Source organism: Babylonia areolata, chromosome 18 (genome assembly GCF_041734735.1).
Source record: "Babylonia areolata isolate BAREFJ2019XMU chromosome 18, ASM4173473v1, whole genome shotgun sequence".
In the NCBI taxonomy this organism is placed as follows: Eukaryota; Metazoa; Mollusca; class Gastropoda; order Neogastropoda; family Buccinidae; genus Babylonia; species Babylonia areolata.
In genome coordinates this window covers 16,033,561-16,105,649 of record NC_134893.1, presented here as the reverse complement: position 1 = coordinate 16,105,649, position 72,089 = coordinate 16,033,561, and the positions used below count along the sequence as shown (strand labels likewise).

At 39.6% G+C, this 72,089-nt stretch overlaps 4 protein-coding genes across 6 annotated transcripts in view; 2 read left to right on the top strand and 2 right to left on the bottom strand.

Moving 5' to 3' along the window:
* The window catches only part of LOC143292520 (5-phosphohydroxy-L-lysine phospho-lyase-like), a 21,960-nt gene extending 15,720 nt beyond the window's left edge, over positions 1 to 6,240 (top strand). Inside the window, exons 9-11 of the mRNA XM_076602882.1 lie at positions 2,663 to 2,817; positions 4,015 to 4,104; positions 4,766 to 6,240. Of these exons, the coding sequence (XP_076458997.1) occupies positions 2,663 to 2,817; positions 4,015 to 4,104; positions 4,766 to 5,087 (567 nt within the window). The 3' untranslated portion in view covers positions 5,088 to 6,240. The remainder of the gene's footprint in view (positions 1 to 2,662; positions 2,818 to 4,014; positions 4,105 to 4,765) is intronic.
* A 4,681-nt stretch (positions 6,241 to 10,921) lies between these two features.
* On the bottom strand, positions 10,922 to 27,571 carry LOC143292519 (uncharacterized). Of its 3 annotated transcripts, XM_076602881.1 has the most exons (11): positions 26,965 to 27,568; positions 26,160 to 26,268; positions 23,466 to 23,971; positions 20,851 to 21,013; positions 19,056 to 19,265; positions 16,763 to 16,857; positions 15,036 to 15,165; positions 13,696 to 13,785; positions 13,118 to 13,183; positions 12,122 to 12,166; positions 10,922 to 11,893 (listed from the first exon to the last, which is right to left on the bottom strand). In XM_076602881.1, the coding sequence occupies exons 1-10, from the start codon at positions 27,315 to 27,317 to the stop codon at positions 12,125 to 12,127; spliced, it is 1,764 nt and encodes a 587-aa protein (XP_076458996.1). In that variant the 5' UTR covers positions 27,318 to 27,568; the 3' UTR covers positions 10,922 to 11,893; positions 12,122 to 12,124. The 3 variants fall into 3 exon arrangements, 2 of the variants coding, with proteins under 2 accessions (XP_076458996.1, XP_076458995.1); XM_076602880.1 differs by having other exon boundaries at positions 10,922 to 12,166; XR_013056657.1 differs by lacking the exons at positions 10,922 to 11,893; positions 12,122 to 12,166 and having other exon boundaries at positions 13,114 to 13,183; positions 15,036 to 15,115; positions 26,965 to 27,571.
* A 10,575-nt stretch (positions 27,572 to 38,146) lies between these two features.
* Positions 38,147 to 50,367, bottom strand: LOC143292518 (U4/U6 small nuclear ribonucleoprotein Prp31-like). Its single transcript, XM_076602879.1, has 14 exons — positions 50,275 to 50,367; positions 49,554 to 49,743; positions 49,114 to 49,171; positions 47,449 to 47,532; positions 46,433 to 46,530; positions 45,758 to 45,867; positions 44,728 to 44,779; positions 44,228 to 44,345; positions 43,535 to 43,692; positions 42,380 to 42,597; positions 41,553 to 41,625; positions 41,037 to 41,165; positions 40,112 to 40,210; positions 38,147 to 39,608 (listed from the first exon to the last, which is right to left on the bottom strand). Exons 2-14 carry the CDS (start codon positions 49,722 to 49,724, stop codon positions 39,504 to 39,506), a joined length of 1,473 nt encoding a protein of 490 aa, XP_076458994.1. The 5' UTR covers positions 49,725 to 49,743; positions 50,275 to 50,367; the 3' UTR covers positions 38,147 to 39,503.
* Positions 50,368 to 51,272: 905 nt separating this feature from the next.
* Positions 51,273 to 65,682, top strand: LOC143291859 (uncharacterized). Its single transcript, XM_076601976.1, has 12 exons — positions 51,273 to 51,380; positions 53,384 to 53,482; positions 55,189 to 55,210; positions 55,791 to 56,240; positions 56,809 to 56,949; positions 57,466 to 57,678; positions 58,524 to 58,668; positions 59,649 to 59,797; positions 60,492 to 60,624; positions 63,637 to 63,800; positions 64,320 to 64,459; positions 64,762 to 65,682. Exons 1-12 carry the CDS (start codon positions 51,357 to 51,359, stop codon positions 64,876 to 64,878), a joined length of 1,797 nt encoding a protein of 598 aa, XP_076458091.1. The 5' UTR covers positions 51,273 to 51,356; the 3' UTR covers positions 64,879 to 65,682.
* The last annotated feature ends 6,407 nt before the right edge of the window (positions 65,683 to 72,089 follow it).

Genomic DNA, 72,089 nt, shown 5'->3' with positions numbered 1-72,089 from the left:
GAGTCTATGTTTTAACCCAGTGTTCGGTTGTCTGTGTGCATGTGTGTGTGTCTGTGTGTCCGTGGTAAACTTTAACATTGCCATTTTCTCTGCAAATACTTTGTCAGTTGACACCAAATTTGGCATAAAAATAGAAAAAATTCAGTTCTTTCCAGTCATCTTGTTTAAAACAGTATTGCACCTCTGGGATGGGCACAACAACAAAAAAGCCAAATTATATGCAAACTGAATTTACTGTTATATTTATTTTTTTTTTATTCTCTAAACTTGGCACTTTGATCTGATATTCTAACACAACAACAAGAGCAGTCATTTTTATCATTTTTGTTCAAACAGGAACTTCTTTTGCTAAGCATGGAAGTTATATTTCTGGTGCATGTCTTTGCTGCAGATAGTAAAAAAGGGAAATTAATCTGTAATTAATGCTAGGGGGGTTAATTTGCTTTAAACTGATCTTTATCTTAAACATTACATTTTGAAATTATACTCAATACATAAAGAGCTTGTGTGTTTTACTCTCAGTGTACAGGGCTTTCATTATGTTCATTTGCACAAGTGGTCTTTTTCGGAAAATACAAAAATCAATACTACCAGTGGACTTTATAGATCTATTGGTTGAGCCCTGTAGGTCATGGGCAAAAATCAGTTGTATACACATATTTATACATATTCAAAGTGCGTGCTCATATTCTCCGCAAACACGAAGGACGCCATATTGTTTCAAGTTGTTGACCTGCCGTTTAATTCTATATTCAATTGACAATACATGATAACATGTGATGGAAAGTTGGAGAAGGAGACCATTAAATATTTATTCAGAGAAAGATTTGTGCACGCCTTATCACTTACTGGATTATGCCCCAAACTGCCATAAAAATATCAACAAAAGCAGTCGGAATTCACAGTTTATATAATAAACCATGAGAGTTAATACCCTTGATGAAACGTAAAAATTTCCAGTCGACTTTTCTCAAAATGAAGTCCTTTTCACTTCATACAACGTTTAGAAGTACTTGTACTTGGCTCTACGTGATATTAGTTTAACAAAATACTCAATTTTCATATCAACTTTAAAACTATAAAACTAGAATGAACAAAAAAGAGAAATTGAATCGACTGTGTCGTACACAAGTTCCCAGTGGGTGTAACTAAACTTGTACATCAATCTAGATCTAGAGAAAACGGCTAAATGTTGCAGTGTGATTGTGGCGATAGCCACGTCACCTTCACCGTGGACTTAAAAAGAATTTTTAATTGCCCTTTAAGATTTTTTGAATGCCCAAGATACACCAGAATAATATGATTGAAACAGCGTTCTCACTGCGAATACCGCAATTGGTTTATAAAAAGCATGTTTAAATGTTACATTTTTGAACATCAGTTAAGGAGCCACCATAGTGTAATGGGTAAGACAGTTTCTTCTCACCTGAACACGCGTGGTTCGAATCTGCCGTCAGGACTTTTTCTTTTTTCTTTTTTTTAACCCGAAGCTTTATAATAACAAATACAGAACACAGTTTAACAATTAGATTTTTTTTTTTTAAGTGTATCACAACTAAGTCTTGAAGGCCTTGCCTCTCTTGTTAAATCATATTTTATGACATCCAATACATATATAATATTTTTGTTTTTCTTTATTGTCGTACATCTGTGTTGTTTCAGTTGCATCACTCTCATGCTAACCTTATCTATCATAGCCACACCCAAGGTTCGGTTTTTCTGCATTCCCAGTGCCATTGATTGAAATAAGCCTATTTTTGTCGACGACAGTTTTCAATGATACTGGATCACCTTGGTTTTTTTTTTTCTTTTGTCTATGGGCTGTGCATTCTACATTTGTTTGTGTTTGTAACTGGTCTTCTGTTCGTATGTTTCTGGGTGTTTCCAGCAGTGCTGCACTGTTCGGTATAGTCAGAGCAACATTTGTTGAGCCCCTTTTAAATGACAGAAAATTGCACAGTCACAGAGCCAGACTGACAAGTGCATGTTACTGCACTAAAGTGGAAAGCATAAGTGCATCCCTCCAGCAAACATCCCCATGAATCTGCAGTCAATGTTCATTATGGACTGAAAGTTGAAAGACAATTGAGGTCACCAAGAAAACTGAGAACAAGGGGCATATTTTGTTCTTTGATGTACAGTAAGAATGGAGATAATGACATGAAGATTCAGTTTGGTTTAAAACTACATGACAGGATTGTATTCGAAGCTTCCTTGCATAGTGTCTGCATTTATGATGGGTTTCAAACGCAGTCTCCCAGTAGGATGTGGTTGCTAAACACTGCACCAGTCCTCTTGGGTGGTAAGATGTTATACTTCATATTGTTTTTCAAGTTCATTGAAGTGGTATTAAAATCTGTATGATGAATTTAATCAGTCAGTCCATTTTATGGCTAAAATCTTATCCAGATATTTTATGTCAGTAGTTTAATTTCATTATTTCATTCATACAAATCTGCTGTTTTTGTCTTTCTTTCTTTTCTTTTTTTCCATATATATAGTATTTGACAACTTCAGGCATCAGTGCTTTTTTATGTGAGTGCTTGTGCTCATAACTTCAGTGAAATAATAGTTTAAGGGTTTTTTGTGTGTTGAAAATAGCAGATTATATAAAAAATAACTGATGTGTTATGTTATATTTGTGTGTTGGTTTTGGTTTCAGTACGGGGGTAACCCAGTGTCCTGTGCCATTGGTCTGGCTGTGCTGGATGTGATAGAGGAGGAGGGTCTCATGAATCATGCTGCCGATGTAGGGGGATACCTCAAGGACTGCGCTCTCAAGCTGAAAGAGAAGCATGACATAGTTGGAGATGTCAGGTTGGTAATCTTGTTCTAGTACCATGATTCACAAATCTGCAATGGTTTTATCACAGAAGTTGCGCTTGTCAAAATGTATGTATGATGTGTGTGAAGTCCATGTTTAACCCCTTGGCTGCCTCTAGAAGTATGACGGATATTCTCTGTTATGTATAGCTGTGTGCATGCAGGATGTTATGAATTCACCTGTTGAAGTAGGATGGATATTCTCTGTTATGTATAGCTGTGTGCATGCAGGATGTTATGAATTCACCTGTTGAAGTTAGTTGATGGGAGATAACCCAAATTGGTGTTCAAGTTTTTTGGAAACTGAGGGTGGATTATATCCCTTGTGTTTTCTCGCTTTTCCTGCATTTGTGACATTTGTGGCAGAAAGAAACGCCCTTGGACATTTTGATTTTTCTTCCAGCTAAAACTGCATGATTCACAGTGTTTCATGTATTATCATATGAAGTATGTCTGGTGGTAAACAGATCAATTAATTTTTGCTGTGTGTACTGTGATTTTGGTGTCTCACAAGATTTGGTTTTGCTATTTGTTGTTTTTTAATACATTTGTACTGCATATGTAGTGTTTCATCCTCTGCGTTTCATCACAATTAACATGACATAAAGCTTGTAGAGGTCTATGACTGCACCAGCATGTAAAACATGCATTTCGGTCGATTGTGATCACGCCTTAGTATGAGCTTGATCGCCCAGTCGAGCCAAGTAGTTTTGTGACCTGTTGTGATTCATCACCAGACACAAAATGAGAACACCAAAAAATGGATTGACAGACAGAAAATACAAAAAAAAACTTAGCCGTATGCAGAGCACAGGAGCGGGAGTCAAGATGGCTGCCGTCAAAAGAGGGCGCTAGTCAGGGATGCAAAGGGGAGGTAACCTACTTCGGGAGGTTATCGGCCATAGCTACTTTCATTTTCTCCGCATAGGCGGGTAGTCATTTCACAGGACAGGAATCAGAACCCTGCTGGAGTCTGCACTAGTGGGTCACAATAAGTATGTTACTTAAATGTAATTTTAGGAAGAAAATTTCCTTTTAAACACTAGAATGAAAAGTCTTTTGCATAACTCTGCACAGACTTCCAGCCAGACACTCAAACATTAATCTGTGTTCATACAAACAGAAAATCATAACACACTACACAGCACACATCACAATACCTGCACATCTGTTTTGTGTTGTGTGGAGCAGAGGACGAGGGCTGTTTGTGGGCATTGACTTGGTGAAGGACAGAACCTCCAGGGAACCACACACCCAAGCTGCCACCTACACGGTCACCAAGTAAGTCCTGCATTTTGCACCTCCCTTTTGTTTTGTTTTTCACCACTGTTACCAGCCTTGAGACAAGCATCAACAGTTGTATTTATTGAGATGATATTACTCACAATACAGTACAGCTGTGACAAACTGTAGCAATGTTCTGTGACATCACAGCACTGTTTGAGTGGGAGAAAAAAAAGACTTTGTGCAGTGTTGAAATGTTTTTGAACCTTTGTGAAGAGATGTTGGATACAGACATTTCTGGCTGAGGTGTTTATCGGTAATTTTGAGCAAGAAAATTTCAAAGTCATTGACTCTAAATCTAAGAATGAGGTAGAAGAGGTAAAGCTTGATAAAGCACATGTCATAAGAGAAAATGTTTGACAAGAGTGCCAGTCACTATACATGGTGTAATGAAAATTGGATATGTTTCTCTGCCTTTCTAAAAATATATATACAAGTTATATGTGATAAGAATTTTTTAGAACTTGAAGAAAGTTAGATAATCTGAAAGTTTTACAGTGTGTGTGTGTGTGTGCGTGTGTGTATATGTGTGTGCGTGTGTCTGTGTCTGTACATGTGTGTGTGTATGTGCATGAGTGTGTGAATGTTATTGCTTCAGCCTGTAGATAATTAAACACTGTATCAATCAGAACCTCAAGACAATAATGAAATACCACAGGATGAAAGAGGCCCGCATCCTGCTGAGTCAAGATGGGCCCCACAACAATGTGATCAAATTCAAGCCCCCCATGACCTTCAGCCGGGAAGACGTTGATCTGGTTGTAGGACTCCTGGACACCTATTTTTCTGACATAGTGAGTGGGAAAGCTGACCTCAGTGCCTTTGATAAACCAAGTCACTGTCTTCATCGGGAGATTGGCACCAAAGAAATTGAAAAGGAGGCTGAGGAGCCATCCCCAAAGAAGGCCAAGCTGATTGGTGGGGGCATTAACACTGCTGGTATCCAGCGCTCAGACATCAAAGATCCAGTGGTTGCTTAGGGACTGTCCCTGTGCAAACTGGCAGTAGGAGTGACGACATCTCACCACTGATCTGTGAGGCATCGGGATGTTTACATACTATGCCAGAGTCTTTGTTTTTAGCTTCCTTTGCTGTTGTTTTATACCAGCGGAATGTATTTTCCACAGAGCAGCTGCGGTAGACAACAGGACATTTAGAGAGCTTTCTGATGCTTTGTTTCTTTTAGATTCTTGGGGAAATTAATGGTGTGTAATTCCAGTCGGATTCACAAAGCTGAATTGAATTGAATTGCTCCCATCCCCATATGAATCCCACCATAAATCATTATTGAATGGTTCAAGTTTTAAGAGGGTTCATGTGACCTCCTACATTCATTTTCACTTCATTCCATTGTTATGCAGTATATTTTACTTGGTTCAAGATATATATGATTTATTGGAAGCTTGTGCAATGACTTGATAATCAGGATTATTCAAATTATATATGAATTAGTTTTTAAGTTGATGTGACTTTTAAAAAAAACAAAAAACAAACAAAACCAGAACCCATGTATTTCCTGAAAAGACGAAATGGATACGACGAGTAGGGTATTGGGCTGAGCAGTCTTGACACTCTAGCTTTGGTGAGGCATGAAAGTAACATTTATCCTATCAGTTGGCTTTCTCTTAACTCAATGAATCCAGCACCAGAGCAATGCTCTGGCATCAAAATTTGTCTTAAAACGTTTTTTTTGCATACCTACATATGCATAAACCACAGGCAAAGGAAACTACCTTCAATAGTATTTCCATATGTGTCCTCAAGAAATTTGTAGGTAAAACAGTATATTTTCTGCATATTTCCGCATGAATATGGTTTGGGAGCCAGCCAAGGCTGTAAATGCCCAAGGGATGAATGGGTTAAGTAATTACCATATTTCAAAGACTATAAGATGATAACTTTTCCTCAACCTTGATCCATACGCCCTACAGTACTAATATATGGATAAAATCAATCAGAATGCTGTCGTAAATCAGAATTGTATCAAAGCTGACCTCTGAACCTGGAAATATGATGTTGTGGTAATGATAATAAATTAAACCTTCCCATGAACCAGATTAAAAACCAGCTCATTTGCGAAACACCAGTGGGAGCATGATGGATTCAAAAGACCATCAGAACGAACATGAAAGTAGATGTATAGGGAGTTTCGATGATGACATCAGGACTTCATTATCACTTCAAAATGGCCACGGTAATGACAGTGATCAACACGTCAAAGCTGGACATATTGTTTATATCATTCTTACGTGCGCCTGATTATGTGTTGCACCTAAGGTATTGTTAAAGTCAGAAATTCTTTAAAATTTCTTGGAGGATGCATCTTAGCCAAATAGGCAGTCTATTCAGTCAATGCAAGACTGCATTCTTGATGTTCAGTACTGGATGACATTCAACAAATTCAAGCTAAATGGTGACAAACTGAGGCTGTGATTATTTCCTCTTCAAGAGTAACCACTTCTGCCTCTTTCCCTGGCTGTCTTGTAGTCGGCCATGCCACAGTTTAGTTCTCTAAATCAGCAAGGAATCTCAGAGTCATTCTTGACTCAAACCTCAGTATGCACACTCAAGTGGTCAGTCTGATATGCATAATCAATCTTGAACTTTGACAGATTAACTCTGTTCATCAGTACCTTTCCATTGAAACTACAAAAACTTATTTCTGTTTTTGTGCCCTCACAAATCAACTACCAGGTACTGTGATTCTCTTCTCACAGGTTGTCCTCATAACCTTCATCAGCAATTTCAAGAACTTAAAAACAATGCTGCCCATCTAAGTGCAATTCAGCTGTTGTTGAACTATAGCATAGAGTTGGGGCATAAGTCTGACTGATGTTTTAGTCCTTTTCATTGGTTTTTAATAATAAAACAGTGTGGCTTATTTTTTTTTATCTTCTTTTTAAAAAAAACAAAAAACATGTTTGTTACTAGGTGATACAGAGATACAAAATGTAGGGTCCTTTTGCTAAGTTTGCTACTTGAAACACTGATTGCACAATGATAGGGATGTTATTTTCATTGACAAATTGTATAGTGGCAAAGATTTTTTTTCCACTTCATTTTTTCTCCAAAAGTAGTAATGGGCTGGGTATATTTAAGCATAAAAGTTATGATGTGTGTGTCATTTTGGTGTATTTTATATGTGTGTGTGTTTATGTATATGTGTGTGTGTGTGTGTGTGTGTGTCCTGGATTTTATATGTATAGTTGTGGCATAGGTTTTTAGTCATTTGCCCCATTATTTCCCCTCCATTTTCATTCTTTGTATTTCTTTCTCATGTGTATGTATGTACCTGATGACGTAGCACTCATGGTGCATCGATTTCCATTTGTCACCAACCCCCCCCCCCCTCTTGTGATGTGCACCTTCTCCCCCCAGCCCTTTGTTTCTTTTGCCATTCCCTCCTCTACCCCTATCCCCACCCCCCCTGCCTTGAGGAAACTGAGCCTCCTCCACACGCACATTCTTTGACCTGAGAGCTATTAGTTCTGTACTGGCAGGTTTTAGTTTCTGCTTTCAAGTCTTTTTTTGTTGTTGTTTTAATGTTAACATCATTTTATATATCTATATTAGCATCGTTATATAGTGTATTGGAAGTGATGTTCTTGGTTAAGTAGGCATGTTCTATAAAAAATAAAATTAAAAAAATCACAGATGCCTTTAATGTACTGTTGACTGTAAATTGTGATGGATAAGTATGTTACCTCAGAGAAAGAGCAGATAGAGTGCTTTATATTTAAGTAATATTACCAAAGTATTTTGAATGAGATTTGGTGTGTGTGTGTGTGTGTGAACTGTTTCAAGAATGACTGGCCATATTTCATGTTGATGATGAGAATTGTTGTTCAGGGCATTATAGCAATGCTATGCTGCTGTTATACAGCTGTACATGTCATAACTTAATCTGGCCTTGATGACATTGTTTGAGTGTGTCATGCGCTTGTAACATGCGTTATTTGGTGTGCACATTACAGGATTGCTGGATCTGATAACCTTCACTGGTTTCACTCACTGATTGTTCTTTTGTGAAATGTTTCGTTTGTCTGAAATGACTGACAAGAAAACATATAAGCAAGGGGATTATGAAATTCTCTTGTCTGTGATATAGAGTGCCGCTGTGTGTTGTTGTTTTTGGGTGAAACACAACATATTACTTAAAAAGAAATAGAATATGATTTATTATTTGAAAGAAATATAATATAATTTCTTGCTCATTCTGTCCTAGTAATTCTCCCCTGCTATCAGCCCAATCTGTGTGATGGCTCACTTACTTAATTCTCTTTGTGCCCTGTTGTGGCACAGTGGTTTGCCACCACATACTCCCATTGCTGCCTGTCCTGTGCTGTCTTTGCTAGCTTCCCACCATGTATAGCCGTTCTCCTTCAGTTCTTATTTCATCATTCTGCACTGACTCCCTTGGTCATGCATGTTCGTTTTTTCAAGTGTCCATTGAAGGGCTACTCTTTTAAAAAGAGGACAGCTGATGATGATTTCTGGAACATACTGTGCAGGGTTTCTTTCTTTTCTTCTTTTTGACAGTGAGGAAATGCAATTCTTGTCCTTGTCTGACCGCATACTACTATTTTACTTGATTTTGACTTGTGCTGCCTGCAGTGTCAGGTGTTTGTTTATCTGTGTATTTTCTCCTCCTACCAAACAGTGTGAGAAATGTCAACATGAGGATTGACAGGCACAATAGCCGAGAGGTTAGGGCATGGACTTCAACGTGAGGGTCCTCTTGGTATCCAATTTGATAAACCTTTTTTTTGTTGTTAAAAAAAGAGATAAATTTTGCAGTTTTTTTTCTCAGTTTTATGATCCAGTTTGTCCACAGCTGTAGCAGAAAACAAGCTGTTAGGGAGTTTTAACCTTGTAAAACAGAGATAAATTCTCGTTAGATGTCTGCCATTTCCCTTGTGATACAAATGGCAGTGAGACACTCTGCAAGTGACATAATATTCTGACAATGAACAGTAAAATGAAATGTTGAAAATTTTACGCAAACATTTACCAATATATATAAATGGACAAGAGAAAGAATCATGATCTTATACAGACAGCCAAGCTTTTGAAAAGGTTTTGTAACACCCCCACCCCCTAAAAGGAAAAATTGATTTTTAAGCATTTTAATGAGAATTGGAATCCTGATTTTAGCCACAAAACATGATTCACAAAGTAGGATTCCGCTTTCTCTTTAACAGTTCAATGTGTGAAAGAATGTGTATGTGTGTTTCGTGTATGATTTTCATGGACCCTTTGTTTTAAGACTGTGTAAACTTAACTCCCATCCTGCCCTGTACACCATCATTTTCCTCATTTTCAGTTATGCATTTTTTTCTCACTTTTCATTTGTTTTTGTTGTTGTTGCTAGTTGCGTCATTGTACTGACGAAAGCTGTGTTTGTCTTGGCATCAGTCTGAACTCCCCCACCCCACCACACCCCTAAAAGCACAATTTTGGAGATTATCAATATTATTTCTAGTTTTCTCAGTTTTGACAAATTTGGCTTTGCTTATAAGTCTTCAGATTATTCTGTTGTGTTTATGCTAAACCTTTGTTGACTGTGTTACTATAGTTAAGATGCTTTGTGTGTGAATCTGTACTTGTCTTTTTTTTCTGATGTGTAATTAAAAAAAAGTTTGCTGCCAAATCAGCATGATGTTAGCAATGCTTGATTATCTTGGAATGTTGACACACACACACATCACACCACATGATACATACACACACACACATATCACACCACACATTTCATACACCACAGCACACCATACATACACCACACCACCAACACACACACACCTCCACAAGTCACTACACAAACATCACACCACGCCAAAGACCAACACAGCACACACACCACAGCACACAACAACACATCACACACCACTCCATACACCTCACCACACACTACACCACATCAAACATCACACCTCACTACATCACGTCACACACCCACAAACATGCTTACGAACATGCACATGTACACAGCATATGTAACACACAACACACAAGACATACTAAAATACATACTAACACAATCAAAAACACAACTTGCAGACACAGACACAAACACTCACATTCACACGCATGCACACACACACTCACATACATGCAAACACACTGCAGACATACACAAACCCTCTCACTCTAGTATGGCCATGTGTAAAGAAACACGCACATTCATACAGGCAAATGCAAACACACATGCTCACATGCGCATGCTCACACACATACACACAACCACACACACACACACACACGCACACAATCAGTGCATGTAAAAGAATCCAAGGCAGCAACTGCGTTGTCCCCGGAAAAATATTAACAAAAAAAGGTCTTGACATATAAGGAAATAAGGTCACTTACAATGTCTTTTCTTTTAAAAACAAAGAGAATTAAAGAAATGTCAGCAATGGTTAGTGGCAGCAACATATCCAACAGAGAGAGGCCTGAATGTCAACAGTGTTGAAATTCAAATGGAGAAATCATATTTATAGAAAAAAAGAAATCAGATTTGATTTTCATAAGGAGAAACTTGTTTTGAATTTCACTGGAAATCAATTCAGAATTTCGTATGAAATAAAGTTTTGTTCATTTCAGTGGCGTTGGCATGCTCATGGCATTTAGGCAGTTGTCTTTTGTTTTTCAAACATGCCAGAATGCACACAAGGTGAGAAGAGAGGAAGAGAGACAGGAGATACAGTGTAGAAGGGAGGTGTCAGCATTCAGCACTGTGTTAGTGGGTGCTCAGTACTTCAATGTTGAGCAGAAAGTCAAGTCATGAAGATAAGACACATTTTTTTCATTAAACTGTAACATCATTTTATTCCATCTCCAAAACAATAATTATGTACATGAAAGAACAATTTGTCACCATTCAATCAACACTTACCAACAAACAAATTAAAAAAAAACCATTATACATAAATGGATCGAGCTTTACTTCTTCGTCTGCATTAGTGGGCTTCAACTGCCACATTCACTCATATAATTGAGCTTTTACATGCATGACTATTTTTGCCTTGCCATTTAAGCAGCCATACTCAATATTTGGGGTATGCATGCTGAGTATCTTTATATTTCCATAACCATCCTTACCCTGACATGGATTACTGGATCTTTAACAGGAGTGTTTGATATTCTGTATGTGTTTTCACCCAAAAGGGATTAATTAAGGCACAAGCAATCTGTACATATGTTGACTTGGGAGACTGCAGTAAAACAGCTGACACTCATGAAAATATGCAATGTACCTGAAGTTACAAAAATTAAAAAATCACATCAAAGGTTTCACACATTCTGATCTGGGACATTAGAAAGAAAAAAGCTACCGCCCTTAACCCGCTAGTTTCTGCCAAGATTCAAAGGAGGCGTCTGATGGGTCTTGGTGATCAAAACCTAATGCACCAATCTTGTTATTGCACACTTACATGCACACAGACACACACACAGAGACACACAAACACACAACACACACACACACACATTTTCTGCTATGAGAACTCATCTGATAAAAAATGTCACATTATTGTTGAACACCACCAACAAAATAGACTTGTCAAAAAAACCAAAAAAAAACAGACTGATGATTTGAGTCAAAGTCACTTTCAATGCCAACAAAGTAACTCAGTAACAATGAACATAATTTATGCTGATAGATTTCCCTTAATTTCTTACTCAACATTCAAACAGCCTGAAAGATTCAGTGGTAAGGTCACTCACTCTGTGGTCTTAGTGAGAACTGTGGCTGAAGGGGCACTGCAAGTGTTCAGCATCACCTTAACTCACTCAGTACGGCCAGTCCTCTCTTCTCCTCTACACAGACCCCTCGGATGTCCAGTGGGTGTCTGAATGACCCAACCTTTAGCTTCCGTCATCAGAACAGTCGTATTCTTTGTCAACATTCACCTCTTCAGTATAAGAGCGTTCCGCTTGCAATATTTTGATGATGGTAATTGGGATGAAACGCTGTCAATGTCGTCTCTTTCGCCGTTCGTATGGAGAGAGTTAAGCCTCACGTCCTCTGTTGTGTTGCTCTCAACAGAATGTCATTCACCTGTATGCGGAAGCAAAACAGTCAGACGTTAACACAGGGATGGACTTGGGAATCGGCCTTTGGTCAGTGTTAGCTTCAGTATCAAGGTATCAAAGCATGAGGGCTCATCCATATATACTACATGTGCTTTTGGGGGGAAGAAAAGGAGCAGATGCCTGACCTTTGCATAAAACCAATGTAAATGTAAATGTAAACCATAAGTTAGTTCATTAAAACATAAAGATGTGTCACATGTATATTTATATTCCCAAACGGTCATTAAAAAAAGCATATCCATTCTCACAACAATTATTAACATCAAATAATTATAGTATCACATCACTGCCAAGGGTATAATAGAAAAAAAATAATTTAATCTCAGATATCTCAATAAATGACTGACCACTAAACCATTCAGTGAATCTACCAGAGAAATAAAATTTTGCCCTGGAACACAGTATTACCAAACGTTATTTACTACTGCATCAGATGTGTTAAATTAAAACTATACATGGTGTCCATAAATTCTCCTAAACTAGTTTCCAGTCAGGCAGCAATTAACCACAATTTAAATCTCCACAGCTCGTAAAAAGCGCACTGTACACAGAACACTCTTTCATGTTCACTCATTATTTCACAAACTGAATTCAAACTGCTTGGTCATTATCATCATCATCATTATCATCATCATTGTTGCTTATAGCCTTGCCAACTGCACAAGGCAATATCAACACTGAGAACACTGTCAATATCAATCCCATAGAACCTGAAAAGAAAACCAGGTGCTACAACAGTCATATAAACAAACCTTGGACAGTCCTCAGTCTCTGACAATTTTACTCAAGATGGTTTAAAAAAACCCAAAAAACAAAAACAACAAAACAAAAACAACAAGCAAAACCCCCCAAAACCAACAGGGGTACAAACAGGCTGTTACACCTGTATCCCCCATTCAGGGTGGATGCTACTCACCTGCACATGGGGCGGAGCAGTCAGGGCATAGACAACTGCTTCTGCTATGTGCTTGTCCTCCAGGAACTGTGGAGACAAACACAAACCATGCCTCTTGAAGTGCAGAAACACATCTCCATGTCCCAACAGAATATTTTTATTTTCTCTCTCTCTCACTGACAATAGGCCAGCCCTGCAGTGTACAATAGTTACGTAAAAGAGCGCATCTTTCAATGGTTCACAATAAAGACAATAACAACAACAAAGTTACTCGCTTAATCCTCTTCACTCCAGCTGGAACATAAGGTGACAACAAAATCGTCAAGTCATTTCAGTCTTGATCTTTCCATGTCATGCCTTCTGTTTTTGTCTCCTTTCCCACATTTCACATCCTTCAAATAAGCAAAGCCAACCTTTTTTTTTTTTTTTTTTTTTTTGTCCCCAGGTTTCTGATATGTATAGAGGACTGAACAGACATTTGATATGTAGATTTTCAGTTTGGCATTGGTCTGCAAGAATGATGATTTCCACAACAAATAACCAACCAAAAAAACAAAACAAAAACAAAACAACAACTAAAAAAACAACTGTGGGCTGACCTCCTCTGGTGAGGAAGACACGAACTGCTGAGCTCTGCTGGGATCATGGTTCATCCTGTTGAACACGTCAGTCGTCACAGGACTGATGGCCTGAGAAACAAAATCAAACAAAACTACAGTTCTCCAGTGAATCTGTATTTGTATTTCTCATTTTTTTTGTCACAACAGATTACTCTGTGTGAAATTCAGGCTGCTCTCCCCAGGGTCAGCGCGTCACTACACTGCGAGCGCCACCCCCCCCCCCTTGCCCCCCCCCCCAACCCCCCTTTGTTTTTTTTCCTGCGCGCAGTTTTATTTGTTTTTCCTATTGAATCATGAACAGCACAGATTTGTCTTTACTCTGTGTGCATGTGTGTGTGCATGTGCATGTGTGTGTGTGTGTGTGTGTGTGTGTGTAACTTCATTTGCTTGACCTATAGTAAGTGTTCTTCAGTGCATAGCATACTTGTAAAACACTCCTTCCGTTATCATGTTGAACGACACTTGTAAAACATGTCGATGAATGACTGGGTGAGAGAGAGAGAGAGTGTACATATATTATATATATATACGTGTGTGTGTGTGTGTGTACAGGTGACAGCGTGTGTTTGTGTACCTGCTTGTGCATGTGTCTTTAGCAGCTGAAATGCAACAACAAGCGGATGTACATGTCATCACTTGTCTACGTTCATGTGCCTGTATGTGGCATCCATGTGCACTATATGTGTGTACTGGCAATTAGCTATCTTGAAAACAAGCAACTTAAGCTTTATTCCTGCTTCTCTGTCCTCTTCACTTGTTCTCACTCACAGAAGAGTGAGTCTGACACAAGTTATGACAAAACCTGTGTTATGTGAGGTAAGTTCTACCCCCCCAAAATATCTTTTGATAACAAAACTGTTTTGCTTGATCAAAGTTCTACCCCCCCAAAATATCTTTTGATAACAAAACTGTTTTGCTTGATCAAAGCATGAAACTTACATATTGGTGCACCTTTCAAAAGCAAACATAACAGCACATTTATCTTAAGTGTACAGCATTCTGCTGACTAAAGTTGTACAGACTGACTGAAATGATAAGTGAAAAATAGTTTAATTACCTTAAAATGATTCAGGGAATGCGATTCTGTTAAAACTTTGCAAGACTTAATACGTTTACATACACCCACTCAAGCTGATCTGCTTCATTCATAAACACACATACACACACAGAGGCCTCACTCTCCATATCTACACACATGCACACACACACACACATGCATAAAAGTACATATGCACCTACAGACCTGTATGTACAAATACACACACTCATGTACATACACAAACAAGCAAACAAACTGAACAGGATCCAAAGTCTGATACCGAAACTCTGGTGTTGGTGTTTTTCTCTCGCAGCTCGTTGCGGATTCCCTCTGTCAGAGCTGTGGTCATGAACCTGGTTGCTGTGTAGAAGTGAAAGTTTTTGTTGGACACTGCTCTGCATCCCAGCAAACTGTGCAATAGTGAAGGAAAAATTACACTGTTCTCATTTGTAGCTGCTTTTTGTGAAAGAGAGAAAGACTGAGAGAGTGTGTGTGTGTGCGCACACAAGTGTGTGTGTGTGTGTGTGTGTGTGTGTCTGTGTTTGTGTTTGTGTGTGCATGCACACACACGTGTGTAGTTTCCAATTTTTCTTATACCTACTTTAAGTGATATAAGTGTGTGTGCTTATTCAATATATATCTGTATGCCTGTCATAATGTGAAATATGAATGAAAACATTGGGAAAAAAAAACAACTGTTTCTCTGTATTTGTGTGTGTGTGTGTGTGTGTGTGTGTGTGTGTGTAAGTGCTCATGACTGTGTATGTCTGTGTGTGTCTGTGTCTGTGTCTGCATATGTGCACATGCATACATGTATGTATGTGTGTGTGTGTGTGTGTGTGTGTGTGTGTGTGTGTGTGTGTGTGCATCACTTATTTGTCTGTGTTCAGTCCTATTTGAAACACTTCAAGGGAACTGTGTTAGAACCAAGGTTAACTTCAAGTGAAAAATCTCCCTGAACTGAACAACTCAGTAGAGTATCAAACCCCAGGAACCCCTGAAAACAGAGTATGGCTGCCTATTTGGTGGGGTAAAAACAGTCATACATGTAAAAGCCAACTCTTGTATTGTCAAGTGAATGTGGGCGTTGCAGCCCATGAACAAAAAAGAAGAAGAAGAAACCCCATGAACACAAGGATCACAAGTCCAGCACTCACCCCACTGAGCTGTACCAGCTATCTAGCATCAACCACAATATATCTTCGTCTGCTTCTCCTCCAGAGACCGTGCAGAGCTGTTCTTAATGAACAGACTGGGGTGTTTCTGAAGAGCATGTCACTGAATATACTGAAATAGTATGTAATTATACTGCTTTTTATTACATTGTGTGTATTCCGAGAAAAAAAATGTTTAAAAAACAATTAACTGTGGTGTAATAGGACTGTTAAGCAAAAACTCCAAGCTAGGAGGTATTCTTCAGTTTAAAAAGCACCCCCCCTCTCCATTTGTTCTTGACACAAGTGTCAACTTCAAAAAGTCTGATGCTATCAACTTATTTGTATTTGTATTTCTCTTTTTATCACAACAGATTTCTCTGTGTGAAATTCAGGCTGCTCTCCCCAGGGACAGCGCGTCACCACGCTTCAGCACCACCCTTTTTTTTTCTTTTTTTTTCTGCATGCAGTTTTATTTGCTTTTCCTATTGAAGTGGATTTTTCTACAGAATTTTGCCAGGAACAACCCTTTTGTTGCTGTGGGTTCTTTTACGTGTGCTAAGTGCATGCCTCACACGGGACCTCGGTTTATCATCTCATCCGAATGACTAGCGTCCAGACCACCACTAAAGGTCTAGTGGATGGGGAGAAAATATCGGCAGCTAAGCTGTGATTCGAACCAGCGTGCTCAGATTTTCTCACTTCCTAGGCGGACTCGTTACCTCTAGGCCATCACTTATGACAGAGACACTATTTTTCCTGTGCTGCTATTTCTGAGATAAAAAATCAGTCTTGTCCATCACTTCCAGAACTGCTCCTCTTCTTCACAGAAACCAGACTATGAGTTTTATACCTGTTTATCAAGAAAATGTGACCATCGTTGACGTCTTTTTCTTCCATGAGACGAACAGCTTCTCTGACACTGATCATCAAACCAAGGACATTGACCTGTGATGAAAGAAAATAAACCATTATCAGTGTGAATGCATGAAAATTAAAAAAGAAAGGTTCTGCTCTCTCTCTCTCTCTCTCGCCTCTCTCCTCCCCTGTCAGTCTCTATGTCTCTCCACTGTCACTATATCTGTCTGCTGTCAGCCTCCCCTACCTTCTTTACTCTTCCCCTTGTCCATTCTTCCTTCCACTCTCCACCACGCCCTTACCCTATTGTCCTCGTTGTTATTCATCTATCGCGATATTGTATTGTACATAAGTTCTATGTTTATGTTTGCACATGCTTATGCAATTTTGACGTTGGTGTTGTGAATTGACTCTCGCTTTTTTTTGTTGTTGTTGTTTTTGTTTGTTTTTTTTGTTTGTTTGTTGCTTTGTTGCTTTTTTTCCAATTATTATTTATGGTCAGACGGCTGGATGTAAACAAGTACTTTGTGCTTACTCCTTTACCCTCGTAAAATAAAATTTCGTTCGTTCGTTCGTTCTCTCTCTCTCTCTTTTATATATATATATTTCTCTAAGGTTCCCATGAATAACACTGACAATTAATCATGTCCACTTAGTCTCCACTGAACTTGGCTAATTGGCTGTCACACAAAATTTCAGCCCAAAATTAATGATTAAAAAAAGAAAAGGTTGGATACCTACAAACAGACTAGGATTTTTACTCAGTGTCCCCTCCGCCAGACCTTCTGTGGTGGTTTGGGTGCAAGTCTTTCGGATAAAACAATAAATCAAGGTCCCATGTACAGCATGCATTAACATACAAAAAAGAACCTACAGCAACAAAAGGGTGGTCCCAAGCAAAATTCTGTAAAAAATTCTACTGAGATAGTAAAAACAAATACCCTCAGAAGCAGAAAAAAAAAGGAGATAGAAAAAAAAAAGAACAGTGATGTTGCACTGTGGCTACACATTCTCCATAGTAAGAGCAGCCTGAATTTCACAAGTTCAGTTCAGTAACTTAAGGAGGCATAATAATAATAAATAATAATAATGGTATTTATATAGCGCTGGATCTTGTGCAGAGACAAATCAAAGCGCTTTCGCACCAGTCATTCACACGCATGCATAACTCTAATACCGTAGAAACTAAAGACAAGGAAGGGCAGGCAAGGGAGGCTATTTTGGGAAGAGGTGGGTTTTAAGGCCAGACTTGAAAGAGCTGAGTGTGGAGACTTGACGAAGCGAAAAAGGAAGTTCATTCCAATCGCAAGGTCCAGAAACAGAGAAAGAACGGCGGCCAACAGTCGAGTGTTTGAATCTGGGTATGCGTAAACAGAGTGGATCCGAGGCCGATCGTAGTGAGCGAGATGGAGTGTAGAGGTGAAGGCAGCCGCAGAGATAGGAAGGGGCAGTTTTGTGAATGCATCTACAACATAGAGTGCTGATCTTGTACTTTATTCGAAGTGAGACAGGGAGCCAGTGGAGATGTTGCAAAAGAGGAGTGATGTGCTCAGATCTTTTCTTTCTGAGGACGAGTCGGGCAGCAGAGTTTTGTATGCGCTGAAGGGACTGAATGGATGAAGCAGGCATACCAGACAATAGAGAGGCATCACTGCGTTCAGAAAAATCCTTATATGCCATGTACACCACATCTGCTAAAGCAGATGCCTGACCAGCAGCATAACCCAACGCATTTAGTCAGGCCTTGAGGGAAAATAAATTACATGAAGTAAAATAAGATACACATAATTACATAATAATCTCTTACCAACCCACATTCAGTGTGAGAAGAAGGTTAAAAAAAACTTGAGTTTCAATTTCCATTTTCTTACCTCCCAGCTCATGCAAACTATTTCTGCTTGACAATGAATATGAACAATATTCTTTTAACTTTGTAAGATTGTTAGCTTCGTTGTTACTGTTATTACACTCTCTCTCTCTCTCTCTCTCTCTCTCTCATTCTGCTCCTGAACATGAATTCACAAACAGATTTTTCTTCAAGCCTAAATCCAGTAGCTTAGCAAATGAACCTGGACATAAAAGCAATTCTGCCAAAATGCAACTGAACACAAAACAAAACAAAAACCAGAAACAAAGATCAAAACACAAAAATGCCAGGTAAAAAAAAAAAAATATATATATATATAGATACATATTTATTTATTCATATTCATATATATAAATATATAAATATATATATATATATATATATATATATAAATGATGTTGGCCAAATGAAAACTACTGACATCCAGCATGTCTCTCCACTCAGATGTCTCTCCGCTTAGAAGAGGTGCTTCATGGGCAATCCCAGCATTGGCGACCATCACGTGCACTGTTCCAAGCAAGGGGTCTGCTCTAATGTGTTTGAACAACGCCTTCATTTCTCCCTCATTGCTCACATCACAACGCACTGCCGTCAAGGTACCTCTCTCATCTTCCAGTTCCTGTGCTAAGGCCTGAAAACCACAGCAAGCTCAGTTTCAGTTTCAATTTCAATTTCTCAAGAAGGCATCACAGTGTTCAGATTTTCCTCCAGATTTTCGCCATGAAAAGGAAATTTTCTATCTAAAATTACGATTAAATAACATACAAACCGTGACCCACAAGTGCAGACTCCGGCAGGGGTCTGACATTCCTGTCCTATGCAAACTACTATCCGCCTATGCGGAGAAAACGAAAGTAACTACGGCCGATAAATAAACCTTTTCTTGCCATGGGTTCTTACTTTATCATCTCATTGGAATGACTAGATGCTCAGTTTGATTTTCCAGACAACTCTGGAAGAAAGGCACAGACCAGGGTCCAAACCCAGACCCTCACAGACATTGTACAGGCAGAAAAGCATCTTAACTCACTCAGTACGGCCAGTCCTCTCTCCTCCTCTACACAGACCCCTCGGATGTCCAGTGGGTGTCTGAATGACCCAACCTTTAGCTTCCATCGTCAGAATTGTGGTATTCTTTGTTAACATTCACCTCTTCAGTATAAGAGCCTTCCGCTTGCTATATTTTGATGATGGTAATTGGGGTGAAACGCTGTTAACGTCGTCTCTTTCGCCATTCGTATGGAGAGAGTTAACCATCAGCACCGACAGCAAACACTGTCAATCTGCACAAAGTGACAGGGAACAGTTCTGGTGTCTTCGTCAGGTGGGTCCCTTTGTTCAGACTTTTGGGAAAACATAAGAAAATAATGATAACAATATTAGTTAGTATCTAAATAGTGCTAAATCTTGTACATAGACAAATCAAATCGCTTTCACACCAGTCAGTCACACGCATGCATAACTAAACTGGAAAAAAAAAAGGATATTACCTGAAAAATCTTAGCGCAATACCAGAATAATTCTTTTTTTCTTTCTATTTTTGGGTTTTCTTTTCTTTAGCTGCAGTAAGACAGATATTGTTTATGAGTTTATTTCATTAAGCAAAAAAAGGGTTCATTTTTCTTACTCCTGATGCACTTAAGATTTTTATCCACAAAACTTTAAAAAAAAAAGAGAAAGATAAAAAAAATTTTCTAAAATAGCTCCCAACTCACAACGGGGCATGGGATAAAAACGTACAACAACAAGAAAACAACCAAAAAAAAAACAAACAAGCAACAAACATACAAAGAAACAAAAACGCCACCACACCACCAACAAAAACAAAGATAAAATTAAAGCGGTCATAATTAACTCTCTCCATACGAACGGCGAAAGAGACGACGTTAACAGCGTTTCACCCCAATTACCATCATCAAAATATTGCAAGCGGAAGGCTCTTATACTGAAGAGGTGAATGTTGACAAATAATACCACAATTCTGACGACGGAAGCTAAAGGTTGTGTCATTCAGACACCCACTGGACATCTGAGGGGTCTGTGTAGAGGAGAAGAGAGGACTGGCCGTACTGAGTGAGTTAACAACCAACAATAAAGAGTAGTAACTCTTTATCTTCATTGTTTGTTAATCATTTACTCTCCTAGCCTCATTATTCTTTCATGCAAAGCTACCATGACTGCAGAATGTGACCTCTGCCCAAAACAGATATGTTTACCTGCACAGGTTCCGGGAAAGCAGTACAGCCCAGGACATTCATACCCAGACACACCAAAGCTCTGGCCACGCTGGCGCCGATACCTGACGAAGCGCCTGTCACCACTGCCACACGGCCCACCCAGCCTTCTGAACCCGAGACTGCACATCCTGGTTCTCGTTTTCTGTCAATCAAAAGTAAATCAATAAATAAAATGAAATATATAATACCAGGCAGGATCGAGAGAGAGATCTGGAGGACAATGATAACCCTTCAAAGACAGGAACTAAGGCCCATTTGAGTTCTCTTAAAGGGAGAACCAGTTATGTCTGGAGGACAATGATAACCCTTCAGAGACAGGAACTAAGGCCCATTTGAGTTCTCTTACAGGGAGAACCAGTTATGTCTGGAGGACAATGATAACCCTTCAAAGACAGGAACTAAGGCCCATTTGAGTTCTCTTAAAGGGAGAACCAGTTATGTCTGGAGGACAATGATAACCCTTCAGAGACAGGAACTAAGGCCCATTTGAGTTCTCTTAAAGGGAGAACCAGTTATGTCTGGAGGACAATGATAACCCTTCAGAGACAGGAACTAAGGCCCATTTGAGTTCTCTTAAAGGGAGAACCAGTTATGTTTTGAGGACAACAATAACCATTCAAAGACAACAACTAAGGCAAGCTTGCATTCTCTCAAAGGGAGAAGCAGTTATGTTTGGAGGACAATGATAACCACTCAAAGACAGGAACTGAGGCCCATTTGAGTTCTCTTAAAGGGAGAACCAGTTATGTCTGGAGGACAATGATAACCCTTCAAAGACAGGAACTAAGGCCCATTTGAGTTCTCTTAAAGGGAGAACCAGTTATGTCTGGAGGACAATGATAACCCTTCAAAGACAGGAACTAAGGCCCATTTGAGTTCTCTTAAAGGGAGAACCAGTTATGTCTGGAGGACAATGATAACCACTCAAAGACAGGAACTAAGGCCCATTTGAGTTCTCTTAAAGGGAGAACCAGTTGTGTCTGGAGGACAATGATAACCATTCAAAGACAGCAGCACAGCTGAGGCCCATTTGAATTATCTTTTTAATTTAAGGGAGAACCAGCTATAATTGGAGGACAACAATAACCATTCAAAGACAACAACTAAGGCATGCTTGCATTCTCTCAAAGGGAGAACCAGTTATGTTTGGAGGACAACAATAACCATTCAAAGACAACAACTAAGGCATGCTTGCATTCTCTCAAAGGGAGAACCAGTTATGTTTGGAGGACAATGATAACCATTCAAAGACCGCAACTGAGACCCATTTGCATTCTCTCAGTCAAACAGAGTAACCAGTTATTTGCCTGTTAACCTCATGTGCACTTTTGTCCCCTGTGGACTTGTTAGATATTTTGGCTATGGCAGTGAACTATCATCCCCGGTAGCAAGTGATTCAGAGACTGGTCATAGTTTTACAGTGTTCACAATCACAGCAGTGAAAAGTCACATTCTAATGACTTCCAAAACCTGCTGAAGAAGGTTGATGTAAGGAAAAGGGAGAAAACAAAACAGAATAAATTGCGAAGAAGAAAAAAAATGTTATTTACATACTGGCTAATATAATACCTCACAAATATACCATCTTTGCATCATTTTTATGCTTGGAGGTCCCAAAAGGATGCAAGGGAAGTCACAAATGTATTTAAGCATGAATGGTTAGCTCTGCCCAGCTGTTGCAACCCCAGCATTGTTAGGCAAACAAGCACTGACATGAAGAGTCGTGTATAGTAGTCTTTACTTGAATCTCTGATCAGATGCTATCCACCACTGGCTGACCAAATTAAAAATTCATATAACAAGATAATAATAAAAAAATTTAAAAAAACAAGTGCAGAGAGCAAGCAAAGAACCCTTCCATCATTACCAAAAAACTCTGCATAAATGCTTGAAGAGGAATGAAATAAATAGATAAAAATAGACCAATTAAATAAAACATATGGACAAGGGGAGAGAGAGAGAGAGTCGTGTATAGTAGTCTTTACTTGAATCTCTGATCAGATGCTATCCACCACTGGCTGACCAAATTAAAAATTCATATAACAAGATAATTAAAAAAAAAACAAAAAAAAAAAAAAAAAGTACAGGGAACAAGCAAAGAACCCTTCCATCATTACCAAAAAACTCTGCATAAATGCTTGAAGAGGAATGAAATAAATAGATAAAAATAGACTAATTAAATAAATCATATGGACAAGGAGAGAGAGAGAGAGAGAGAGAGAGAAGAGAGAGAGAGAGATATTTTCATCATTGTAAGCAAAATGAAAGAATGAAGATCACAGTGACTTTGTGGTTCTGATAAACAAACAATATTTGTGTTCTGGATAAATTCTTTCTATTATTGATAGCAAAATCTGTGTACTACTACTGACTAAACAGTAAACAGATACTGTAGTACAGTTAATCTACAATACTACTTACTCTAACTGACAAAAATAGATACCTCTTTAAAGTAACTAAACAGCACTGAAGATACATAACGACAGATATATTTATAACAACATCAGCAAAACAAAGAGCATATATATGAAGAAGGAAACACTGTTGTTCAATAAAACAATCAGCCGTGACTAGCACCCAATCAGCTCCCTTACACTGTGATCCTGAGCGTTTTGTCTGGCAGCTGGGATGATTCACTGGGGTGGCTGCTGTGCGCCAACGTCTCCGCACTGGACTCAGTCTCTGGGTCTGGCTCAGTGACCTCCCCTTGATTTTGATGGTTCACTCTGATGACAGGTGTGGACACAGTCTCTGGGTCTGGCTCAGTAACTTCCCCTTGTGCTTGGTGTTCCGTTCTGCCGGCAGGTCTGGACACAGTCTCAGGATCTCGCTCAGTGACCTCCCCTTGATTTTGATGGTTCATTCTGATGATGGGTCTGTACTCAGTCTCTGGGTCTAGCTTAGTGACTTCCCCTTGATCTTGGTGTTCCATTCTGGTGACAGGTATGGACACAGTCTCAGGATCTGGCTCAGTGACTTCCCCTTGTATTGGGTGTTCCGTTCTGCCGACGTGGGTGGACACAGGATCTAGCTCAGTGACTTCCCTTTGATAATAACGTCTCATTCTGATGACAGGTAGTCTGTGGCCTTCATACTGATCCTGTTGAAAACACAAAACCACATGAATGATAAACTGGTAAACAATGGGGAAATATCTGCTGTATTCTCAATGTTTAAAAACTAGAATATAACTTGTGTACCACTTGGCTTGTGGCAGTGCACGATGAGATTATTAACATTTTCATGATTTAAAGAATTTATAATCATATGCCATATGGAAGCTAAAATCACTTGGTCAGAAGTATTAATACATACTGACAAGTAACATAATCAAACCAAAATACATTTAAAAAACCAAATGCTAGAGTGTAAGTGCGTGGAATATGACATCTTAACTCAAAGTACTGTTGAACTGCATATTGTTACTATATCAAGTCTATGTCTACTTTTAGTATGCTATTTTATGCCTATCCTTTAATTGTGATTATTTTTACACATGTATGGTTGTGATGATGTATGTATGATTTACTGAAAGTAACCTTTTAAGTGTTTCTGTTGTTGTTGCTTTTGTTGTCTCCTGTGATTATTGATTGCATTTGCCCTAGGTTGACATTAATGCATTTCATGTCATATGACTGCGATTTTCATGTACTGTTTATGTGTTTCACACCACAAATGAATTTCTCTTGTTGAGATAATAAAGTATTCTGTATTGTTTATCACCCAGCCCACAGATGCGGTGGGATCAGGGCTATCAGTCATCATTAACTCATTCCACTCCAGGTACTAACGAGTTAACTCGCAACATGATTACTTCCCCTATGGACCAGGTACGGGTATTCTTGTACCAACACACTATTCTAATTTCGTTTATTCTTGTTTGGTACAGTTGGCATTCTAAACTAAACTGTTTAGGGATTCTGAAAGCATGAAAAAGAAGCTTTGTTCGACCGATTAAATCAACAATTCTTCATCGATTTTCTCCGATTTTGTGAACTACCCTGTTTTTACTGCAGTGGTCTCATGTAGTGCTGGTCCAGGGGAGTTGTAGCAGGTATGTAGCTGTAGGGTAGAATGAGTTCAATAAAAATCAAAATCCCACTTCAGAAGAAAAAAAAAAAAGAAAAAAAAAAGTGAAAAACAAACATAGCTTCATCTTTCCAAACTTAAATTTCAGTTCAGTTACTCACGGAGGCGTCACTGCATTCGGACAAATGCATATGTGTCTGTTACACTACATCTGCTAAGCAGATGCCTGACCAGCAGCATAACTAAACGTGCTTAGTCAGGCCTTGAGAAAGGAGTGGGTTAAAATATTTCCTGTGTCCAAATCACAATCAAATGTAATTTAATACATTTGCTTCCTGTAAAGTGTCAAAGACTGCCTCAAGTGGAACATCAATGAAAAATGTCTTTTGTGGAATCAGCAGTGTAGTGCTACTGTCACACACAAGTCCTAGCATTCAATAAGATTAAGTCAAGATGCCTGACTAGACAGAGAGACATAGATAGATAGATAGATACATCAAAGATAGATAGATAGACAGATATAGATAGACAGATGTGTGTGTGTGAGTGCACATGTGTGCATGTGTATGTGTGTGTGTGCATATGCTTGTGTGTATATGTGTGTGCATGTGTGTGTGTGTGTGTGTGTATGTGTGTGTGTGTGTCTATGTGTGTCACTATTTGTGTGTGTGAACACTAAAGACCCTGCAATCCATGTCAGTGTGTGCTGGGTAATGGAAACACAGAAATACCCAGTATGCACTAACTCTGCATGACAGGAATAATCAGCAGGTTGAAGCTGGCGATGTAGTAGAAAGAATATAATATATTATTTATAGCAAATACCTATCAATGTTTTGATGTTTCCACAACTGCCAACAAATACAAATTACAACCATGTTCTGTAAAAGGTTGTATGCATATATACATTTCTTAACATATGTTTGAAATGTACTGCTTATATCATTACAATAACTTTGGTCTGTGTACATACTTAACAAATGTCCAAAGCAACTTTTTTGTCTGAAATACTAAACCATACATGAATAAATGAATTCTTCAAGAAACAGTTATGAATTAACATATCTTTCCCAAGGAAAACAGAGTATAACTGCCTACATAGTAGGGGTAAAAAAGCCCTCTCATACACGAGTGAATGTGGGAGTCGCAGCCCATGCACAAACAAGAACATGTATTTTCAATTTCAGGTATCAAGGTGTTCTTAACATGTATTACAACAGACATACCTTATTGGCGTCATGATTGTTTTCCATACATACCTTATTAATTTCATGATTGTGCTTAGTGATCATTTCCCTGACTATCAGCTTCTGTCCATCATCCCTTGTTGAGACTCTGATCATGAATGGGCATTCCAGTTTCATTGATCTGAATAACGAAAGCAGAATGCATGCATGCACATATTGATTAATCATAATTATCACACACACACACACACACACACACACATGAACACATGGTACAAAGTTCATCCCCCCAAAACAACTAAACAAAAAATGACTGCTTGTGAAACATGATATAAAACTTTACATAGATGCCACCAAAAACACAAAAAAACATATATGAATGTGTGTGTGTGTGTGTGTGTGTGTGTGTGTGTGTGTGTGTGTGTGTGGTGGGAATCTACCAGCAAATCATTGATAGCTAATTGAGCAATTCATATTCTTGTTGAGCTCCACTGCATTAGCATCATGACAAGTAAGCAATCTGCGATATACAGATCTATCAGTACTTTAACTTGGACAAAGTTAGAGCTATACTGACTAGATTATCTCGAGTGAACTTCATCTGAGCAATACACACAGTTTGAGTTGACACATAATATGTCGTACAAAACTGACAAAACTGGTCGTGTCCATTTCCCATATCACTCTAGATCTACAGGCTACTGGTGTTCTTTTTTGTGCCGGAAGGTAATGCCGGATAGAACGGACAGATCTAGACTTTTTACTTCAGTAGAGATTAAGGATCCTGATAAAACTATTATTTTTTCGTGTTTGGGAATTCGGTTTTCTTTCGATTAAAATTGACTATCAGTAACGTTAAAAATTAGATGATACTTACTTCGTGTTCGGTCGAAGACCTGTCGTCTGGGAAACAAACAGTTTTCCACCATGCACACAAGTGTACTTGACGCCAGAGTAAACAAGCTTCGGGTTGTATTTCTTCTTAACTCCTCTCCTTCTGGTGGCTTCTATACTTCGTGTGTCTCGCTTGTAGAGCCGAACAAAGTTCTTGTCTTGGTACTCCGAAACTGCTGCCTCTAAGTCTTCATAACTGCAAAACTGTCGTCCTATATACATTATTGTTTTCTTTTCACGATTCCCTCGTCCGTCCAAGATCAACGAATGGCCGGAAGCCGAAGAACCACGGAGTGACGTCCGGATCCGGATTTCCGTCGCAGCACTTCGTGTCATTTTGCTACTCACGCGCGCATGAGCACGCGTGCGGGAGCACACACATTCTTCGCGACAGCACAGAGCGATAATGCACAGACAGTTGAATGAAATGTTGTCAGTCTGGATCAGTCTCTGCTTGTGAATCCGACAGTCATGCCAACGAGACAGTTCTGTGTCAGTCTTGCCCAGTAGGCCAACGTCTCATAAACCTTATCAGTCAAAGAAAGGATAGTCCTTTCAGGTTTTAGGGCATTTCTTTTCTTCTTTTTTAAATCGTCTCGCGCAGCCTATATTCGTGACTGATTGGAGGCCGGAATAGATACCAGCATAGGAATTAAGCTTGGCAACTATTTACACACACACACACACACACACACACACACACACACACACCGCAGTGTGTGTGTGTAGAACGGAGTAACAACACCGGCCCGAGCATTCAAAATATCCTCCATAGCCTTTCAGCGCAGAAGAAAAAAAAAGACAGAAAGAAAAGAAAAGCTCCTCGCTGTTTACCGTGCCTCCATAGCCTTTCAGCGCAGGAGAAAAAAAAAAGACAGAAAGAAAAGAAAAGCTCCTCGCTGTTCACCGTGCAGTTTTTGCGCAAGACCCAGCTGTTTTTCTCACGATGTTTGTCTACCGTGTGTCTTCCCCGGGCCACGGACTTATAATACTTATAGTACGTGGCTCCGGGCCACCCCCGGCCACCTCAGTCTCTCTTTTCTTTCACATAACACCGCACCGGTATAACTTACAGTCCGAACTCTACCCCTGGCTCGTTTATACCCCACGTATAAAGTAGCCCAGGCTACTTTAACCCCGGGGTTTACACAAGCCTATGCCGTGTCATACCCTTCCTGGCCAGAATATATCCCCTGTACCACAAACACTTCGCTCACCCAACCTATCTGTATCATATTTATTGCAATAATAATGACAACTATGATAACTTGATAACAATAATGGAAATTTATATAGAGCCTTCAAACGCCCAAGGAACTTTACAACTGATGCGGATTGAAAAAAAAACCCGAAAGAAACCCCAACAAAAAACCCCAAAACAACAACAACAACAACAAAGGAACACTAATATGATACGGTGTATAACACAAATCTCAACTTGCTAGCGGACAGGTACAAAAGCTATATACTCAAAGGAAAATATCAACGTATATCACTCACACACACACACACACACACACACACACACACACACACACACACACACACACACACACACACCAAACAAAAACAAAAACAAACGCGCGTGCGCGCGCAATGATGTTCGTCCTTCGGAATCGAAGATGACCATGGCTTCAAAAATTACTGAGATGGAAGATCGGTGGTTGTGGGTCCGGAGGTGACTGATGAGGCCAGTCCGGGCCCTGAAGGCTCGCCCACATGTGTCCCACAAGTGAAAGGGTGCTGTCGTGGCAGTGGATAATGCTCGGGCCTTGCGCACAGCCGCGAGCACAGTTTCGTTGCGCCTCGGTGATGCGCCTGGCTTCAGCTGCACGGGCACCTGTGGTGATCTTGCTGTGCCAACCTGGACGGTCCAGAGCAAGCGTCTACCATGTGTTGATGTCGACGCCCAGGTCTTTTAAGGACGCTTTGAGGCAGTCTTTGTAGCGGCTTCTTCTGCTCTCCAACTCAGCGCTTGCTCTGACACAGTTCTCCGTACAGCAGCTGCTTAGGCAGTTGACTGTCTGGCATTATGACCACATGTCCATCCTACCTGGCTTGGGCTTTCTGCAGGAGGATGTAGACTGACGTTGCAGAGGCCAGCTCGTTCCAGGACTTCCGTGTCGGGGACTTTGCCCTGCCGCCTGATGTGGAGGAATCTGCGGAGACAGCTCAGGTGGAAGTGATTGAACCGGCTGTTTGGCGTCATGGTCCACTGCACAGTAGATCTTCAGCTTGGTGGTAGCGCTGAGTCCTCCCCGCTCCCAGACGTTCTCACGGAGTCTCCCGCTGGCTTTGGCGATCCTGTTGTTGACTTCACTGCGCGAGAGAGCTTGATGCCCTGGTAGGTGAAGTTATCGACTGCCTGGATATGAGCACGCGTGTGCGCGCTCTCGGACACACACACACACACACACACACACACACACACACACACACACACTGACTGACTGACTGACTGACTGATTGACTGACTGACAAACACGCTAGGCACGGAACACACACACTACAGACACAGACACATAAACAGGGACACGGATACACTGAGACACAGACATGTGACAGACAGACACAGACACAGACACACACAGACACACACAGACACAGACACACACAGACACACACACACACACACACACACACACACACACACACACACACACACACACACACACACACACACACACTGGCAACCTGCTGGGTCCATAATGTGCCGATTACTATGTCACTCGCTGCCAATCCCAGCAACTAAAAGGGGAGAGAGAAAAAAAGCTTCAAGAACGGCGAAATGTGAATTATTTTACTTCCACTATTGTGACACGAACAGATGTGTCACTTTCCTTTAGACATGGAAAGCAGTAAATACAACTCAGTCATGAAACAAAACAAAACAAAAAATCGGATTCCTATAACTCATTATGCTTGAGTCTTGGCGTGAAAGAGGACAGAACGTGGAACATTTGCTGGGTTCATGTTTCAGTGTCGTGTATGTTTTTCCTGTGGATGCCATCAATAAAGGTAGGCCATCTTTATCTGTAAAAGTCTTATGAAAATTAATCTTCTTGTGGCTGCTGGCAGTCTGGACGAGGGTTGGGATGGAACTGATCTAAGAGAAGAAGTTAATATAACAATTTTTATTTCCTTTGCGGGTGAAGACAACCGGCAGCGTTTCTCTCTCTCTCTCTCTCTCTCTGTGGTATGTAAGGAGGGGAGGGGGAGTGGGGGGATGGGGGGCATGTGGGGGGGGGGGGGGAGTAGATCGTTGCTGATGATTTATGGCGGAGGATTGGTGAGGTTAAAGTGGTCAATGGATCGGGTCCCTCTTTCTTTTTTAGATCCGGAAATCGATTCGAATACCTTCTCCAACCCTTTTTCTATCTGTAGACGAAAGAGAGAGAGAGAGAGACATACATACATACAGACAGAGACAGAGACAGATAGACAGACAGAGAAGGGAGCGGGCTCATGACAAGGGTACATGAAATGGATACTTTGAATGATTTATTTTTCTTCACTGGAAAAATTAGCAAAAAGTTTCCTTTTTTTCACATTCAGCCCTCGAAGCAAAAAGAAAGAAAAAAAAAAGAAAAAAAAAAAGAAAGAAAAAAAAGATGAAGAAATAAATGGGGGACGGGGTGTGGGGGACAGAAGCATTGAGGAATGAGAGGGGGCAGGTTCCATGTTCAGCAGAGGCTGACATCCCTGTGAAAAGCTGACTCAGAGAGAAAGGAGGAGTGGAGGAGGGAGGGTAGAATGGGTGAAGAGAAAGACAGAGACAGAGACCGAGAGAGAGATGCTGGTCGTATTAAAGGAAAACGGGGATGGGGATAGATGCAGCAACCGTAGTAAGTAGCAGCAGTAGTAGCAGCAATAGTGATGGCAGCAGCAATGATAGTAGCAGATGTTAAGCAGTAAAAAAAAAAAAAAAAATAAAAGTAGTGGGTCACCCACCCCATAAAACGTCCCAACCGATGTGCAATGCATTATAAAACTACAAGTAAGTTCATTTTCGGGTGGCCGCTTGGTGATTTCGTGACCGCATATCTGCCATTCCATCTCTCTTAGTCAGCAGTAGTGCTGTATGTGTGACTTGAAATCATCATTCAAGTGATCGGATGTTGCAACTATTCTGATAAAACTGAAGCACGTAACACCTTTTCTCACTTATTTACCAGAGGTTTGTGCCCTTGCACTTCGTCAATTTTAGCTGAACTCAGTCAGCTAAGGGGGGCGAAAAGGAAATGTTTCCAGGTCCTCCGTGCATTCGATAGGCCTCAGGGAACTGCTAGCCACGCATGCTGAGTAACTTGGAACGTGAACAGGCCTGTAACAAGGCCTCAGCCACGAGCAAGTCAAGTCAAGTCAAGTCTATCTCCAAACGGAACTGTTTTGTTAGGAAAAAATAAAGAGGAGGTAAATGAGATCTTGTCATGCTTAAGTCATGCGCGTGGACAGTCGTATTGCTCTTGGTCTATCTGTCCCGCTTGACCCCCCCCCCCTCCCACCATCCCCTCCCAACCCCCTCCACCCCCATCCCCCCCCCCCCCCCCCCCCCCCCCCCCCCCCCCAACACACACACACCCCCTCGCCCCGTTCCTTCTCAGTTGCACCCCTTTTTTGTCAATCCCAATTGCTCTCGCTCTCCGATTTCCATTTTTTACACTGGGAGAGTTTAGACGGGAATGATAGCGGAAATATTTTTGTATTAATTTTGCTACTCTTTTAAACATTTTTGTGATTGTTATTACCATTTCTGGAAAAAAAAGTGCACTTAATTGTGCCACTATAATATTATGTCTAATAGTCTCCATGTCCCCCTAATGAACCTATGCCACTAGCCTATATGTCGACTGGTCTCCATGCCCTCTGATTAACCTGTGCCACTATATGTCTACTGGTCTCCATGTCCTTTAATTAACCTATGCCACTAGCCTATATGTCTACTGGTCTCCATGCCCTCTGATTAACCTGTGCCACTATATGTCTACTGGTCTCCATGGTCAATAATAACCTGTGCCATTTGCCGAAATGTCGACTGGTCTCCATGGCCCCTAATTAACCTGACACATAAATGGATGCCCCAAACAGAAAAAAAATGTTGCTACAAACAGCGAGAAGCACAACCGGCTTTTATTTTATATGCTTTTCCCCCTTTTCTTTTCAGAGCAGCATTTTGTTTTTAAATCGAGGACACACAACTGAAAAAAACAATGTGCTGGGTGATCATAGAAGACATTCCAATGGACGTGGGGGCCTCGGCTGTGGAGCAATGCTACACGAAGTGCAGTTTTGTCACAATCTCCAACAGGCAGTCGGTTCTGACAACCGAGAAGAAAATGGTTAGGTGAGTATTGAACCTGACTTTAACTGCGTTCCATGCCCTTCAAAGGGCCCGTTGAACGTCCTACCGGAATGCAAGAGAGAGAGAGAGAGAGAGAGAGAGAGAGAAGTGTAGCAGGCATAAGAAACTAAGTCTTGTAGTCTCTATGGACTGCCTGTTCTTGGCAACAAGCGTTGCAGGCATAAGAAACAAAATTGCGTCGTGCCTCAGTATAGCGGACTGCCTATTCTTGGCATGCAAATAAGTGAACGGTGGGCAGATGTTTGCTGATAGTATTGGCAATAGCGTGATGGTCAGTGCCGCAAAAATTGCGTCATACCAAAACCATCTTGTGTTGTAGAGAAATGATTGCAATTTGTATGACAAAGGTGGCAGTGGTGGTGGGCCTACTGGACGTAGTGGTGATAGTGCTAGTAATGACAACAGTTGTGGTACTTCAACGTAAGTAGTTTGAGCAGCAGCAACAACAACAGTTGTATCCGTAGCAGTATAAGAAGGTACTTGGGTCACCAAAGGAACATCGGGGCTACCATGCATGGGCATGATACAGGATATGAACTGCATCTGACCCTCCTTTAGAAAATAGTGGATATCGTATTGCGTTCTCATTCACGCTGGAATAACTATGCCAGCTGACAATTATTTGCCTCTGTGTGTGTGTGTGTGTGTGTGTGTGTGTGTGTTGTGTTGTGTTGTGTGTGTGTGTGTGTGTGTGTGTTCGTATGCAGGAGAGAGAGAGAGAGAGAGAGAGAGAGAGATTACGTATCCTCTTCGTATGTTGCGCCGTCATCTCGCCCCAAACTCTTTCTCATTCCTTGCAGGTGTGCACTTGTTTGGTTTCTAAACCATGAAACAATGGTGAGACAAATGAATGAAAAGACCACCATATTCTTCGAAAATATATCGCATTTGAAGTATTTTACCATGCCAAAGATACCAACAAAATGTTCCTGTGAACTTGATGTATTCCAAACCAGAATTCAAACGGAACTCTTTGGAAAATCCCCTGTTCAGCCATTACAGGAAAACGCCAGTATGTTTTCGTCCGCTTCCCGCGTGAATATGAATGATGTGGGTGGAATGCCTGGTCATAAGCATTTGGGTGCTGGTGGGTTAGATGGTTCCGTGCAAGAAGCTATACATGGAGCATCCAACGGACTGGGATTGGGTCCAGGTGAAATGCAGCCAGGTGTAGGAGGAAAGGATGCTTCACAACTGTCAGAAACTGGAGGAATGCCTGTTCCGCTGCAACGAAGTATGAATGGAATGCAAGCCCTCTTGCAGCCAAATATGAATGGAATGCACGTTCCACTACAGTCAAATGGAATGCGTGGAATGCAGTGTCCGTTGCAGCCGAGTATGGGTGGAATTCCTCATTCATCACAACCACGTGTGGGTGTGGTGCTCAATGGACCGGAATCAGGTTCAAGTGGAATGCATTTTTCATCAGAGCCGAGCACAAATGGAACTCATTTTCCACCGCTGCCAAGTGTGACTGGAATGCATTTTCCACCGCAACCAAGTATGAATGGAACGCGTTTTCAACCGCAGCCAAATGCGAATGGATTACAAGTCCCCCTGCAGCCAAATACGAATGGAATTCACGTTCCACTACAGTCAAATGGAATGCATGTTCCTCAACAGACACCTTTCGATGGCACAGCGATTCCACTGCAATCCACTATTGAAGACGCAATTATTCCAATACAGTCAAACATGAGCGCGGTGCACATTCAACGTCAATCAAGTATGGGTCATGCTCCGCTGCATCAAAACACATGTGGAACACATATTCCACTGCATCAAACAATGTGTGCAGAACATGTTCCACTGCATCCAGGTGTGTTCGGAACGCATGGTCCGATGCAGCCAAGTGCCAGTGGAACACATCTTCAGATGTATCCAGGTGTCTGTGGTGCATATGTTCAAATGCAGCATGCAATTGCCAGAGGGCATGTTCCGGAGCATCCAAGAGCCACTGAAATGCATGGTCTCGTGCCGCATCCAAGCATCCATGGAATGCACGTTGCCATGCAGTCAGCTATGAGTGGAGTTAAACATCCACAAGATCAGAATCTGGGACAAATGGCTGCTCTGCTGCCACCCGGTATGATGAGCAGACTGCCCATTCCCCACTCCCACGTGCTGCCAGCAGGCCCAGCAGCAGTGTCTGGCCATGGGTATGACCCAGGCATGCTGGCACGGGCTCAGACTGGCCTCCACCCAGCAGGGTTTGGACAGCCCGGGATGACAGGTGTGTTTCCAGGATCAGCGCTGGACTGGTACTCCTGTTCCTCAGGCCATGTCCACCTCAATGGATCAGCTGGGACAGCTATGTCACAGGTTCCTGGGCCCAACGCCAATCAACCTGGAAACCCACCTGTTTGTAAACTCTGTGGCTTTATTTGCTATGAACCACTTTCAATTGACATAAGCGATTCAGATGCCAAGCTGCCACGATCACTCCAAGGACTTAGTTTTCCTGGTCCTGGCTTACTGGCGATCAGGTGACCAAGCTCGTTTTTCCAAACATCGGAAGGTGCCACATCGGTCTCTGTGTCTAAACATTCGATAACATGAGATGGCTAGCACTTTGTCTTTAAGCCGATCCAAGTTGCGACTTACTTATAATTGTTTACTGTTTTATCATGTAACGTAATGACAGCGAAGTTTTCAAGTTCCTTGTACTGCTGTACATCCTTCTTCCAAATCATCTGTTAATTCCTTCCTTGTACAGTGAATGGAAGTTATTTTCTGGGTTTTTGGTGAAGGTATACCATCATGCATAACGGGTTGAGACAGCAAACATACACTGTGCTTTCCAATATCAATTTGTTGTAGCAGCGAAGCTGGATTCCTCTTCCAAGTAATTCTTATAAAAAGAGCTAAATTGTATATCTATCTTGCTCTATAAGTATGATGTTTGAATTCTTTTTCAATTAAGGAAAAGACATTTTTTGGCAGTGTGTCTTGAAGCTGGTCTTGGTTTTGTCATATGCGTTTTAACACTGAATTGTCTCAGTCTGTACCATTTTATTAAGCCATACTGAGTAGTGTTCATTTTTTACACATAAAAATTCACAGTTTGGGTATTTGTGTGCACGAGTGTGCGCAAGTGCACGGTGAGTGTGCCCGTGTGTGCATGTGCGCGCGTGCGTGCATGTGCACACGCGCAGTAAAGCATGTATTTATGTGAGAATGTATAATTTTTGTATGTGCGTTCATGATTTTATATTGAGGGGAAGCAATTGGTATAGCAGTGGGAAAATGGATGAATAACATTATTTTACATGCCACATGAGCTAGGGAATTGTACCTTTTCAGTATTTATGATTACTTTAGCACTGAAGCATGATGGTTCATTGGGATGTGAGCTGTGGTGTCTCGTGTGCTGCTGATATATGTTTACAAACTTTCTAATGCTTTTTTTTTATGCCGTGCCAGTGAATGTAGAAACTGTGGAAGCAATGAATATGCATTATTGTAAACTGATTCATTTACCTTTGGAAACATTTTTAGTCATTTACATTTTTGTTTAAACTATACCTGTAACTTTAATAAAAAAAAAAAATAAAATAAAAAATAAAAAATAAATTCCCATTGGCAAATGATTTGTGTGACTCGATCTCTGGCACAAAGTTGATTCTGGTTCATATATATGTGTGCATGTATGTGTGCGTGTTTTCAACTTTGTCATTATCATTTTCTCAGTTTGTTTCTCAAGGAGGCGTTACTGCATTTGGACAAATCCACATATGCCATACCACATCTGGTAGGCAGATGCCTGACCAGCAGCATAACCCAATGTGCTTAGTCAGGCCTTGAGTGCATGCATATATATTTGTGTACCTATCAGGACGGAATTCTTCTACATGATTTTACCAGAGGACAACACTCGCTGCCATGGGTTCTCTTTCAGTGTGCCAAGTGTGTGCTGCACATGGGAGCTTGGTTTATTGTCTCATCCGAATGACTATACGTTAAGTTTGATTTTCTGGTCAAACTATGCAGAAAAGGCAAGAGCGAGATTCGAACCCAGACCCTCCTCTACACAGACCCCTCGGATGTCCTGTGGGTGTCTGAATGACCCAACCTTTAGCTTCCGTCGTCAGAATTGTGGTATTCTTTGTCAACATTCACTTCTTCAGTATAAGAGCCTTCCGCTTGCAATATTCTGATGATGGTAATTGGGGTGAAACGCTGTTAACATCGTCTCTTTCGCCGTTCGTATGGAGAGTTAACCATTCTGCTACCTTCTTCCATTTTCTCGGGAACTGCTGTCTTTATGGCCACAATGATGCAAGAGCCAGGGCCACGTGATAGCTGTAAATGCTCAGTGAAAAAAAAGAAAAGAAAAAAAAAAGAGAACAAAAATGTGAACACAATGATCAATACTGATTAACAAGAACTGAATTTTTAATCAATCCTTTTCAATAGTCAAGTCACTTTGGAGTACATCTACCCTGAGCCTGTTAAACACAGGAAGTAAACCTAGTTTCTATATATGAGAAGTAGGTGCTTTACTGGCTTATTTAAGTAAAATTGTTAATTTCTTAAAATAAAAAAACCCACCCCCAAACATTTCACAACACCAAACAAAAAATGTTAAGCTAAACATAAAACTCACTTAAGAAAAGATCCTGGCTTTGTTTTTTTTGTTTTGTTTTTGACCAACACTCGCCAGTCATATATATGTCAGTGGCAATAATTCATTAGATGCTATGAGCATCCTTAAATTTATCAACAAAAAACAACAAACAAACCAGCCGCTGTGGTAAGTGGTAAGCGTCGCGGACTGACGGCTGGGAGGACGCGGGTTCGAATCCCAGCGGAGGTGGGTTTTTCGGCCTGTGGCCGGCTCCAACCCAGAGTTGTGTGTGCTGTGGGCTTAAATGGGGAGACTGGGACCACACAGTCGAGTGTCATCCACTTCAAGGATGCGTCTTTGGGTGTGTTGCTCTAATTACCTGACCAACACTGCAAGTGTCTGTATCTCTCGGGCCTGGTTAACGCCGGGATATCATTATGGCAGGTAGCGTAGAGCACAGCCTTGTCATGCAGTCCCAAACCAAAATGGACCTCCATAGCAACATCGTCATCCTCCTCCTCCTCCTTCATCATCATCAATATAAACAATATAAACAGTCTCAAAGTCTGTGGCCTTTCATGCCCTGCTCTCATGGTGACCTCAGTTTCGATACCCCTCCATTTCCGTGCTTGGGGTGAGTCCTGTCAATGTCTTCAGTGTTGGTAGATTCATGGGTGGCTGTTGTTTGAGGGACGTGGTGGCGGTCTCCACTCTGGGAGGGACGCTTACTCAGTCTGGCTCTGCGACTAAGCCATTATTGTCGTTAGTAGGGGGCTTAGTAGGTGGTGTCCTAAGTACGTTAAAACAGAACAGGCACCACTGAACACCACCGAAGTGACTCAGCAGCAGTGCACGGTCTCCTCTGGTGTGTGGCCTCCTGGCGACCTAACATCGATGGCTCCCTGCGGACTGCCAACGCTGAAACTGTGACGGACGAACCCGGGTGTGGCCGTGTATGGCGGAATCTAAATGAGCGGCCTGGGAGTAATGCCACTGAAACGGTGCAGATGATGGGGCAGCAAAAACAAAAACACAAAAAACAAACACAAATCCACACTTCATTTCTTGAAACTATGTAATTGGAAGAAGACTAACAATGCTTAATTTTATTAGACAAACAAAAAAAACACCCATTTTCCCATTCAAATTTTTTGTTTTGTATGGCTGAAACATTCCTCTACAATGACGCATGGAATTGCGGGAATCCACTTCTTGTTCAAACAAATAAGAAACAAAACAAGACTGTTCTCGCCTTTATTTTAACTATCAGGACTCACAACGCCAAAGGAGAAAAAAACCACAAAGAATAAAATGAAATGAAATGAAAAAAAGCTAAAGGGTAAGTAGGACAGAGGGTAAGCAATCAAAAGCAATTCTCTCTCACCCCAAACCCAGCTCCAAAAATATCTTACTGCATTGTGAACAGTAGATCCTTTGCTCTGGCCTCAGGTTCATTATTCTATCTTCATTCCTAAAAAAAACAACAACAAAAAAACAAAAACAAAACAGCTTTTACTAAAAACTGAAACTTATATTCTAACACATCTTAGGATTCACTGATGTGATAAAAAGAAATGTAAACAATCATTTATTTTCACTTACAGTGAATAGCTCCATGTGAAATTCTGAATGCTCTATTCTGATGGCCTGCACAACGTTATTGATGTCACCATCAAACAGAGGTGCCAGAAGGCTGGATCCAGTCGATGGCAGCCCTACTCTGCTGGTCGGCAACAGTGTCAAGGTACATTTGACGATGTTCTCTGCAGATGGTGGAGCTCTCTGCAGCCAGCACGCGCAGGACATGGCCCAGAGGTGTTGCTACATCCTCACACAGTCATTGCTTGAGGTCCTGGGGAGTGGTTGCCTTTGAATGGAAGAAATCAGTGGTAGCGCTGGTAGACATGTCCACTGTCACCTCATTCAGTTTGGTGAGGGCAACACACAGGGCATGAGAGGCAGCACCAAGCCGGTTTTGTAGCGCAGGCTGGACATTGCTCACTCGGCCTCCAGCGCCACGTGAGCGGCGATCCTCGCTTGCGGGCAGCCTATCGCGAAGTTTTCTCTTGTTATACAAAGCTCGGTAGAAGAGAGAGTATTGCAAATACCGCTATGTGCAAGCCATTGCACAATAGTGCAGAAATTGTAATTTTATGTTGTTACACCTTAAAATTTTTCAATTATATTGTCCATAAAATGCAAGCACTAAGAAACAACTCAGCTGGGAGAGAGAAAAACACCCCCACCCCCATCCGAATTATGGAGATATTCTGCTCTGTTCTGGGAAGACCAACATGAAATTTACAAAGAAACACAACTGGGAGAATGAAATATATACATTAAAAAATAATAATAAAAAAACAACAACAATATGCTCAATTTTATTCACGCTCTCAAACACATACATACATGTTTCTTTTGCTCAGTCTCTCTTGCACATTTTATTTCCCTCTTGCACATTTTTTTTCTCTCCTGCGCATATTATTTCTCTCAATTCAAATCTTGTACTACCACGCATGTGGAGAACAGACATGGGGGAATGAAGAGGAGTGAGGAACAGTCAAGAAGTGAACACAAGGTAACGAAATGCAGACTATGATTTGTTGATTTTGAGAAATCCTGCTGTGGAAGAGAAGTACTTCTGATTGGCTTCTTGGGCTTTCTTCTCTGCTGCCTGAGGGTTGACAATCTCCAGACCCTGCAAACAATGAGAAAATGAAGTGAACAGGGAAGTTTCTGCTACTATTCCATGAAAAGAAGATGGTGAAAATAAAACACCAACTTTCTCATCATTTATGGAGTAAAAAACAAAACAAAAAAAAACACCCAAAAAAGCCCAAAGCTTAATAGAATCATCCACTTTCTATATAACTGGTGTTTAAAAAAGAAAAGAACCATGAAGGCTGTCTCTTCACACACACTCACTAACCTAAATTACATTTAAAAACTCAAAAGTTTCCACTCTCCTTTCTTCCCACCTTTTTGTTCCCCACCAAACCTTCGCCCCACTCCTTTACAGCAGACTGTCCAAAACAACCCCCCCAAAAAGCAAACAAAAGCAGCAAAAAACCAAAAGTCAAAAAACAAAACAAAACAAAAAAAAAACGACATCAGACATCACAGTTAAGAAATGAAAGAAAGGTAACTCTAATCAACACACTGTTTCTCCAAGCAATATCATGGAAAACCGTCCTAACTCACCTGCAGTGGAGTGAAAGCCACACTGGAGGCTGTACCTGCCACCTGCTTCTTCACTGTGGTGCTGCCTCCCCATGTCTGGTTCTGCTTGCTCAGCTTTTGCTGAAAACAACATGTCAAAAAGATGGTCGCACTGACTTACCTCATCACGGATTCATGCTTCAAAGATTATAGAAAGAAAGAGGTTTATTTTCAGTAGCAAAATTATGATAGTTAGTCGTGTGTGACTATGACCAGCAGTGGAGGCAACTGCTGTCCTGAGTATCTGGGCAAGAATTTGATGACAGCAGAGAGTGTCTTGCCCAAGTTACATCCCCGCTCTCTCCACTAAAATGTAATGAAGAAAAAATGCAAGACAGTCAAAAAGCAATCCATATCCTCTCTCCATGCCAGACAGCCACAAAAAGCAATCAGCATTCTCTCTCCAGCCTAGACAGTCACAAAGCAATCACTATCCCCTCTCCATGCTAGAGAGCCACAAAGCAGTCACTATCTTCTCTCCAAGCCAGACAGCCATTAAGCAACTGCTATACTCTCTCCACTACCCTTCAATATCCATGTTCTTTACCAAAAAGGTAATCATTACTTCTCTTTCCTTCACACTGAGGTCAAGTTTATTGCAGTCAGATGCCCACTGATCTGAAGTGATCTTTTCATCTGTATGTCATGATGATAATTTCTACACACAAACATGGTCACTGAATATTTATTGTGTTTTCTGTTTGTTTGTTTGTTTGATGCCAAGGTGTACTAATAACACACTCTTTATTACATACATACTCACAACATACATTCTCTCTGTATCTAATAAAAAAAATTCTTGCACTTAAATGGGCACACACACACACACACACACACACACACACACACACACACACAGAGAGCACCATGCTTTCATTTGTGAAGCTTTGTAAGGAATGATTTTTACCTGTAATGTCTTGGAAATTCGAGCTTTGGTCTTGGAATCCACTGGCGGCCCTCTGACTTTGCCTGACTTGGCTTTACCCATGGTGCCCAGTGAAAATCCAAGATCCTCCTGATATGCATCCTCCTCAATCTGTAACAAGCAGGTCAATGTATGAGTTCTCTTGACGTTTCAACACAGCTTACAGATTAAAAAAAAAAAAAAAAAAAAAAAAAAAAAAGCACCCTGAGATCTAACAGAAAGATTCACAGCCACATACTATCATGATTCAAACAAAAATTATCATCATGGCATATTAATTACTTTCTGTTTAATACTGGGAACAGACACACATGAAATAGACTGTTGTTAATCGAAAATGCTATTTCATTAAAAATGAGAACTGACACTTTCTTTTAATTGTTGTTGAGGTTTTAGGGGAAATTATCCACAAAAACACACACACTCTCTCTCTCTCTCTCACACACACACACACATTGACATATCAACAGACTCAATACCAAGATCAGTTCGACTGACCTCCCCAAAGTTCATCCTGTTGGCTTGCTTCCTCAATTCTGTCAATCCCAGACGCTCCTTCATCTTCCGAGCTCTGAAAACACAGCAACAGGATTAAGAATCAGAATCTGCATGAAGGCTTAAACAGATGTGTTCCATAAACACACATTCACATATGCATGCACAACACAAGTACCCATACATATATTAGTTACTACTTTCACTTTCCAATATGCAGAAGCCATGTCATCACAAATATCAGTGACATTCACATAACAATCCCTTTGCTGTGAAAGTCATCTGAGATCAAATAATCTTGGCTGGAATCAGACTAATGCACTCAAGTCTCAAGATTACATTCACTGAGTAATGGAATAAGCTTGAGTTAAAACGGCTTGACGACCCCAACCAAAGTGAGAAATGGCAAAGAACTGAATAACAAGTTTTGTAAGCTCATGGTAATGACTGTCCAGGCTACACTCCAAAAGAAGATCTGGTCAGTGATTTCCAGTTCCATTTTGATTTAACTGGCTCTTGTCCGCCAGTGCAGTGGTGTCATACTCATGACAAATTAAGGTGATCAGTGTGGTCATACCAATGAAAAGGAACCCCCCCCCCAAAAAAAAAACAAAAAAACAAAACCCCAACTAGTTCCTGTGTGGTCATACCAATGAAAAGTAAAAAAAAAAAAAAAAAAAAACCCAAACCCCCCCCCAAAACCCCTACTAGTTCCTTTAAGTAAACCATGGGATTTTAATGGGGATGAAAACCATTCCAACTTTTGGTACAAATTGTGTGTCCAAATGCCAGGCACAGAGTTACTTTGAAATATTTACAACATACATTACCTTCTTCCACCCCTTTTCTTTCTGGGCTGATCAATAGGGGCTGGCAATGGCTTCACGGTCTTCACTGGGGGAGGTTCCTGCCACTTGTCAAATTTCCCTTCCACCTCTGCACGCAGATCATCCCCAACTTTCCCACTGATGCTTTCATGGAAACTGTCGACACGAGCTGCCAAAGCTGTCTTTGCTGAAATCTGCCTGGCTCCCTTGCGTCGGAGATCCTGTTGAGCAAAACCAAATCACAAAACTAAATCATACCACATTACAGCAGACACTTGCAGGAAATTACCAAAGAACAACAACAACCCTCCCCACCCCTTCCTCCCCCATCACCCTCCCCCCCCAACAATGTCACTGTAAGAAAGGTAGTAAAAAATTTTTTTTTAAATCAAATGCAACAAAACAAGCTTCCCAAATCATAAAACTGAAAGTAATATGCTAATCCATGTAGAACAAAAAAAAAAAGAAAAAAAAAAAGAATATACTGAATGTTATTTTTGTGGCAAGATGTGATGTAAAACCATTTAAACAGAGAAAAAAACCACTGGAAAACAGAAAAGGAAACACCACAAAAAACAAAACAACACACACACACACAAAATGTCATGCAATACAGAGATATCATACACCATGAGAGTTAACAGACAGAAATGCATGCTAGATCAAAGGGAGAGATGAAACATTCCCGTGCACACATTCCATCCCAAAAAACCCTTCCAAGCCCCACTTCCATCCTGGTCTTGTAACTTCTTCTTTTCTTCTTCTTCTTCTGCGTTTGTGGGCTGCAACTCCCACGTTCACTCGTATATATGCCAGTGGGCTTTTACGTGTATGACCGTTTTTAATCCGCCATGTAGGCAGCCATACTCCGCTTTCAGGGGTGTGCATGCTGGGTATGTTCTTGTTTCCATAACCCACTGAACACTGACATGGATTACAGGATCTTTAACGTGCGTACTTGATCTTCTGCTTGCGTATACACACGAAGGGGGTTCAGGCACTGGCAGGTCTGCACATATGTTGATTCGAACCCGGGACCTTCAGACTGAAAGTCCAACGCTTTAACCATTCGGCTATTGAGCCCGTCCTGGTCTTGTAACAAAACAATCCTCCTCATGCCAACAGAACTGATCATAATTCACAATACAAGTCACTCACTGGTGGTAATTTCTGCACTGTTTCACTGTTGTAAATGAAACCAGTGTGAGGCAGGATGGCAGTGGTGGAAAACCCAGACAGTGTGCGCTTCTGTGCACCCAGAAGCATGATGTTGCATGCTGGCATTTTGGACAGGTTTGTCAACCCTCCTGCAACACCTGTGTACACATACAAACTCATCGTCCAACGGGTCTGTTTTCAGCTGCGGATTGACAATATAATTTACTGTACATAAAACACAATAATTTTGTTGTCTTTAAAATCTTTATAACCACATCAGAGACACAGCTTAACTGAGCACAATAGTATTTAAACTAAGACATCATTCAGCTGTGCATGGTAGTACACCAAGCTTAAGTGTCTATTTTTTTATCTTATGACATGAAAACAACATTTTACCTTGCCATGAATGAAAATGAACAAAACAGGACTGTAGACTGTGTTACTAAATTCTTCAGCTGAAAACATAGCCTGTAATTTTTTTTAAAAATTTATTATTTACCTTCAGTACTAAGTTATCATTTATCATTTTATGTCAATACTGGTAAACTCAGTGCCATACAAATTCTAGTCTGTGACATTTCAATGATGAACACCTTAAAGGGATGATTCCATGACATTACTGGTAAACTCAATGCAATAGTGCTCTTCATCTGAGGAACACTAACAATGAACAACCTGCAATATACTGACCCATAAGTTTGGCTGCAATGGAAGCTCCCACAAGGATAGACAGATTGGGAGCGATGAATGTCATGCGTGATTCCACATAGTCAAAAATTTTCTTCTTGCTGTCATTGAGCCCAACAGCCTGCAAACAAAGACACAGGAACTTGTTAGTATACATGTGTCAAGAAGATAATAATAATAATAATAATTATTATTATTATTTTAATAGGGTTTAACAGTTATCTATAAAAACCTTTTGATTAAAGAAACAACAATAACAAAAAACCCAATAAAATATATATACACACACTACCCTTACTGTAATAAAGTACTTCACAAATCAATTCATATTCTGGCAAGATTCCAAACTGTATGTCATTTTTCTGTTGGTATACATAAAAAACCAACAACAAGCAAACAAACAAAAAACATCACATACATGTGTGGAAACCAGTCAAAGTTTAAATCAGCTCGAAAGCATCTTAGTTCTGCTGCAAGGAATTTATGGCACAAAGCCTACTTACTGTGTCACAGCCTTCACACACTGTCATCAAATCCTCATCAGACAACCCAGTGCTGCAAAATCAATCAATCAATCACATTAATTCACAGTGCACATTACACGTTACAGTCTTTCAAAATAACACCACAGTTCTAGTTTATCTTCTAAGCCTATGCGGGGAGTAGTGGGATATTGTTTGAATCATTTTTTCGTTGTTGGTTTTAATTTTTTAAAATTTTGTTTGTTTGTTTGTTGTTGTTGTTTTTAAATTATATATATATATATATATATATATACTTATGTCTTGTCTTTAACTGGAAGGAACTACTTTCTCTCTCTTTTAAATTTTTTTCTTGAAGTCAACAGTTGAACATGAGTAGTATCTTTCGATAAATGTCAATATAAATTTCAGATTTCAAAATGACAACAAAAAAAAAAAAAAGAAAAAACCCAAACAACCTGTCATCATGTGGAATGAAGGGCTGCTGACTACCTTCACACTGTTCTGTTTCTGCTTGTGTTGTGCATGTGAGTGTGGGCCATTCATCAGACTACAAGCCCCACACACATATCCTCAAGAACTGACAGTGCACAACTGGTGATAATTTTGACAGGCCAACACTATCATTCTGTAAACTGTAATCCATTTTAAAGATTAGATGATAAACTGAGGTACCCAGTGAGCACATACTTAACGGAAGTTAAAGAATCAACAGCAGCAATAGAATTTTCCCCTTGCAATATTATGTAGAAAAATCCACCCTGAATACATGAAAAATACACTTGCAGACAGAAAAAAGAAAAAGAAAGGGTGGCACTGAACGGTGGTAGTGCATTCTCCACAGGGATAGCAGCCCCGATTTCACACACAGAAATCTGTGGTGACAAAAAGTAATACAACATAATGATGAAACGTTGTCCTTGTGCTTGTGCAAGACAGACTTTCTAGCTAATATTTAACCCTTCCAGTTTTAAAACACTTTGTCTCATCAAATTCAGTCAATACCATAAACATTGAAAATATCCTTTATCAAATGTTGACAGACACATACCCCTGTGTGGTAGAGGCCGTGACACTGACCACCATAATTGTGGCTGGGGTCAAAATATCCTGGAGGGTTTCATTGTTCTTGGATTTTTCAAGAATGTTGTTTCCCAGTTCCTGAAAAAATAGAAGAAAAAAACTCCAACTACTTGTAAATGAACACATGACAGAAGAGTAAATTACTTTTTTGGGGGGTTAAAATTAAGGAAAGAGTGTGAGTGGATTAAACAAAAAGACAGAATGGTGAATACTTATTCAAAAACATAAGAAAAAATGTCACAGGAAGGATGACTGAAGTCATTCAGATGAGATGATAAAACTGAGGTCCCATGCACAACAGGCACTTAGTGTTTGAAAAAGAACCCATGGAAACGAATGGATTGCCTCTGGCAAAATTCCGTTAAGAAATCCTCTTTGATAGTAAAACAAATACGCTTGCAGGTCCACAGCAAAAGGAAAATAAAAGGTGTAGAGCTACAGTATGGTGAATCCTTCCCCTTCATGGGTATCCCCGAATTTCACACAAAGAAATATGTTTGTCAAAAAGTAATAAAAGACAATATAATACATCGAAATTTCACATACAGGAATCTGATATGAAAAAAAGCAATAAAATACAAAACAAAACTCAAAAACAGGTATACACAGGCATGCATGTGAACACACACACACATATCCATACCTTTACAGTACAAATATACTCCATGGGTATAGGCACAAGAGATTCCAGTTCTGGAAATCGCTTGTTGTAAATATCCTTGACGAACTGGTGAATCACATCTGCAACAACAACAAAACATTCCTTAAGGTTAAGAATTTTGTACATTACTGAAATAATTATTCGTTCAACACTGACAATACCCATTCAATTTACTGGCAAGACAAACACAAAAATATGCACCTAAACACACACTATCATTTTACTGTTCAACTTCAGGAGTGATGGATTGGTCAACGCAGATATAAGTACGCTACTTAGTTATAGTCTGCTAAGTATTTACAGATGTGACTATTTCAGATGAACAAGGGAAGTGTGATACTGTCTCCTTCGGAAGAAAGCATCGAGGAGAATACTGTTCAAGTCAACCTATTTCCCCATCTCATCCCATGCACATGGGAAAAAACAGATGCACAAATGTGCATCTCTGACACATTTCAATTAAAAATGATCCCATTGAACAAGTTCATCTTGTGCATGAGATTCACTCACAGTGAGGGGAGCTCCTTCAAACACTTCCTGCTTGTCTAGTGCACTTCCTGTGTCAAACTGGCACATGCTGTTGCTGAATTTGTGGCTACAAATAGCATAATGCAGCTTGTCTTCAGCAAATCAGCACATTTCCTTCTTCAAACACTGACTTGCTTCCACCTTTTGACCATTCTAAAGCAGAACAGGATGCAGGTCAATCACCCCATCCCCTCCCTCCTTTTAAAACAAGTTCACATCAACTTGAAACTATGTTGTGGAAAAGGCATAAGTCTCTCACTGATGAGCATCCTAATCAACATCAATCGTGAATTAAAACCAATATTACTTATTTACTTCTTTTGGTAGTTATCTTTATTGTTTTTACAACAGATTTTTTCTTTTGGTTTATATATCTAGTTAATCATTATTCAGTTTTGTCCTTCAGTTTTGAAAAATCAGAGCCAAGTAAAATTTAAAAAAGGAAGACAGAAAACAAAAGCTGGCCTTACTAATTTCATTGTCTATTTCCACTGTCATGTTGTTGGCGTCCACAATCAGTTTGTATTCTGGGTCTGCCTCCACTGGCCCTGCCACTGCAAGCCATGAAAAATTGAAACTTAAATATAATTCACTGTGTTTATACTCAAACAGGAGTATGTGCACAAACACACCCTGACACACATGCTATACATGAATTAATACATACAAATATATTTTTATAAGTAAAAACAGACAATAGATCAGACTAATAGACTGTCAAGAGTTTAACAGGGCAAAAATACAGTTTAAAGTCTTGTAAAGCACACACATCCAGAAAGATATTCAAGAAAAGACTAGAGTTGACCAGATAGCAAGAAGCATGGGACTCAAAGATTCATCCTGACTGGACCAAGGTAATGAAAGTGAAGAACAAGAGTAAAAAGAAAACAAATCTACAGGGTGCGGAGCTGGAGGTAGTTTAGGACTTCAGCTAGCTCTAGTATCTTGGAAATAACATCAAGAATATATCTCCATCAGAATCAGTCTGGCAACACAGGCCTTCAACAGACTGTATGGCATCTGGAAATCACTGATCTTGTAGACCAACACCAAACTGAAAATCTACAAATCAAATATCCATTCAGTCCTGACATATGCTTTGGAAACCTGGAGAACGGAAAAAAAAAGAAGAAAATGTGATGAGAGGCTTTGAAGGACAGTGTCTCCACTGAATCCTCATAATTCACTGGGAACAGCATGTCACCAACAAAGAAGTGAGCAGATGCAAAGGCATCAACAATACTGTGGATGAGGTGAAACAGGTTTTTGAGGTGGCTTGGCAATGTAAAATCAGAAATATGTAATAATGTATGCTGCCCTGAGATGGGCACCATCTGGGGAAAAAAGACAAGCAGACCTCTGGGCACATGGAGAAAAACTGTGGAAGAAGAGATGAACACACCAGGTGAATCCTGGCACAAAATCAGCTGGTTAGCTTAAGACCAAAATGACTGGAGAAGATTTGTTGGTGCCCTATCATCCAGCTTGAGAGAAGAAGATTAAGTAAGCAAGTAAGTAAAGCATGGATTAACTTCATCTGGTCTTGGGTAAACAACAGTCAACATTATTTCTAATTCTGTCAAACAAAGACAGCGTAAGTACATTCGCTAAATGTAAGACAGGCAAAGAAATGGCCACGGAATGCTAACTCAACAGCTGAACAAGTGCTATAAACCTAATGGTTTGAACGTTGGACTTACATTTACAATCTGTGGATACAAAGTTTGATTCCAGTACTGGCACCTGGTAGGGGTAAAAGTAAAAAATTGTTTTTCACAATCTACCACTGTACAAGGTCAGACCTTCTAGTGCCTTAATCCCCATTGTATGTATACCATATGTATGCAAGAGATCAGATATGTACATGAAAGATCCTGTAGTTATTGTTTATTATGTTATGGAAACAAAAACGTACCCAGCAAACACAACACCATATGGAGTATAGTTGCCTAAACTTCCGTTAAAATACTTTAAATAGTCAAACAAAAAGTTGGGTTTTTTTTTTTAAACAACAACAAAAAACCACTTGCCAATCTATACAAGTAAATGATGGAGATGCAATTCAATTATTCATAAACACAAAAACAGAAGGGAAAATTTTTAAATAATTTAAATGTACTAATATATGCACACACCTGCTTCTCTTCTGGGCTGTGATGAATACTCCTGAATGCTGTTCAATATCTGGGCAAGCTGCAAAGAAAAATGCCAATTCATCTTCTGCTGTGTAATACTACTGACACTTTTTCACACATCCCCAGTCTTAGACACACACAGTGACACACAGATGAAGTAAGCTAGAGGTATGCAATAGTGATATATACACTAAGTTATACAACCTCCCACTGTACCACAGAGAGAATGAGAGAGAGAGAGAGAGAGAGAGAGAGAGAGAGAGAGAGAGAGAGAGAACTTGTTTTTACAAAGACAGCAATTAATTTGAAATATAATCATCATGATTTGCTCACAAGTTGTATAGCTGCAAAATGAAAATATCACAACACGAAAAATGAACAGACTGTACAGAAATGGGATGAATAGACAGACAAGTGTTATACTATAAAGGGGACAATACCTCTTTACTGTCCAGCAGTTTTGCAACATTCTTGACAGAGTTGCTGGGCTTCTCTGTTGTCAAAGCTACATCATCAATGTCATCCACCTCTGCCTCCATGTCACTGTCCTCCTGTTCCACATCTTCTCCTCCCTCCTCCAGGTCTGCCAATAACTCATCTGCCAGTGACATCCTGCTGACCTCTTTCTACCTGTTCACAGTTACAAGATAACAATAATAACAAGAATAATACTGAAACACAGGCAATGAACAATCAACAGTCAAAGACTTTTTTTTTCACTTTTTATAATCAATAATTGTATAAACTGATGACCTTGTGTCTGTAAAATGATGGCTATGGGTCAACAAAAACTTGTGCCTTCCTCTGATGTCACATTTTCTTGACTTGCAAATACTGTAGATTATTTCTGTTCTGCATACTTGAACCCCTATTTTACAGTTTCAAAGAGGGAAAGATGCACACACACACACACACACACACAAACGGGCGAGCAGCCATAGATGAGAAAATGAAACAAAGAGAGTGAGAGACATGTACACACATATTTTATATGTACACACATGCATGTAACATACCCAGGCATGGTGCACACTGACAGACACACACATGCACACGCAGAGACTGAGCAAAAAAACATCAACAGGAATATAACAAAGAGAGAGAGGGGGGAGCAACAAAGAGAAAGAGTAGAGAAGAAAGTGGGGGTGAGGGAGGGCCTACCTTTCTCACTCCAAGAAACACAGCGTTAATTCAAAACAAAACTTCTGAGCGACGTCGCTGTTTCGCTTCAGATCCGGAAGTGTCACAAATTTTTACATAAAAAGGGAAGGTTACCCAAACAACAACAACGACACAAAAACGCTTTCCCGTCTTCAGAGGGGAAGGTTACCCAAACAACAATAGCAACAAAAGCTTTCCCGTCTTCAGAAGTCGTGATTAGTTTTCTTTTCAGAAGCATAACACCTGTTGCCAAGTTTATACCAGCTTATCTGCGAATGACAAATCAACATTTACGAAGGAAAGAGCACAAAATCGTGCGACTCGTTTTTGACGTCTATTAAAGCTGACTGTAAGTTCTGCCTGGTTGCTATGCTCATAATTATCACTGAGAGTTGGACATAAACTTTTCCGTGGGCCAATAGCAAAGTAGTGAAAGCTGTATGATCAATGGTTTCTCCACTGCGATTCATTTACAACGTTGTCTTTTTTTGAAGGACTATGACTCTCAAACTAGGAGGCAGCCTTGGAGGGACAGTGGCCAAGGCTTTGGGGACCATTCCCACTGAACGCCAACTGTCCTGTAAAGACCTCTTGGTCGTGAGAGTGGGGATGTAATCGGGACAGCAGTTGCCTCCACTGCTGTCTTGATGGTAATACATAGTAAGTAGTATCACGATTTACTTAAATGTCTTGCCTTGTTTGTTTTGTTAGTTTCTGTACCCATATTGATGCCAAATGACTGGTGTTGCTATTATTGTGTCGCTATTCAATAGTGATATACATTTAGTTGGATAAGGGATGCTGGAGAATTTCAGTCTTCTTTGGAGTCACCTCAAGTCCGAAAAGTAGGCCTGATCCCGGGCCCGGCAAAGCAATAAAAACACGGGACTGACAATGTGTTTGGTATTTTCGGGTCTATCTTCGCACACGGACTATTTCCCTGCTCTTCAGCACAATCAAAGTGTTTGTGTAAAAAGACGCTTTTTTGCGCATATCTTACCATTTCCGGCGACTGCACCTCATTCGTTACACGTGCTCGCTTGGAAGAGGTAGAACTCCACTGTGTGTTTGTGAGCAACACGATGGCAAGACAACAGAAAGCGAAGGTATGTATGGTTTGCGTGTAATTTGTTTAAAGTGTTTGCACTATCATCCCTTCATTTTTTTTGACAGAAAATCAGAGTTGGTGTTATTAAGTCATTAGAGGTAGGTGACTATCAGACGACTGGAAAGTAGCAGGTTACGGACAGAGGGACTAGATCAGACCCAAGTAACCCAGTGAGCCTTTCTCGCATAATATCCTGCAGTGTACTAGAGTCAGTAGTCAGAGACGTACTAGTTGATTTTATGACTGCAAACAACCTGTATTCTTCATGTCAGCATGGAATTAGAAAACACCGATCATGTTACACAGCTCTTCTTCTTTCTTCTTTCCAGACTGTGTAGAATCATCTTGTAAAATCTTTGCTGATGACACCAAATTATATAATAAGACATGCAGCAGTAGGCAATATCCACAATTTTCCCCCTCAAGGCAGAATAAGTAGTGTTCACAAGAAGTGTGGTCATTCACTCTGTCAGTCAAACAGAGGAGTGGAGGGGAAAAAATGAGGATATTTCCCAACTGTAACATCCAGCAACATGATCTAGACAAACTCCAGGGTTGGACAGAGAAATGGAATCTGTATTTTAATGTGGACAAATGTAAAGTAAAGCATATAGGCAGAAGAAATCCAAACAAAACATTCTGTGCAACTAAATAATACTACAAACATTGTAAAATCATGTAGAAATGAAAGACCTAGGAGTCACTTTTGATAGTAATCTTTCATTTGACCTACATATTCATAAATGCATAGATAAAAACAAATCAAATAAGCAAAATATGTTGCGAAGTCAAAGAAGGGATTGCTAAAAGTTATACGGTTCACATAGTATTATACATTTAGCTTTACTCAGTAGAAGTGCAGTGGAAGATTATAAACTGGTAACACAAAGCAAAGGGCTCATCAAAAGAAAAACGATGATTCATGGTCACTCTTCTTCTGCTTCTTTTTCTTCTTCTTCCATGATCCTGTGATGAGTCATTCACCAGATTTCTCCAGGTCTGTCTGTCGGTTGTGTGTCAAAGTCTGGGCTTTTCCTTCATGATGCAGTGTGTCTTGGAAAAGTCACATCTGACTGTCGAAATCAGATTTTCTTGTTGGGTTTACTCCCCACATATGGAAGTTAGTACTACTGAGTCATATGGTTACCAGTCACAGAGAACTATTGACCTGTGTGTATGAGTCTATCAACAATCAAAAAGTATGAAACAATTACAATAAGTACAGTTGATAAAATAAATAGATGGTGAAAGTTGTAATAGTGTGGCTGGTGATGTGATCATGTTCTCTTACTTGTTTTTGTGTAGCACATGCAAAATAGTGAAAACACTTTTTTGAAATAATGTATTTGATGGAGATGCTTGTCTATGTCTGATTTTACTTCTGTTTACCTTAGATTTAATTTTAAGATGTTTTGAAATGTCTGTTCATCAGTGGAACTTTCAGCTGAAAGAAATCCAAATTGAAACTTACTGATATTACTTTATTAGAGACCCTACACAAAAAACCCAACAAAACAAAACAACCAAAACAAGCAAACAAACAAGCAAAACAGAAAGATGGTGATTGTATAGAAACTAAATAGCATTTACAAACATTGTTTTCTCTAATTTCTGCTTGTCTGTATACTAGTGATAATGTAGTATGACATGTTAATGGCTTCAGAGTAAGAGTGGGATATTTTATTTTGTCTTGAGCTAAAGTTTGTGGCATTGGAGCTCAGCAAAGGAGAGCATCATAATAAAAACTCATAGTTTATCTATGGCTTGAGTTCTTGAAATGATTAGGTTACCATTACATTATGCCCGTACAGAGCTGTCCTCAAGAGGTGATGTTAAGTTGTGCCTGCTTGGATTTGATCAGTGTTTCCCAGGACACAATGAAATTTTGAAATCGGCCACATTTCTGAGCCTGACTCTGAGGATAGTAATATGTATTGATATGTGTATATATATGTGTATATTTCTTAAACTACTATATCAATATTGCTTTATTTTTCACAGACTCCCCAGCCTCCGAGAGGACAGAAGCAAAATGGGCAGAAGGTGCCACAAAGTGCTCCAGCTGGAAAGAAGCCTCAAGTCAAAGCAGCTCACAATGCGGTGAGAGCACAAACATAAACTTATATCCTTTGTGCAAGAGGTTAACCCATTCGGTGCTTATAAGACTGCTGATGTCCCGTTCAAAGTGTTGCCATAGTGCCTATAAGACGTCCACTGACGTCCTGCATCTGTAGTGATTTTCCTTCATCGGAGTATGGTGCAATGAACATAATGACTCTGAATGGTTACTTTAATGCATCTGGATTATAAACATCTATTCAACGAGCATATGTCAGGTGGAAGACCCTTTTCTTTTCAATAATGATTTACTTACTGGACCACTTGGCGCACCTGGAAAGAGGGTTTGCCTCAAACACAAAAAAGGCATCAGACACCTTGTCAGGTGCAGACAGTTATCCCATTGAGTGGAATTACACAACTTTGCAAGCTCTTCAGATGATTAACCTGGCATGTATGGGTATAACAATGAGAGATGTATCTTGTCCGATGATTTGTTGAACTCGGTGATGACAATTACACTGACAGTGATAAAACTGACAGCAACATTCAACATTTTATTCAGTCTGTCTGTCCAGTCAGACATCATTTTTGAGTGGGTGACCATGACTGACAGTTAGGGCGCAGTACTTTCATTTAATTAGTTAATATGAGAAGAGGGGGAGGAGAGAGAGAGGAGTGATTTAACATTTTAAGACGATAGTTCAAAGGCTAGACATTGGGTATAGAGGTGGCGGGGCCAGTTACCGTTAGTGTGCAGTTTATTCACTGTGTTCATCTGCCAGGAATGACAGCAGCCAATGATCCATGATTTTCATGAAACCCAGGATTGACAGACAATAGACATGAATCAAATATTGTTTTGTTTTGTTTTTTTTCACACTTTTTGTCACTTATGAGTTGACCGACTTTGTAGAGGAGGCAAACTGGATGTGCAGCAGACATTTTATCGACTGTTAAACCCAGTTAGAAGGGAGGACCATCAAAAGCGCTTTCCCCTCTAATTGGGGACACTCTTAGATGTAAGAAAAGCTTGATGGCTCACTTTGAAGTTTCTGAGAACATGATTGACTTTTTATCTTGACTGAACCCTTGCTTGTCATTGCTGAGAGGGTTATTCCATTTTATGACAACAAGTGTCATGACTTTTATCATAAACTTATAAACTGTTACATTTTCTTCCACAGGTATAATCTGACAATAAGCATGCTGTTTCCAGCTGTCATTTGTTTGTTTTCTTTTGGGGTTTCATTCTGTGGAGGTGGAAATAGACTTTTTTCAATGCAAAAGAATTACTATCTTCACTTTGAAATGCCTGAATAGATATTTCATTAAAAAATAAATAAATAAATAAATAAATAAAAATAAAATAAAATAAAATTAAAAAAAAAAACCCAGAGTTTCAGAATTCACATGTATTTTCCTTCACAAAAACATGCATAATTGTATATTTCATTTGAAGCTGTTTTTCTGTCTGATAGAGTAGTAATAAGAAAATGTTTGAAAAAAAACCCTGAATATTTAGTGTTAGATAACAATTAAGTCATGATGATTATTAATAATGATGATGTTGCTTGTTGTTATCCACTTCCAGTAATTAGTGTTATTTATTAATGTCTTTATTTCAGATATAAAAACAATTCTAAGAAACAGAAATAGTTATTAGAATAGAAACATTAATGTTATTGCTCATTAAGATAAATGTTGATGATAATAATTACATGATTTTCTTTCATTTTCTTTGGCAGGGGACACCTGCAAGAGGCAAAGGTAAGATTTTGTTATTTTGAAATATATGCTGTGTTTGATTTGCTGTGAAAACTAATAAACCAAGCTGTATAATCAGCTGTAAATGATGAAACTAACTGGATTAACTATACACATGCACATTCTGATTCATATTCAAGTTCACAATTCCTTTTGTGCATTATCAGTTTTATTTCTGAAAATCTCTGTGTTTTTCAAGGAAAATGGTTAAAACTGACAAGACACGAATTGCAACTGTACAAGACTGTCTGGACAAATTATTACTTTACCATGCAAGAAAGTTTAAACAGTTCATTGTGCACATGTGAAAAGGAATGTTATCATTATTGTGGTTTTACAGCTTCTGTGCATGCATTTGATTGTCACATTAGAAACGGTGGGGTTTTTTAGTTTGGTTTTTGTGTGATTTTTTTTAAAACTTGTAGCAAGGATTAAACAATAAATGGTATGCATATGACTATGAGAAGAGGGATATTGTTAATATGATGTTAAATCATGATATCCATGTTTACATATTTGGAAATGACATGTGAAAACATTTTATGATTTTCAATTTAATACTTTCACTGGGTTGTACTTGTAGACACACCAAAAGCTGGTGACAAACGAAAGCTGGATTCCACACCTGCTGGCCAGACACCAGGGAAGGGGTCTGCAAAGGCCCTGAAAAGCAAGCCCAACACCCCAGCACCCGCTCCCCCAAAAGCCAATGGCAAAGCCACTCCTGCAAAATTGTCCAAAACACCCCAGGCCGTCGTGAAGCCCTTGACCCCACGAAACAAGAAGACGCCACAGGCCAAGAAAACCCCACAGGTGAAAACACCTGCCTCATCTGGCAAAGGTGGGAAGAAAAAGGCACCGCAGCCCACAGAAGATGAATCTGAGGATGATGATGAGGATGAAGATGATGAGGTGGAAGATATCGGAGATCTGGAAATGGACAGTGATGATGACGATGATGATGATGTGGAGGAGGACATGGGTGATGACGATGATGAAGATGATGACAGTGAAGAGGATGAAGACAGCGAAGGTATGCGTGACTTGTAATAATAGATTAGGCAGTATTACTCTTTATGGCGTTAGTGTGAGCAGCAGAATGAGTAGCTGCAGTATGCATTTGATATAGTGATTTTAATACTGGATGTTACTTTTGTTAGTGTAACTTGCTACTTCAGTAAAGAAGGGGGGAAAAAAAGAAATTGGGTTGAACGAAAAAAGACCTGGATTACAGTAAATGTGAAAACATTAGACTTAGAGGCATGGGTAGCAATGTGATTGTTGTTTTCATTTTCATTTATTTTTTTGTTTGAAAAGTCAAAACAACAATGCATAAATTCAAAGTGCCAAGTTGTAACATCTCACTTGTAATTTCTACTGTGTTATTTTGACTGAGCATATTTGCCAATGGCAGCATTATCAAAAAGTTAGGGGGGGAAACCCCAAATAATTTTACATGTGCAAGCATTGTGTTTGTACACATTCTTTTAATTATGCGTATCTGAGCAAATGGTTTTACAGACAAGTTAAAAAAGAACAGGAAGATTTCTGGAGAATCGAAAGTATTTTATCAATAAAAAATTATTATGTCCTTATAACAGAAGCACCAAAGAAACCTGCTTTGGGGGGAGCCACAGAGAATCAAGATGATGGTGATGATGATGATGATGATGACAGTGAAGATGACAATGACATGGAAGATGATGGAGAAGACGATGATGATGATGCTGTTGAAGATGAAGGTGAGTTCTTTCTTTGTCACAGTGATTCATGAGAAATGTGTATAAAAATACACAATAAAGTCATCGACCTGCACATATCTACTCAGACAGCTGCCATACTGACCTACCTATTGGTGTGTTTGCTGAGACACCCATTTACCTACCCACCCACATACCCTTCTATGCATGTATATGATATAAACACAAATATCATTCCAAAGTCAAGCATAACTTATATGTAAAAAAAAAAAAAAAAAAAAAGAGCTATTGTAACAGTAATGATATTTAGATGCTGAGTGGTTCAATTGGGTGTATATGCTTTTTAATGTGTCAGAAATACGAGTCACTTCAGCATTCACCAAAACTGAAATGTGACAGTTAAGAGACCCTGATCTTCAAACAAAATGACATGGTTTATTCATCGCACATGAAATTGAAGAATAGATGAACTGTGCATGGCCAAAAGTGTAGATTTATTCTCTTTTCTATCACTGGGATTGCACTGAAAATGCAGCATTGTTGCTGTTTTGGTTCCAGATGCTATTATCAAGAAAATCCGAGAACTGAGGAAAGTCTCAGATAAGTCGGACAAAAAACAGCAGCAGAAAGACAGCAAAGCCCAGAAACAGCCCCAGACTGCAGCCAAACAGAAACCTTCCCAGACGCAGTCAGAACAGAAACTGTCTCCGTCTTCAACAGAGCAGAAAGCTGAAGGGGAATCTGTACAGCCTCCCAAGACTGTTGTTTCAGGTGAGAATCATCTGTAATGGTTGAATTGACATTGTACTTCACTTTATTTCTTCAAGTCAGATGTCTGACCCCCAGATTAGGCCTTGAGAGACTGCCAGATGCTGTGTTCAGATGTCTGACCCCCAGGTTAGGTCTTGAGAAACTGCCAGATGCTATGTGTTCAGATGTCTGACCCCAAGTTAGACCTTGAGAGACTGCCAGATGCTATGTGTACAGATGTCTGACCCCCAGGTTAGGCCTTGAGAGACTGCCAGATGCTATGTGTTCAGATGTCTTATCCCAAGTTAGACCTTGAGAGACTGCCAGATGCTATGTGTTCAGATGTCTGACCCCCAGGTTAGGCCTTGAGAGACTGCCAGATGCTGTGTGTTCAGATGTCTGACCCCCAGGTTAGTCCTTGAGAGACTGCCAGATACTATGTGTCATGGGTTATGGATGTTTGGCTTTATAAGCTTTACCATGTCTGGTGCAGTCTGCTTACCAGTATAAAAAAGAACTCCGTTAGAATCTTACTTTGTGCTGTCAAAGTATGTCGTTTTGCGTCATATAGATTATAATGTGTGTGTTCTATTCCTCTCTGCAAAACATTTGCAATGGCAGCATGAAACATCTTCAGACTGTCTAAAGAGCATGGTGTTCTAACTGGGGTTGTTTTTTTTTTTTATGTGCTGTCAGTCAATGAAAATAAGCATATATTCAGATATTCAGCGGCAGGCAAAGGGTTAACAATGGATTAATCCAATAGATTGTAATATTAAAATCTGCTGTAATATTATATCTTCTGTTTGTATGGAATATTTATTACATCTTTTATATACATCTGCATGGTGTTATCACTATTTCAGGGGCCCGTGACAAGTGCACACTGTTTCTGAAGAACTTGCCACCCACTGTCACTGTGTCAGAAATCAAGGCATTGTCCAAGGACATCAAGGAAGTGCGGCTACGCATCACCGTTCGAGCTAAAAAGCGACAGAAGAAGAAAATGGGGTTTGTTTGTTTTTCTAGTTATGTTTTTGTCTTTATTAGGAGTGTTCAGATCATATTGCTTATTGACCAAACGAGGCCATGGGACTGAAAACATTATTTAAAAAAAACATTTGAACAGTCAAATTAACTTTTGATCCACTGAGTGCCTTGTTGCACATTGAACCGCCACTAGAAATTCCACTGCTGCCTATCTTTTGCTGTTTTAGCTAGTTTCCTCAAGTATAGCCGTTCTTCTTCAGGTCTTTTTCAACTGTTCAACACCATGTCTTACTTTGTCTGTCCCTTGCTCTTTTTCTATGAGGTGTCCAGTGAAGGGATACTTTTGGAAGTCAGAACAGTTCATAAGAATTTTGAGACCATTTTATTGCTTGGTTAAAGAGTGTGGTGGTTGCTTTTGTGTTAGTGAGGTCAGTCATGCAAATATTGTTATTAACTGCAAATCTCTGACATTGAATATGATTTGATCAACTTTGTTACAGGCTATGAAGATAACTGGGGTTGCACTGAATTCAGTGTGGAAGTGTGTTTTTGCAGAACTTAGTAATGTTTTTAGTTATTGATTTTTATCTTTGATATTTCCTTATTCCCAAATGGGACTGGACCACCTGTTGATGACTACACTTTTCGTAAACTTGCAAAGGTAAAAGTTCATTGTAGAAATGTTGCAGAATCTTGCTTGTGTGTATGATGGATATCACGCAGGACATATTCATGAAGTTTAAGAATATCCTTACAATTTCTCCTCAAACCACACCATCATATTTTTACTCTGAAAGTAATACATCACAAAAGATTCATTACATGAGCAGTATTGGAAACAAATATATTTTTGTAATTTTCCTTCAGAAAAATTAATAGATGAGCTTTTTGTTCACACTTTTAATTTCACAATGTCCTCCATGGCTGATATTTTCAGAAAAATAATTTAGTTTGCAGTGCCAGCAAGTTCCAGATTTGCATTGTATTGTGATTTGTTTCAGATTTGCATATGTAGAATTTGCTTCGGAAGCGGCTGCAGACAAGAACTATAAAACACTTCAAGGGACCAAGCTTGGGGATTGTGAGGTGGTTGTGGATTATGTTGGAGAGAAGAGCAACTATTTGTCAGCAAAACCAAAGCAAGAACTGGGTATGATCAATTATTATTGCTGTAGTTTTATACTTTTGTTCAGTGCATATGCATTGAGCATATATTAGATTAAACATTGTTTACTTCCCTTGAATTGAACTGTGTGTTAAAGGTTGGTTGGTGATAGGAAACATTGCTAAATTTTGTGTGTGTGTTCCTAGCTCTATACAATAAACTGTTCTTTATTGTGTGGGGCCTCAATTGTATGCAGTTCACGCAGCATATGTTTATTGTCTGTCCTTTTTTTTTCTTTTTTTTAAATCTTTTTTTTTCCCTTGTGTTGTGGTAATTGGTCATTTAAAATTTTTACCTGAGTAATTTCCCAATGAGTTTGTTTGTTCGTTGTTTTTTGTTTGTTTGTTTGTTTTTACTGAAAAGAATTTAAATCAAAAAAGGTCAAGTAACTACAACCCAGAAAAGTGAACAAGTGCAGGATTGTATCATCCATCTGATGTTGAAGGAATGATCAGGTTTAGTTAACATTAAAAACAATATAAATTATGAGGTTTATTTTTACATCTGTTTGTGAGACATTTTATTGAAAGCAAGACAAGCTAATGCTTGCCATGGATCAGTTATGGTATGATATTTTGGTGGTGATACTGTGTCAGTGATACTGGAAAGGAGTCTTGATTTTTTTTTCCTTTTATTTTTTTATATATTTGATTTGCATATCTTTGTTCCTTTTCTCCAGCGGATCCAGACCCCCTACGGTTGTACATCACTGGATTTGGTGGTGACGTGAAGGAAGCTGACCTGTATAAATTGTTCCCAAAGGCCCAGGAAATAAATCTGCCCCTCAGGAAAAAGGACAAGACTGTAGTTGGGTAAGTGTGTGACTTTGTGTCCAGGTGTGTGTGTGTGTGTGTGTGTGTAGAGTGTGTTTGCAAACCTGCAAAGTGAGTATATTGATCGTGCAAATGAAAGAAGTGTGGAGGCTGGAAATGTCAATCATTCATATGCGTTTTTTAATGCCAGGCATTTTAAAGATATATTTCCTATTTTACTCTTCTTGTTTTTTGTTGTTGTTTTTTTCCTATTCTTTTTTGTGTTGAATCCTTTCCTGGGTTTACTGCATGTCCATTGTCATTGGCTTGCTGTATGTAAAGGAAAGGTAGATTACCATTGTACACACTGATTGTGTCACCTTTCTGATTGGTGATGCTGAGTCTGAAGTGTTCAATGACATTATTTTTGTTTGTGCATTTTTCTTCTTGGTGTGTGGGCGGCAACTCTGATGTTCACTCATTTTCAGAAGTGGGCTTTTGCACTTCTTTTTTTTTTTTTCTCCTCTTTTTCTCTTTTTGTGTGTGTGTGTGTGTGTGTTGAATCCTTTCCTGGGTTTACTGCATGTCCACTGCCATTGGCTTGCTGTATGTAAAGGAAAGGTAGATTAACATTGTACACACTTACTGTGTCACTCTTCGGATTGGTGATACTGAGTCTGAAGTGTTCAGTGACATTATTGTTGTTTGTGCACAGTTCTTTTCTTCTTATTCTTTTTGATTTGTGGGCTGCAACTCGTATTTGTATTTATATTTCGTTTTATCACAGCAGATTTCTCTGTGTGAAATTCGGGCTGCTCTCCCCAGGGAGAGCGCGCCACCCATTTTTTTGTATTTTTTCCTGCATGCAGTTTCATTTGTTTTCCCTATCGAAGTGGATTTTTCTATAGAATTTTGCCAGGAACAACCCTCTCGTTGCCGTGGGTTCTTTTACATGCGCTAAGTGCATGCTGCACATGGGACCTCGGTTTATCGTCTCACCCAAATGACTAGCGTCCAGACCACCACTCAAGGTCTAGTGGAGGGGGAGAAAATATCGGCGGCCAAGCCGTGATTCGAACCAGCGCGCTCAGATTTTCTGGCTTCCTAGGCGGACGCGTTACCTCTAGGCCATCACCAGTTCACTTGTATACATAAGTGGGCTTTTACATACTGATACTTTTTTTTTTCCTCTTTTTTTTTTTTGGTGTTGAATCCTTTCCTGGGTTTACTGCATGTCCACTGTCATTGGTTTGCTGTATGTAAAGGAAAGGTAGATTAACATTGTACACACTTATTGTGTCACCCATCTGATTGGTGATGCTGAGTCTGAAGTGTTCAGTGACATTATTTTTGTTTACGCACAGTTCTTTTCTTCCTCTTTGTTTGTGGGCTGCAACTCTGTTCACTCATATACACAAACAAGCTTTTACATGTATGACCGTTTTTACACCCACCATCTAGGCAGCCAAACTTCATTTTTAGGGGGATAGTGTGTGGGGTTTTGTTTTGGTTTTTTTTTTTTTTTTTACTTAATTTTGTTTTGTTTTAATGTATACCCTTCTTTGCAAGTTTTTTTTTTCTTTCAAAAACAAAAGCCGTTCAGTTAACCCTTTCGCTGCCAGGAAAATAAGATTTTATGTGAAATTTATTTGCCAGGGGTTTTTTTCACAAAAAACGGGTATACATTTTCAAAAAATTCTGTGTTCTTTGTTACTGGAGAAAGACCCATAAAAGTATATATTTTCTGAAAGGTAAATGAATAAAGAATACAAAACACATGATGTTTTCCTATTTTATTTATTTTCAGTGACACGCTGTTGTTTTGAAATCAGTGTTTTGTTTTTTGTCTCATTTTCAACTTGTTCATTACAAACATTAATCAGGTAATTTGCACCAAAATATCATTATTTGGACAAATGGATATATGCACACACAAAATCATGCTAGAACAACCACAATAAAAAAATTTTTTAAAAGAGACATACACAATGCATTGTGACTTCTCCAAGTGATAATACGGATGTAAGGCCACGCCCCATCAGTCTCCGCCCCCTTCCTCTTCACCCCTCTCAACACAGTCACTTTGTCCAGTTCTCATTAGACCGTGTTGGCTGAGTGCCAAGAAAATCGCTCACGCTTTGTCCTGCTAATAATTCGGTCACTTTCTGTCACCTGCTACAGCTGAACAGCCAGCATCACTCACTGATAGTTGTATCTTGGCCACTCTCGTGATTGCTCCCTTTATTTTCCATCAAATTATCCAATAAATATTCATCATTGTCTTCTCCTTCGCATTTACGCTTCAGTTCTTTCTGAGCATCAGCTAAAGAAAGCAATCTTGGTTGATTTAGTTAGCCATGATCGCATGTCTTAAGCACGGCGTCAGTCCGACATTTTGTTGAGCGAGCGAGGAGAGGAGTCAGGCAAACACTGCGGCAGTAACCCAACCAAAACGTTGAAATAAAGGACTGCCTCATGACATAGATCGTGTTTCTAGCTATAAATAGAATCTAGAAGATTCCCCAAGCTAAAGCTACCGGTATTTTTGTCAATGAACTAAATGCAAACCAGGGAAAGTCATATTTCGATGATGAGGTATCTGGTCATTGTGGCAGGGAAGCATACATGCTTGCGCTGACATGTTATCTCATCATATAGGCAGCCTAGGGGTTAAGGTATATCGCTAATTCCAAACCTTGGGTTTGTTACATTTCAAACAGAGATGTTGCTCATTGCATTGTGCTATTTGCCACATTCATAATATAGAATTGATAAGTCACTCAGTTGGGTTGGTTTGTTTGTTTTTTTTTGGTTTTGTTTTGTTTTGTGGTGTGTTTTTTTAAACCTCCTTTTGATTTGTCACTGTCATATTTGATTCCCGTAATGTGGGGGTGCTAGAAGAGTTGATCCCAGACATGACTCTCATGATTAATGTGTTCTGCTCATCTTTTCTGCACAGAAAAAAAAGTTTATGAGATTTATTAGTATAACCACATCATTTGTCCTACATTTTGTTCTGCTTATCCTTTATGGATGTGCACTGGATCTAAGGATTTGTTGAATTTGTTGCAGGTATGCCTTTGCAAGTTTTGCCACTGAACAGCAATGTAAAACAGCGCACGAAAAATGCCAGGGAGCCAAACTCCAGGGCCACAATCTTGTTGTGTTGTATGCCAAGAAGCGCCCACTTGACAAACAGAAGAAAGACCAGAGTCAAAAGAACAAAAGTTCTGAACGTAAGTGTGTATAGATCTTTGGGTTTTTGTGTGCATCCTTTTGCGAAAGAGAGGTTTATATCGGATTGTCTGCCTTAGAACTTCCTCTTGCATAGCTTCCATGCTGAATGATTGAATGAAGGTAGAGAGAGCAGGAGATGGAGCACGTTATACTTGTTAATGTGTCATAATACATTTATTAATGCCAAAAAACTAAACTTTTCTGTAATGTTGTATTACCGCTGCCTATCAAACACCTGTAGCAGAATATTCACTTGCATCTGTCAGATCTGTATGGCTGTACTTAAAGCGATTAAATTGTTCGTTCTTACAAGACCTGATTACTCTGAACACCTTTGAGTTGAAAACTTTCATTCTGGTACTGTTCTACTAGAGAAAGAAAATGTCAAGAACATTTTAAAGCTTATGAAAAGAAAGGTGATAGAAGGTATGACAGATGAATCAATGCTTTGAACAGTGAGGAATGTACTGAATGGATCAGAAGTGTTGATTTGTGGTATCCATGTGTGTGTGTTCCAGAGAAGGGTCAGCCTCCTGCAAAGAAAGCCAAGTTAAACGACAATGAGAGTGATGACGATGAAGAAGAAGACGATGATGAGGATGAGGAAGACGATGACAGTGATGATGAGGATCAGGACGAAGACAGTGATGAAGATGATGTAAGTATGGAAACCTGATAACTGTGATGACTGTTGTAATGATAATTCATAGATTGGTAATTGCTGCTGAATTGGTAAATCTAAGTCAGTTTTTCTCTGTAAAATGAAACCAGTTGATCAGATGTTGAACAACTACTGCTCTTTTCAGTTATGTTTGTGCAACATGATCAGTTTCAGTATGTAATGAAAAACACTGTGGATTGACATGCACATTGCTCTCACTATCTGTTTGTGCTGACTGATTTTAAGAGTTAAAAAAAAAAAGAAAAGAAAAAAAAAGTGCACCATTTTTCTGTTTTCAGGATGGAGATGAAGAGGAGGGTGACGAGGATGAAGCTGAGGATGAAGATGATGATGATGATGATGATGATGATGATGACGATGATGACGATGATGATGGCGATGACGATGATGAATAACTTTTCATCATGCAGTTTGTTTTCCAAAATCAGAACAGATGGAATTCATGGAATTTCATTTTCGCTGGAGGACCATCTTAATTAACTGCAGAAGTAGTCTTTCAACAACATTTTTCAGTATTGGCCTGATATTCAAACCCACTTTTCATGGGCATTCACACAAGCACAAATTGCTTGGTACAGAGAAGTTGTAGGGATTTGTGTTTTTTAAGTGAGACAGATGGATTAATCAATAAGAATGATTTTAAGAGGGATAGAATATGTAAGTTACTGCTAAGAATGGAAGAATCAGGCTTTTGAATAGTTATGTAATATACAAATAGTTTTTAATAATTTATTTTAGTAATACATGTTGAGCTATATGGGGATAGTTCGGGTACTGTGTTGTTTTGTTCATTCACATGATAATATAGCTTTTACCCTTCTGTTCAGAAAGCTTTAGGACCAGGGCAAAGTGCTGGTTCCTGATTGGTGCAGACTAGTTGGTTCTAAGAAGTGGTCCATGCAGTGATTTTACAGAATTTCAGTGTTCATCTGTGTAAAGTTCATATTAACATTAAAATCATATCATTGTAAATATATCATTTTTCATCACTGTGGTGTCATGGGTTATGGTTTAAGGTTTTTTTGTATCTTTATTTTATTTTATTTTTTATGGTACCATAATCATGTGACAATGTCTGAGTTAGAGAAAGCATTTCAGTGTTTGATATACATGAACTTATGAAATGAATGGTTAAAAGTGATGTCCTGTACTCAAGCAGTGTGTTCTTTTATCATTAAACAATCTCTCCCTCACTTTCATTTAATCTGCTTCCACTGCACTGTCTGTGCACCACGTGTGTGAATGTGCGTGTGTTTGAATTCAGAAATAACAACAAAGTCCTCACAACAGACCAAAATAAACTAAAAGGAAACATACAAAACACAACCCCTCATACACTTACAATAACTGGAGTATCTTTGATTCGTCTCAGTTCAGGAGGAAGGTAGCACTAAGCAGCATGGTTAACACTTATTTGCCAATACGGTGTCCGTCTGGGTGTGGGTTTGAACCCTGTCTCACCTTTTCTCCAAGGTTTGACTAGAAAAATCAAACTGAGCATCTAGTCATTTGGATGAGACAATAAACCAAAGACCTGTGTGCAGCAAGCACTTGACACACTGGAAAAGAACCCACAGCAATATGTCCTTTGGCAAAATTGTGTAGAAAGAATCCATTCTGATAGGTACACAAATATATATGCATGCACTCAAGGCCTGACCAGCATGTTGGGTGATGCTGCTGTCAGACATCTGTCTAGCAGATGTGGTGTAACGCATCTGGATTCATGCAAATGTATTGATGCCTCCTTGAGAAACTGAAACTGATCATCAACCAGAGGGACATTGTTGTGCCTGACATGTCATGTGTGTCATTGTATTGCATTGCTCTTTTATCACAACAGATTTCTTTGTGTGAAATTCGGGCTACTCTTCCCAGGGAAAGAGTGTTGCTACACTGTGAGTGCCACCCTTTTTTTTTTTTTTTTTTTCTGCCTGCAATTTTATTTGTTTTCCAATCAAAGTAGATTTTTCTTCAAGGGACAACCCTTTTATTGCCGTGGATACTTTTACGTGCGCTAGGTGCATGCTGCACACTAGACCTCAGTTTATCACCTTGCATGAATGACCAGTGTCCAGACCACTGCTCAAGGTCTGGGGGGTGGGGGGGGGGAAGAAAATACTGGAGACTGTGTGCTCAGATTCTCTCACCTCTAGGCACACGCGTTGCATCTAGGCCAACACATCCACTGTGTACACATCATGCAGATGTCTTTGGAATGGCAGCTACCCATCAACCACATTATTTTTAGAGAGATGCCATTTGCAACCAAGCGCAGCGGTGTTCCCAGTATCTGTTGCAAAAAAAAAAAGAAAGAAAAAAAATGTGCCTGCATCTTTCGAGAGGGTGTCAATGATTATGAGACATAATTGCATGTGACACCTGGTGCTCACTCGAAGATGTGTGTTTGCATACCTCCATACATGTGGGCACACACATCTACACACACACTCACATACATCCATACAAACACAGACATGCACACACATTCATCTATATATGTAGAGACAGAGGTACTAAAACAGTTAACACCTTAATCATAATAACTTAACAGGCGAAATAGCCGAATGGTTAGGGTGTTGGACTTTCAATCTGAGGGTCCCGGGTTCGAATCATGGTGACGGCGTCTGGTGGGTAAGGGTGGAGATTTTTCCGATCTCCCAGGTCAACTTAATGTGAAGACCTGCTAGTGCCTGAACCCCCTCCATGTGTATACGCACGCAGAAGATCAAATAAGCACATTAAAGATCGTGTAATCCATGTTGGCGTTCAGTGGGTTATGGAAACGAGAACATACCCAGCACGCACACTCCCGAAAACGAAGTATGGCCGCCTACATGGCGGGGTAAATAATCAGAATGGTCATACACGTAAAATGTTACATGTCTGTCTGAGTGATTATGTGTGTGTGTGCCTGAAATCTGATTGACACAGGAAACGAATGATGAGCACCCAGTGGCAGCTGTCAGTCAGCTCTACCCAGGAAGGCAGCCTGTTATGCAAATGACCCTGTATTTCTAAAGTGCTTAGAGCTTGGTCTCCGACCGAGGATAGGCGCTGTATAAGTATCCATATCAATCAATCAACTTGAGGAACCTAAGTCCAGTGTCATATATAAACATTAAAAAACAACAACAAAAAAACAACCCAAAAAACCAAACAAAACAAGACAAGCACTAGTGGGCAGTAGTTATTGCTGGTTTAAAAGGGAAAAAAATACACAGTAACAAGTCTTGTTAACTAAATATGAACGTGGCATCCTAGGGAAGGTAACTGAAATTTGTTGTTATTGAGGAACTGATATATGGCAGAACAGATGAGACGCTCATCTGTTAAATAATAGTGTCTGTGATGGTGTGGGCTCGATTCCTGCCCTCGCAGTTTTCCCCACGTTGACTGGAAAATCAAACTGTGCATCTAGTCATTTGGATGAGATGATAAACTGAGGTTCCATGTGCAGCATGCACTTGGTGCACTGGAAAAGAACCTATGGCAACAAAAGTGTCCTCTGGCAAAATTCTAAAGAAGAAATCCACTCTAATTGGTACACAAATGTACATGCATGCACACAAACCCTGACTAGCATGTTATGATGCTGTCAGGTACCTCCTTGGATATGGTGTAGCATATATGGATTTGACTCGGACTGAACGCAGTGACACCTTGAGACACTGAAACTTATTGTTCGTTATCACTTGGTAGGAAGGTGGCAGACTGGTTAAGACGCTCAGCTGCCAATACAGAGAGTCCGTGAGGGTGTGGGTTCGAATCCCGCTCTCGCCCTTTCTCCTAAGTTTGACTGGAAAATCAAACTGAGCGTCTAGTCTTTCGGATGAGACGATAAACCGAGGTCCCGTGTGCAGCACGCACTTGGCGCACTGAAAAAGAACCCATGGCAACGAGAGTGTTGTCCTCTGGCGAAATTACGTAAAATGAAATCCCCTTTCATAGGTACACAAATATGTAAGCATGCACTCAAGGCCTGACTAAGCGCGTTGGGTTATGCTGCTGGTCAGGCATCTGCTCAACAGATGTGGTGTAGCGTGTATGGATTTGTCCGAACGCAGTGACGCCTCCTTGAGAAAGTGAAACTGAAACTGAAACTATCACTTGGTTTTCTTTAACACTCTACATAATAACAGAATACATAGCCAGTGAACATTTACATAACACATGTGGCCGAATAGAATGTATTATGTTATTTTAGCAAAGTATGAAAATATAATCCTGAATGCCTCGATTCAATGACAACACGGATGTGATTTCCTAAGGGAGGTAATATATATATTTTTTAGCAGCTTGTAACTTCTTTATTCTTTGACACAAGCTGAGGAGACTTGTGACTGAGCAACAAGTGGTTTAATCACCAAGGAATTCAGCATCAAAATGATTGTTGTTTTGGTCAATATTTCATATATATGCACTCACATATTTAGCATACCAATATTGCAGCCGGCCTGGATATGAAATGACACATGTTTTGTAATTAAAAGGGAGAGAGAGAGAGAAGAAAAAGATACGCAGCTATTATGACACAAACACGCCATGACGTACATGTTGATGTGATATGAATTCACCATGCACTGCCAGGTTTCGTCGCTCAGAGCCTGAAGAATCGCGATTGTCTTTTTAAAAAAATTATAAAAAATTATTCTGCAATAAAAAAAAAGAGAAAATAATACCTCACTAACTCAATCCACAGTAGTTGGGGGAGGGAGGGGGGGAATGAGTAATGGATGCAATTCAATACATCGGAAAAAAAAGGGTGTCCTTACAAGAGGGATATAAGAAAGGTACTGACTGAAAGGAAGGAGAGGAAAGCGGTGATTATATATGAACAAAATGATAAAATGAAATAAAACTAAAACAACAACAACAACAACAACAACAAACCACCACTAACAGAATGAAATAAGTAAAAGTTACTTACTAAGGAAAAAGAGTTGTCTATTGCAAAAAAAAAAAAAAAAAAAAATAAAATAAAAAAATAAAAAGTGATCCAAAGAGATTTTTTAAATTATGTTGCATCACAAACTAAACCGAAGGATACTGTTCCGGACTTAAGCACACCTGGTGGAACTTTGACAAATAGTGACAAAGAAAAGGCTGAGTTCCTAAATATGTTTATCTCCAGTGTTTTTATAGTGGAAAGTGTCACCAATTAATATCCCTTCCTTTGAACCAAAATGCAAGACCTCGAGAGATAATGTTGAGGTTTCAGAAATGATGGTAAATGACAAACTTTTACATATAAATGTAAACAAAGCCATTGGTCCTGATGGAATTCACCCTTATTTGCTAAAAGAATTACACAGTAGTCATATAGCCATTCCCTTAAAAATTCTGTTTGATAAAGCTGCATCACATGGTAAGATTCCATAGACATGGAAAGTGGCAGAAGTAAAGTTTCAGTTTCAGCAGCTCAAGGAGGCGTCACTGCGTTCGGACAAATCCATATACGCTACACCACATCTGCCAAGCAGATGCCTGACCAGCAGCGTAACCCAACGCGCTTAGTCAGGCCTTGAGAAATAAAAAAAGGTGAATAAATAATAGATAAGCGTACATAAATAAATAATAATTATAATATAAAAAGGTAGTAGTAATAATGATAATAAATAAATAAATAATAAATAAATAAGACAACAATGATGATAAATAAGCAAATAAATGTAAAACATGAAGTCACACATACACCCATACACAGATATGCACCAAACATGCAGTTTCACAGATATGAAAGCACAGTCAAATACACATAAACGTACATGAGCCCCAACACACACACACACACATGACCCTGCGCCTCCGCTACCCCCTCCTCCACACACTCATTTCTAGGCTTCCACGGCACACACACTATCAGTTTGGCTTTACCAGTGGTAGATCCTGTGTAACTCAGATGCTGAATTCTTTACATGACTGATGCAATCACTTGAAAACAATAAACCAATGGATGCATTTTATCTGGACGTACAGAAAGCCTTCGATAAAGTTCCTCATAATAGGTTAATTGTTAAATTGCAAGGGTATGGTATCTGTGGTAAATTGTTGGAATGGATAAAAGACTTCTTGCATGAAAGAACACAGTATGTGACAGTAGGGACTGAGTCATCGTGTTCTGTTAAGGTGAGTAGTGGTGTTCCTCAGGGCAGTGTATTGGGGCCCACACTCTTTGTGTATTATAGAAATGACATGCCTGATATGCTAGACTGTTTTGTGAAAATCTTTGCAGATGATACAAAGATCTATGAGGAAGTAGATTCTGATGTTGGTAGAGTGAAGTTACAAGATAGTATTGATAAGATAATACACTGGACTGATACAGAGCAAACTAAATTCAATTGCAACAAATGTAAAGTTTTATATTAGGAAAGAATAATCCACATTTTAAGTCTTATATGATAGTAATGAGCTGCAGGAGACTTCATCAGAGAGAGATCTTGGGGTCATTGTTTACTCTGATCTCTCTTTTGATGTTCATATTAGTGAAACCATAAAAAAGGCCAGTAGATTTACTAGAATGTTAATTGGGAATATACAATATAAAAGTAAGAACATTATGGTGCCATTATTCAAGTCATTAGTCAGGCCGGTCTTGGAATATGGGAATATTGTTTGGAATACGGGCTTAGTGAAACATAGAGACAGTATTGAAAATATTCAACTAAGATATACTAAAAAAAATATATATATATTGGCTTTGCTGATAAGGACTATGGAAATAGATTGCAAACACTTCAGTTACCTAGTTTAGAGTATAAAGACTGTGTGGTGATTTATAGAGATGTATAAAATGACTCATGGATTATATGACAGTAGAACTATACATTTTTTTGTTTACATTGAATGAGAACACTATTACAAAAGACCATTCCTACAAACTGTTAAAAGTTTCAATCAAAACTTTCAGATTTGTACCCTTTTTATTTTATTTTATTTTTTTTAGTAACAGTAACAAATGTTTGGAACAATTTGCCACAAGATGCTGTTTCCGCAGGAACAGCGAATACTTTAAAAAAAATTATCTTGACAGTCACTTACATAATCTTAAATACAAAACTCATCCAGCTATATTGTGATTTATGAACTGATAAGCAATATGCGCTCAATGTTGGAAAATGATCATATATGGGGATTCTCATTTTCTTCCCCACTTCAAGCGGGCAAAAGACCTTATCAGGCCTACACGCCTTCCAGTTGATATTGATATGATATGATCGACATGATATGATAAGTAGGGCATCCACCAGTATTACTGGCACCAACGCAGTACAACCAATAGTAGCAGTCGTCGTCGTCATTGTCGTCGAAGTAGTAGTGGTGGTGGTGGTGGTGGTTTCTGTAATAGTCATGGAAGTTGTAGTAGTAGTGGTCGTGGTAGTAATAGTAGTATTCATCGTCATCGAGGTAGCAGTAGTAGTGGTCGTTGTTGTTGTTATCACAACAAGGTAGCATTCACAACTTTCTGTCTCTGGAAGTTAGTCATCATCAATGTCAAACATAGTTTTTCGGGTTGAAGTGAAGTCATCCATCTAGCCGGCTGCCAATGTAGCGCATTGAGGCCAAAAGAGGCCATCAAGAATTGTTTTCAGTCTTGCTTCAG

Bases quoted from the DNA above. Each gene is read 5' to 3' on its own strand.
- LOC143292519 (XM_076602880.1), bottom strand. From the start codon at position 27,317: ATGACACGAAGTGCTGCGACGGAAATCCGGATCCGGACGTCACTCCGT. The intron at 26,269-26,964 runs GTAAGTATCATC...TTCGTTATTCAG, and splicing joins GGTCTTCGACCGAACACGAA to ATCAATGAAACTGGAATGCC. The intron at 15,166-16,762 runs GTATAAAACTCA...ACTATTGCACAG, and splicing joins CACATTTTCTTGATAAACAG to TTTGCTGGGATGCAGAGCAG.
- LOC143292518 (XM_076602879.1), bottom strand. From the start codon at position 49,724: ATGTCACTGGCAGATGAGTTATTGGCAGACCTGGAGGAGGGAGGAGAA. The intron at 41,166-41,552 runs GTCAGTCGAACT...TGCTTGTTACAG, and splicing joins ACAGGATGAACTTTGGGGAG to ATTGAGGAGGATGCATATCA. The intron at 39,609-40,111 runs GTGAGTTAGGAC...CATTGTTTGCAG, and splicing joins TGGCTTTCACTCCACTGCAG to GGTCTGGAGATTGTCAACCC.
- LOC143291859 (XM_076601976.1), top strand. From the start codon at position 51,357: ATGGCAAGACAACAGAAAGCGAAG. The intron at 56,241-56,808 runs GTATGCGTGACT...TCCTTATAACAG, and splicing joins AGAGGATGAAGACAGCGAAG to AAGCACCAAAGAAACCTGCT. The intron at 60,625-63,636 runs GTAAGTGTGTGA...AATTTGTTGCAG, and splicing joins AAGGACAAGACTGTAGTTGG to GTATGCCTTTGCAAGTTTTG.